The sequence below is a fragment of the Camelina sativa genome, chromosome 1 (assembly GCF_030686135.1).
Source record: "Camelina sativa cultivar CO46 ecotype springtype chromosome 1, ASM3068613v1".
Taxonomy (NCBI): Eukaryota; Viridiplantae; Streptophyta; class Magnoliopsida; order Brassicales; family Brassicaceae; genus Camelina; species Camelina sativa.
The window spans coordinates 18,520,558-18,592,646 of NC_141880.1; the positions used below are offsets into that span (position 1 = coordinate 18,520,558).

Here is a 72,089-nt window from a genome sequence, read left to right on the forward strand (position 1 = left end):
CTCCTGATAAGTTGTCCAACTCTTCAACCCAAAAGACTTGTCTTCCAATTGTTGGTTTCTTCATAGCCTCTACAATGTCAAATGTCATTTTGAGGTCTTCCCCCAAGTTGAGATCAATCTTCCCTTGTCTCACATCAATTATTGCTCCTGCTGTAGCTAGGAAAGGCCTCCCCAAGATCAAAGGATCTTTTGGTTCTTCATCCATTTCCAAGACTATAAAGTCTGTTGGGACTTCCACTGCTCCAACTCTAACTGGTAGATCTTCCAAAACACCATGTGGTAATCTTATTGATCTATCAGCTAGGATTAGGGAGATGTTGCATGGCTTATACCTTGTAAACCCTAGGCGCTTAGCAACTGATAGAGGCATTAGGCTTACTGAGGCTCCCAAATCACAAAGGCATCTATTGAAGGTTAAGGGCCCTATAGAGCAAGGTAGAGTAAAGGAACCAGGATCTCTTAGCTTTTGAGGGTTCACTTGCTTTTGGATTATGGCACTACACTCATGGCTGAGAATCACCATTCCTTGAACTTCCTTGATCCTTTCCATCACAGCATCTTTCAAGAATTTTTGGTAAGGAGGAATCATCACAAAGGCATCTATTAGAGGCATCCTAAGCTCAATCTCTCTAACTTGTTTGTTAAACAATGCCTTGTACTTTTCAACCATCTGTTTCTTAAATCTTCCTGGGAAAGGTAGTGGAGGCTTGTAAGGAGGAGGAATGAACCGGACTTCTTTTTCTTTGGAGGTGACTGGATTGATTTTCTCCTGAGAATCAGCTCGATCGGGTACTCGACCACCTACTCGGTCGAGTGAGTGGTCGAGTGGTACGTCGAATTCAATGGTGTGTTCATCCTGAGTTTCTTCCTGTTGGAACCCCTCCCCTTCCTGAATTCCACTATCCTTAGTGTTGGGATGTGCTCCTAGCCGTGTTGGTAAGACTCTCCCACTGCGAAGATTGATAGCATTGGCAAATTCAGTAGTTTGTACAATGGTTGTGCCCTTGTGATGGTCATTCTTTGAGGCAGAAGCTTGGTGGTTCTCCATAGTCACCATCCTGGACGTCAGTGTGTCATACGTGGCATGAAGTTCACTGTAAATATCATCTATCCTCTTGTTCAGCTCAGCAATCCTGTTTGTTGTCTCAATCTTGCCTTGTGTTTGCCCAATCAACAACTGTTGCATCATTGCTCTTAAGTCTTGTTCCTGGCCCTGGTTAGTCTGAAACCCTGGTGGGGGACACAATTGGGGCTGGAACACTTGGTGTTGTTGCTTGGGGATGTAGTTTTGTTGCTGTTGAGGTTGTTGAGGTGGATAGACTTGGTCTTGAGGGTTGGCCACATTGGTGCTCCAATAAGAGAGATTGTTGTTCTTGAAACCTCCTTGGTTGTAGCCTTTGAATCCTACCTGGTTTTGCATGTAGCACAACTCAGCAAAGTCAGGCTCCCCCTCTTGAACTGGAGCTTCCTCTTCACCAATGAAGTGAATGGACTTGGATTGGCTGAGGAGGATCTTGTCAAGCTTCTCATTGACCATCTTCAAATCCTTCTTATACTTGTCCTCTTGATCAGTTGAGGAGCTCCTTATGGTCCTATCATAGTCCTCATTATAATTGCCATCAGATTGAGCAAGATTCTCAACTAATTCCCATCCTTCTTCCACATTCTTGTTGAGGAAATTGCCATTAGAGGCTGTGTCAAGAAGCATTCTTATCTTGGGAAGCACTCCTCTATACAAGGTGCTTAGAAGTGACTCATTGCTGAAGCCATGGTGAGGACACTGAGTTTGGAATCCTTTAAACCTCTCCCAAGCTTCACAAAAGCTCTCATTATTCCTTTGAGCAAACCCAGAAATCTCATTCCTCAACCTAGCAGTCCTTGCATTGGAGAAGAACTTGGCTAGAAAAGCTTTCTTGCATGCATACCATGTGGTGATAGCTCCAGTAGGTAGAGTCTTCTCCCAAAGGTGAGCTTTGTCTCCAAGAGAAAATGGGAAGAGCCTTAATTTGAATCCATCTTCACTCACTCCATTGATCTTTGTGAGGCCACATATTCTGTCAAACTCATCAAGGTGATCTAGTGGATCCTCCATTGGCAAACCATGAAACTTGTTTGCTTGTATCATTGAGATCAATCCACTCTTGATCTCAAAGTTATTGTTTGCTACTGAAGGTGGCACAATTCCAGCCCTTTGGTTGTGGGTATTGGGTGCATCTCCTGCACCAATGTGCCTTGGTCTTTGCTCATGGATAGCTTGTTGCTCCATGATGTCTTGACCTTGTTGTTGTTGAACTACTCTTCCTTGCTTATGTCTCAAAGCCTTTTGTAGCCTGTGGATGTTGTCAATAGGCTGTTGAAGACTATCTTTGCCTTTTGACCTTGTGTGCATCAACAAACTCTACTACAGACTCGAACAGGTACACGGTCGAGCGCAGGCTCGAGTCGACTGGGAAGTAATGGCTATTTAGGTCCAGCTTCTGGCTCGATCAAGTGCTCGATCACAGCTCGGTCGAGTGGTGGTCGAGTAGGTGGTCGAGTGGGTACCTGAAACACAAAACAGCCAAGCAAAGGAAGATTCCAGTTCACTAACTTCACAAGTGTTTAAAACGAACTTAATCTTAGACTAATAATGATCCTAAATGTCACAAAACACACTCAAATGGGCAACGGCGCCAAATTGAAACTGACTTTCTTTGTGGTGTATGAATGAATGATGTATGGAATGATGATGTATGGAATGAATAGAAGTCAGGGTGTTTCAATTCCCCTTATGCAGTTGCAGTATAAGAGGTGTCAATCCTATCTGAGTGATTGTGAACAATTAAGATGTGCATATGAGTCTAAGTCAAGCCAATTGTAAAGATTGTTTGTCACTAACAATCCTAAAATGAGATAAGAAATGCAGAAAGTAAAAACAACTAGAACAAGATACTAAATGCAAACAGAACAGACAAATTAAAGCTATAATGAAACTAGAACAGAGATAGACACTATGCTAATGAACTAATGCAAGACAAGTAATGAATAGGAAACTACGTGAATGCAATGGAAATGAAACAGGAATGAAACAAGACAATCACAAATCAAAATCACAAGTTCTGGGGATGAACTCGAGCAGCACTCGACCGAGTGTAGGTCGAGTACGTGGTCGAGATAGACTTAAACGTGAAAACAGAGTAACACAAGAAAAACAGAGCAATGCTAAAACTATCAAACAACAAGCAAGCAATGATATTTAGACTAAGATTTCAATAAACAAAGAAGGCCTTGAGGAGGGATTCATGGGCTGAGCTAATCATTGTGGTTATCTAACTTGTTCAACAAATCTCAAGCAAACATTGAGCTGATCTCTAGACATACTATTCTAAGACATGTTTAATCCACTCTCATGGCAAGAAACAATCAAACCTATGCATTTCTAGACTTGTTCTCACAAAGAAAAGAATCTACAAAAGCAGGCATTAAGCAATACATCTCAAACCAAACAAGACTTCTAATCTCTTAGCAAGCCTAATGGTAAGCTCTAGATCTAGCCTTATCTATGCTCCTTAGACATTGGTGTGATGCTAAGATGCTTGAAATCAAACCCTACCTTCTCAGATATAGGATCAGCATTAAGATCATCTAGCCTAGAAGAGATCTACAACAATCAAGCTTGACCAAATCAAACAAACCACAAGATCAACCCAGCCTAACCCATCCTCAAGGTCCTAAACAAACTACTCACAAGAACACATGGTAAAATATGTCAAAAACCCAAAAAATAATGAAACTTGCATCATTGGAAAGATGAAACAGAGATCTACAATATTGATGAAGGAATAAAACTCGAAATCTTAATATTTTGAAAGTTATGAAACAAACAAAATATAAGAATCTAGTCTCTCTCTCTCAAACAAGTACAAAATCTAAAATAAAAGAAAAGTGCAAAAGGAATAATATTTAAAAAAGGTAAAAACTAGGTTTTAGACTCTCTAAAAAGCTGGACTCCTTGGTGGCTGCAGGTACAAGGGCTTTTTATAGGAGATGAGGTGGAAGCCCTAAAAATACAAAAAGTCAAAGCAGTCAACGGCTCGGTCAACTCGACCAGTGCTCGGTCGAGTGGCTGGTCGAGCTGGCTTCTCTCGTGCATTCTCCACTCGGTCAAGTCCTTCTCAGCACACGGTCGAGTGGTGGTCGAGTGGTGCGGTCGAGTTGGACTCCGGACCTTGATTCTACAGCCTTAACTCTCTTGTTTTCTCCTCAGGATTGCTTCCATGCTCCTTAAGCTCCAAAATCACCTGTTTATGCATGAAAAGATGCAAATGCAATGCAACTATACTCTAATGCATGATTAGTCCTAAAGCTACACAATAATGGCCTAAATGGATAGCAAAAGATGCAAAAGTTGTGAATAAACTAAGGGAAAACAAGGTAAAATATATGAACATCAACTTGTCTAATTTTAAGAGTTCAAGATGAATTTTGAGTGTTTAGACTCCACTTTTACCCATTTTGTCCCGAAACAGGCTAAAACCAAGAAAACATTGATTCGAAGCAGTAAAGAGCTTTGTTACTGTTTCTAGGGTCAGAATGTGTGACAATCAAATGCATTTGACTTATTGTAAGAGTTCGGAATGAATTTTGAGTGTTTAGAAACCACTTATACCCATTTAGTCCCGAAAAAAGCTGAAACCGAGAAAAATTTGATTCAAAGCAGTAAACAGCATTGTTACTGTTTCTAGGGTCAGAATGTGTGACAATCCAATGCATTTGACAAATTGTAAGAGTTGGGATGAATTTGGAGCGTTTAGACAACACTTAAACCCGTTTTAACCCGAAACGGGCTAAAACCGAGAAAACATTGATTTGAAGTAGTACACAGCTTTGTTACTGTTTCTAGGGTCCGAATGTGTGAAAATCCAATGCATTTGATTTATTGTAAGAGTTTGGAATGAATTTGGAGTGTTTAGACACCACTAATACCCATTTTGTCCCGAAACAGGTTAAAACCAACAAAACATTGATTCGAAGCAGTAAACAGCTTTGTTACTATTTCTAGGGTCAGAATGTGTGACAGTCCAATGCATTTGTCTAATTTTAAGAGTTCAAGATGTATTTTGAGTGTTTAGACTCCACTTTTACCCATTTTGTCCGGAAACGGGCTAAAACCGAGAAAACATGGATTCGAAGCAGTAAAGAGCTTTGTTACTGATTCTAGGGTCAGAATGTCTGACAATCAAATGCATTTGACTTATTGTAAGAGTTCGGAATGAATTTGGGTGTTTAGACACCACTTAGACCCATTTAGTCCCGAAACAGGCTAAAAATGAGAAAAAATTTGATTCAAAGCAGTAAACAGCATTGTTACTGTTTCTACAGTCAGAATGTGTGACAATCCAATGCATATGACTAATTGTAAGAGTTGGGATGAATTTGGAGTGTTTAGACAACACTTAAACCCGCTTTATCCCGAAACAGGCTAAAACCGAGAAAACATTGATTCGAAGCAGTAAACAGCTCTGTTACTGTTTCTAGGGTCAGAATGTGTGACAATCCAATACATTTGACTTATTGTAAGAGTTTGGAATGAATTTGGAGTGTAAGAACACCACTGATACCCATTTTGTCCCGAAACAGTTTAAAAACTAGTAAAAATTGATTCGAAGCAGTAAACAGCTTTGTTACTGTTTCTAGGTTCATAATGTGTGACAGTCCAATGCATTTGACTAATTGTAAGAGTTCGGGATGAATTTGGAGTGTTTAGACAACACTTAAACCCGTTTATCCTGAAACAGGCTAAAACCAAGAAAAAATTGATTCGAAGCACTAAACGGTTTGTTACTGTTTTTAGGGTCAGAATGTGTGACAAACCAATGCATTTGACTAATTGTAAGAGTTCAAGATGAATTTTGAATGTTTAGACTACACTTAAACCCGCTTTATCCCGAAACAAGCTAAAACCGAGAAAACTTAGACACTACTAGTACCCATTTTGTCCCGAAATAGGTTAAAACCAACAAAACATTGATTCGAAGCAGTAAAAAGCTTTGTTACTATTTCTAGTGTCAGAATGTGTGACAGTCCAATGCATTTGTCTAATTTTAAGAGTTCGAGATGAATTTTGAGGGTTTAGACTCCACTTTTACCCATTTTGTCCCGAAACAGGCTAAAACCGAGAAAACAATGATTCGACGCAGTAAAGAGCTTTGTTTCTGATTCTAGGGTCAGAATGTGTGACAATCAAATGCATTTGACTTATTGTAAGAGTTCAGAATGAATTTTGAGTGTTTAGACACCACTTATACCCATTTAGTCTCGAAACAAGCGAAAACCGAGAAAAATTTGATTCAAAGCAGTAAACAGCTTTGTGACTGTTTCTAGGGTCAGAATGTGTGACAAATACAATGCATTTGTATAATTGTAATAGTTGGGATGAATTTGGAGTGTTTAGACAACACTTAAACCCGTTTTAACTCGAAACAAACTAAAACAAAGAAAACATTGATTCAAAGTAGTGAACAGCTTTGTTATAGTTTATACGGTCAGAATGTGTAACAAACCAATGCATTTGACTAATTGTAAGAGTTTGGGATGAATTTGGACTGTTTAGACAACACTTAAACCTATTATATTCCAAAATAGGCATAAAACGAGAAAACAGGCTAAAACCGAGGGAAAACATTGATTCGAAGCTGTAAACAGCTAATTTACTCTTTATAGGGTCAAAATATATAGCAATCCAATGCATTTGACTATTTATAAGAGTTCAAGGTTAATTTGGATTGTCTAGACACCACTTATACCCATTTTATCCCGGAACAGGCTAAAACCGAGAAAACGTTGTTTCAAAGCAGTAAACAGCTTTGTTACTGTTTCTAGGGCCAGAATGTGTGACAAACCAATGCATTTGACTAATTGTAGGAGTTTGGATAAATTTGGAGTGTTTAGACAACACTTAAACCCAATATATCCCAAAATCGGCATAAACCGAGAAGACAAGCTAAAACCGAGAGAAAACATTGATTCGAAGCAGTAAACATCTATGTTACTCTTTGTGGCGTCAAAATATATAACAATGCAATGCATTTTACTATTTATAAGAGTTTGGGTTGAATTTGGAGTGTTTAGACACCTGTTATACCCATTTTGTCCCGAAACAAGCTAAAACCGAGAAAACATTGATTCGAAGCAGTAAACAGCTTTGTTACTATTTCTAGGGTCAGAATGTGTGACATTCCACTGCATTTTTCTAATTGTAAGAGTTCAGGATGAATTTGGAGTGTTTAGACACAACTTTTACCCATTTTGTCCCGAAACATGATAAAACCGAGAAAACATTGATTTGAAGCAGTAAACAGCATTGTTACTATTTCTAGGGTCATAATGTGTGACAATCCAATGTATTTGAGTAATTGTAAGAGTTGGGATGAATTTGGAGTGTTTACACAACACTTAAACCCGTTTTAACCCGAAACAGGCTAAAACCGAGAAAACTTTGATTTGAAGCAGTAAACAGCTTTGTTACTGTTTCTAGGGTCAGAATGTGTAACAAACCAATGCATTTGACTAATTTCAAGAGTTTGGGATGACTTTGGAGTGTTTAGACAACACTTAAACCTGTTATATCCCAAGATCGGCATAACACGAGACGACATGCTAAAATCGAGAAAAAAATTGATTCAAAGCAGTAAACAGCTATTTCTAGGGTCAGAATGTGTGACAGTCCAATGCATTTGTATAATTTTAAGAGTTCGGGATGAATTTGGAGTGCTTAGACACCACTTTTACCCATTTTGTCCCGAAACAGGCTAAAACAAAGAAAACAAGCTAAAACCGATAGGAACATTGATTTGAAGCAGTAAACAGCTATGTTACTCTTTCTAGGGTTAAAATATGTAACAATACAATGCATTTGACTAATTATAACAATTTGGGTTGAATTTGGAGTGTTTAGACAACACTTAAACCTATTTTATCCCAAAACAGGCTTAAACCGAGAAAACAGGCTAAAACCGAGAGAAAACATTGATTCAAAGCAGTAAACAGTTATGATACTCTTTATAGGGTCAAAATATATAAAAATCCAATGCATTTGACTAATTTTAATAGTTCGGGTTGAATTTAGAGTGTTTAGACACTACTTATACCCATTTTGTCCCGAAACAGGGTAAAACCAAAAAAACATTGATTTGAAGAAGTAAACAGCTTTGTTACTGTTTCTAGGGTCAGAATGTGTGACAAACCAATTCATTTGACTAATTGTAAGAGTTCGAGAAGAATTTGGAGTGTTTAGACTACACTTAAATTGCTTTATCCCGAAATAGGCTAAAACCTAAAAAACAATGATTCGAAGCACTAAACAGCTCTGTTACTGTTTCTAGGTTCAAAATGTGTGACATTCCAATGCATTTGACAAATTGTAAGAGTTCGGGATGAATTTGGAGTGTTTAGACCACACATAAACCCGTTTTATCCCGAAACAGGCTAAAACCGAGAAAACATTGATTCAAAGCAGTAAACAGCTTTGTTACTATTTCTAGGGTCAGAATGTGTGACAGTCCAATGCATTTTTCTAATTGTAAGAGTTCGAGATGAATTTGGAGTGTTTAGACACCATTTATACCCATTTTGTCCCGAAACAGGCTAAAACTGAGAGTAAACAGCTATGTTACTCTTTATAGGGTCAGAATATATAACAATCCAATGCATTTTACTATTTATAAGAGTTTGGGTAGAATTTGGAGTGTTTAGACACCATTTATACCCATTTTGTCCTGAAACAGGCTAAAAACGAGAAACCATTGATTCGAAACAATAAACAGCTTTGTTACTGTTTTTAGGGTTAGAATGTGTGACAATCAAATGCATTTAACTTATTGTAAGAGTTCGGAATGAATTTGGAGTGCTTAGACACCACTTATACCCATTTTGTCCCGAAACATGCTAAAACTAAGAAAACATTGAATAGAAGCAGTTAACAGCGTTGTTACTATTTCTAGGGTCAAAATGTGTGAAAATCCAATGCATTTGTCTAATTGTAAGAGTTTGGGATGAATTTGGAGTGTTTACACACCACTTTTACCCATTTTGTCCCAAAAAATGGTTACACCCGAGAAAACATTGATTCGAAGCAGTAAACAGCTTTGTTACTGTTTCTAGGGACAGAATGTGTGACAGTCAAATGCTTTGACTTATTGTAAGAGTTCGGAATGAATTTGGAGTATTTAGACACCACTTATACTGATGTTCACATATTTTACCCTGTTTTCCCTTAATATATTCACATCTTTTGCATCCTTTGCTATCCTTTTTGACCATTATTGCATAGTTTTAGGATTGTTCTTGCATTAGAGTGTAGTTGCATTGCATTTGCATCTTTTCTTGCATAAACAGGTGATTTTGGAGCCTAAGGAGCATGGAAGCAATGCTGAGGAGAAGTGAAGCAATCATGAGAAGAAAGCAAAGGAGTTAAGGCTGGAGAACCAAGGTCCGGAGTCCAACTCGACTGCCCACTCGACCAGACACTCGACCGTGTGCTGAGAGTGACTCGACCGAGTGGAAGGAGCACAAGAAAACCCAAATCGACCGGTCACTCGACCGAGCACCGGGTCGAGTTGGCCGAGCCGCCTGGCTGTTTTGTCTTTTAGAATTTTTAGGGCTTCCACTACTTTTTCTATTTAAAGGCCTTGTACCCTGCAGCCACCAGGAGTCCAGCTTTTTAGATAGTCAAAAACCTAGTTTTTACCCTTTTGGGAATTATTCCTTTTGCACTTTTATTTTTAGATCTTGTACCTCCTTGAAGGAGAAAAACATAAGATTCTTGGATTTTGTTGGTTCCATAACTTTCAAGATATTAAGAATTCGTGTTTGATTCCTTTTTCAATATTGTAGATCTTTCTTTTATCTTTCTATTGATGCAAGTTGCGGTATTTTCTGGGTTTATTACTTTGTTGTTCATCATGTGTTCTTGTGAGTAGTTGCTTAGGATCTTGAGGATGGGTTAGGCTGGGTTGTGTTTGAGGTTTGTTTGATTTGGTCAAGCTTGATTGTTGTAGATCTCTTCTAGGCTAGATGTTCTTAATGCTGGTCCTATAACCGAGAGGGTAGGATCTGATCTCAAGCATCTTAGCATCACACCAATGTCTAAGTAGCATAGATAAGGCTAGATCTAGAGACTATCATTAGGCTTGCTAAGAGATTAGAAGTCTTGTTTGATTTTTGACATATTGATTAATGCTTGCTTGTATAGGTTCTTTACTTTGTGAGAACAAGTCTAGAAATATATGAGTTTGATTGTTTTTTGCCATGAGAGTGGATTAAACATGTTCTTAGAAATTATTGTCTAGAGATTAGCTCAAGTTGTTTGAGATTTGTTGGCCAAGTTAGATGACCTCAATCATTAGTCCAGCCCATGAATCCCTCCTCAAGACCTTCCTTGTTTATTGATTTCCTAGCTTAAATCCTGTTGTTTGATCGTTGTTTGACTTGCTTTTGTATTGCTTTCTTTTTCTTGCATTGCTCTGTTTTCCGGATTTGTCCAGCTCGACCCTGCACTCGATCTACACTCGATCGAGTGCTTGCTCGAGTTCATCCCCAGAATTCTTGTTTATGCTTTGTAGTTGTCCTGTCTTGTTTCCTGTTTCATTTTAGTTGCATTTCTGCTGCATTCACTTAGTGTCCTGTTCATTACTTGTCTTGCATTAGTTCATTACTTGCATTATCATAGTTCTATTTCTGTTCTTGGTTCATCATAGCTTTGATTAGTCTGTTCTCTTTACATTTAGCATCTATCTTAGTAGTTTTTACTTTCTGCATTTTACATTTCATAAATAGGATTGTTAGTGACAAACATCCTTTACATTTGGTGACTTAGACATTTATGCACATCCTGATTGCTTGCAAACTCTCAGATTGGATTGACACCTTTTGTACTACTACAGCATAAGGGGAATTCAAACACCTTGCTTTCACCATTGTTCATCACCATATCATTCATTCACATTCCATCACACACACACAAGAAAGATACAAGTTTCAATTTGGCGTCGTTGCCCATTTGAGTGTTTATTTGTGACAATTAGGGTCTATATTAGTCTAAGATTAAGTTCCTTTATCCCCTTGTTCGCTACTGATCTCGATTCTTCTACTGCTTGTTTGTGATTGAGTTTCAGGTACCAACTCAACCTTCAACTCGACCGCCACTCGACCGAGTGAGTGCTCGAGTTCGTGATCGAGTCAGAAGCCGGATACAAATAGACCTCACCTCCCAGTCGACTCGACCATCCACTCGAGCCTGCGCTCGACCGAGTGCCTGTCCGAGTCTGTACTCGAGTCTGTTGATGTAAACAAGATCCAAGGGTCATCACAATCTTCAGAGACTCCTTGATCACATCAACCGCCACCAAGGGACCTGAGACAGCAGAGAACAAGAATCAATCAGGAACAAGAACAACAAGTGCTAATGGAGCAACAAGATCAACAGGCTCCAAGGGCAAGGAACATTGGTGTTGGGGATGCACCTAACACACACAACCAAAGAGCTGGTATTGTACTTCCTGCAGTTGCCAATAATAATTATGAAATCAAGAGTGGATTGATCTCCATGATACAAGCCAACAAATTTCATGGGTTGCCAATGGAGGATCCTCTAGATCACCTTGATGAGTTTGACAGGATATGTGGACTCACAAAAATCAATGTAGTGAGTGAAGATGGCTTCAAGTTAAGGCTATTCCCATTTTTCCTTGGAGACAAAGCTCATCTCTGGGAGAAGACTCTTCCTAGTGGAGCAATAACCACATGGGATGCATGCAAGAAAGTTTTTCTGGCCAAGTTCTTCTCCAATGCAAGGACTGCTAGGTTGAGGAATGAAATCTCAGGTTTTACACAGAGAAATAATGAAAGTTTTTGTGAGGCATGGGAGAGATTGAAAGGATTCCAAACTCAGTGTCCCCACCATGGATTCAGCAATGAGTCTTTGCTCAACACTTTGTACAGAGGAGTTCTACCCAAGATTAGAATGCTACTTGATACAGCCTCCAATGGAAACTTTCTCAACAAGAATGTGGAAGAAGGCTGGGAGTTGGTAGAGAATCTTGCTCAATCAGATGGTAATTATAATGAAGATTATGATAGAACCATAAGGATCACCTCCACTGATCAAGAGGACAAATTCAAGCAGGATTTAAAGATGGTCAATGAGAAGCTTGACAAGATTCTCCTAAGCCAATCAAAAACCATTCACTTCATTGGTGAAGAAGAAGCTCCAGTCCAAGAAGGAGATAGGGAGTTTGCTGAGTTGTGTTATATGCAGAACGAAGGAGGAGGATACAAAGGCTACAACCAGGTGGAGGATTCAAGCAGAACAACCTCTCTTATAGGAGCACCAATGTAGCCAACCCTCAAGACCAAGTCTATCCACCTCCTCAGCCTCAACAACAGAACAACTATGCACCCAAGCAGCAACAACAAGTGTTCCAGCCCCAATTGTGTCCCCCACTAGGGTTTCAGACTAACCAAGGCCAGGAACAAGACCTAAGAGCAATGATACAACAACTGTTGATTGGGCAAACCAATGGAAAGATTGAGTAAGCCAAACAGTTTGTTGAGTTGAACCAAAGGCTCACATCCCAGTACAATGATCTGAACATGAAGTTTGAAGGTCTCAACTCTAGAGTGAAGTTTATGGAGAGCAACCTTGCCTCTACTTCAGCTCCTAAGCCTAACCAACTCCCTGGAAAAGCAGTTCAAAACCCAAGGGAGTTTACTGCCAAAGCCATTCATATATTTGAAGAAGCAGCTCAGAGTGAAGTTTGTGCAAAGCAGACTGAATCCGGTATTGCAGTCGACCAGGTGCTCGAGCAAGCACTCGACCGAGTGAGTGTTCGAGTGGTCGATCGAGCTGAAGAGTCAGAAGCTGTCAAGCCTGCTAAGTACATCCCTCCTGTTTACAAGCCTCCACTACCATTCCCAGGGCGTTTCAAGGCACATAAGCTTAAGGAACTAAGGGAGATCATTGAGAAAAAAGAAATGATGGCTTTGCAACAAGAGGAAGTGCAAGATTTGAAGGAAGAAGTTGTGATTGAGAAAAAGGAAGTGATGGCCATAAAAGAGGTTATCATTGCTTACCAAGAAGAAGAGAGAGGACCTGCCTTGGAACAGTATGATCCATATCCTCTCTATAAGGATTTTTTGCTTGATTTGTCAAAGAAAAAGGATCAAGCTCAAGATGAGAAGGATCTTGAAGACCTTGGAGGAGTTATCATCCCAATTAAGCTTAAGGATCCAGGTCCATTCTATCTGCCTTGCACAATTAGCTATCTTCACTACAACCAGTGCTTATGTGATTTGGGAGCATCTATCAGTGTGATGCCCTATTCTATAGCACAAAATCTTGGGCACACTGACTTCAAGTCAACCAACCTTCATATATGCCTAGCTGATGGTTCAAACAGAGATGTGGTTGGCAAGTTGGAGAATATTCCAGTCAAGATAGGAAGAGCAAGGGTTCATACAGATTTTGTGGTATTGGAGATGGACAAGGAACCTGAAGATCCTATCATTCTTGGGAGGCCATTCTTAGCCACAGTTGGAGCTGTTATTGATGTTAAGGAAGGTCTTGTGACCTTTAACATTGCTGAGGGTATAGCTATGAAGTTTTAACATCTATAACCCAACCAACCTTCCTACCATTGATGATCAACCTTTTACTATCAAGGACAAAGGTGGTCATGAAGGTTTAAGTGAAGTGGCAACTCCAAAGGACAATCTCCCTCTTCAAGAAGATTCTGTGGAAAAGCTTAAGAGGTCAGTTCAAGAGTTGACTGGTATGGTTAAAGATCTCCAAGTCAAGCTAAACAAGAGGTCTTTGAGGAAAGCAAGACCAAAGCTCAAAATTAAGAAGAAATATGGTTTGTGTGTTAAGGGTGAGGTGATCAAGGATCAGACTCACAGTGATCAAGAAGTGCCAGGGAGGATTTCATCACCTCCTTGGTATCTAAACAAAGCCGAAGAAGGCAACCAAAGTCAAGCTTAGTGACTCTAAACAAGCTCACTAGGGAGGAAGTCCCTAAGGTATCCTTTGTAAATAAGCTTTATTTTCCTTGTACTTTTGATGTGTTTTCTTTTATGTTTGTGTGGGACAGGCCTTTCAATGAAAGTGTAGATGGGTATGGAGAGATTTGGACTTGTGGAAGTAGACTCGCAAGCCCACTCGACCAGCCCACGAGAGGTACTCGACCGAGTTGGCAAAGAACTAAGGCCCACTCGATTCCCATTTCTCTAGAATGATCGAGTGGAGGGAAGAAAAAGAAGAAAAATTTAAATTTTCAAACTTTTTTCACGGAGCTCGACCACGTGCTGGTTGAGTGTGGGGTCGAGTGGCAGCAAAAAGCAGGTCAAAAATTCCCATTTCAAATTTTGAATGGTATGGACGCTCCACTCTTGTCTCCTTGTCTCCTTAGCTTCTTTAAATAGAGCTTGATTCGATCATGTATCTCTCACATTCTCTCATTTGCTCAAAACAATTAAATTCAAGTTTAAAATCTCTCTCAAAGTTCATGTTTTTGTTCAACCTTATCTTTTTTTAGTTTTTGGGTCACTCACCTATTAACTTTAAGCTTTGAGGCTATTCCTCTCAGTTCTATTCGAAAATGTCTTCAAGGATTACTAAGAAGTCTCAACAAGCGGCTGAAAGCTACATGGATCGCCGTGATGCTAGTCTTGAATCAAGAGGAGAAACTGGAAGAACCACTCGACGACCCACTCGAGCAAGCACTCGACCGAGTGGTCGTCCGAGTGGTAGGTCGAGTCAGATGCCGAGTTCAAGGAACCAGTCAGCTGAGGAAGATCCTGAGAGGACTGAAAGTGAAGAAGAAAGAGAGCCAAGTCTTATGGAATTCATGAGGAGAAACAAGACCAAAAGGAAGAAGCCAGCAGTTGAGATTGAACAAGAGGAGGTTGAGAGTGAGAGTGAAGAAGAAGATGAAGAAGAAGAGGGAGAGGATGATTGTAGTGACCCTCGCCAAGGGGTAAAATTTAAAAATAAAAACTCAAGGCCAAAAGACCAAGAAAGGAAGCAAGAAAGGAGAGCAAAAAGATTGTTGAAGGAAAGTCCGAGAATTTCTGGACGGATCAGGAGATGGCCGATGGTACCATGTACCATGTACCATGTACCATGTACCGTACCGGACGTACGAGCACAGACGGGCGTATCAGACGAAACCCGAGCGATTAAGGATGCGAACGGACGTGAACTAAGGATGGAAAGAAGTCTACTAAGAGAAGTTAATTATTTTAATCTAAGTGGAATTTCCACTAAGATTATTTAAATTAAGAAGAAGTTAGTGGAGTTAGTGGGCGATTAAACTAATCAAGGAGGGTTAGTGGCGTTAGTGGGCAATTAAACAATTCAAGGAGATGTTAGTGGTGTTAGTGGGCGAGTAAACAAATGAAGGCAAGTTAGTGGGAATTTAGTGGCCAAGTGTTAAGGTTAAAATCGCACAAGTGTGAAATCGCATGCACTAAGGAGAAGCTTCTAAGATCGCCATTTGTCCAGCCACTTGTCTCAGCCAAAACTCGCACCAAACCACTATAAATAGGAGCCTTAGGAGCCATTTTCGGTCCTTTCTGTCCCTTAGAGAAAAAGAGAAAGAGTTAGAGAGTGAGAGTTAAAGCGAGAGCGAGAGAGAGAGAGTTCTTCCCTTAGAAGTTCTCTTCCGTGAGTTGTTAGCCAAAGTGCCGCCGTAGGAGCTGTTCGCGTTCAGTCCTTGCTAGAAGTCCGATTAGATTTCGTTCTTCTCAGCCAAGCCAGGTGAGTTTCGAAGCGTGTGATATGGCACATGATAGGTTGGGTTTTAGAATATTTTTCTTTAAAGTCTTTGCGGGATAGACTTAAGCGTTTATGAGAAGTGAGTTGCTTAGGATTTTAGGTGATAAATCTAGGCGCTTTCGTGGGTTGTTGTGTAGACTCGTTTCTTTCTTTCTAGATTGAGTTCTAGGAAGTTAAGTTTCGTTTATTGCTTGTTTGCATGTTGGTGTGAGGTTGTGTTTAGCACTTAGTCTCTAGATTTATTTCTAGTCTCTTTGTTGCTTGTTTGTGGTTGCATGTGGCTTGTGTGCCTTGCATGTTGCTTGTTTGTGGTCGCATGTTTGCTTGTGTGCATTGCATGTAGTTGTTGTAGCTTGCATGTAGCTTGTGGGCTTTGTAGGTTTGTTTGGTTGTGTGTGAGGTTGTGCAGGAGAAGACTTCCCCAAGGCCGTAATCGGGGCTGATTACGAAGACTCGGAGAGACGGGATTGCAGCCTAAGGCCGAGTATACACGACGGTGTATTCGAGTGCGCCTGTTGAGAGGGACTCGCATGTGATGTTCTATGCTCGCGTGCCTTTGTGGCTGTGAGTATAGGTGTTCACGGGAATGGGGGGAAGTAACGAAGCGAGGAGGCGATGCAGTGATGAAGTGAGGAAGCGATGAAATGGTGGAGTGAAGGAGTGAAGGGCCTTGAAGACGAAGAAGAGTTGTTAGCTTCCGCAGCTTCCGTCCCTCGACTGGACCACCTCGGTGCAGTTCCCATAGTGGCGTTTCGTGGCTGTCCGTGGCCTGCGTGGTCATAGGACGGATCGGGGGCGTTACAACGGTGGTATCAGAGCATGGTTATGATGCTCGTGGAACACACGTTTTTTTAATGTTTTATCTAGTCAAAATGAGTCGCAAAGGAAATTTTAGGAAACCGGTACGTCCTTGTGCATTTTTAGGTAGATGGGATTAGGACTTACCCTTTGGTGCTGGTGCAGATGTCAGACCGGGGAAGTGAAGAGGGATGGTCATGGGGTGATTCAAGAGCTGATGGAGAAGAGTGGCAAGAGCCGATGGAGGGTGATCCATATGATGTCGAGGGTGAGACCGGATCGAGAGAGAATGACGATCAGACGACAGAGAGGTCAAGTTCCGAAAGGAGTGGGTCGCAAGGATCATTACCCGGAGAGAATTCAAGATTCCTGATGGAAACATTTTTCGGTGGAGACTGGTCTGGTATGCGATTTAACAATCCGGGTCAGCAGCGAGCAAGTTTCCGTCAAACACCTAGTGTACAACCTGCATATCACGAACCATATGAGCCAAGGAGTGTGCCGCCAAGGCAAACGAATGTCCCTGAAGAGCCAAGACAAAGGAGTGTACCAGTGGAACCAAGACAAAGGAGTGCACCCGAAGAGCCAATAGGTCAAGAGAATGGACCAAGAGATCCTTTGCTAGCTGTGTTCCAAGAGATGATAGCGCTTATGCGACAGCAAGCGTCACGCTCAAGGGAACCAGAGGCCCCGAGCTTTCTGGAGATTGTGACGATGATGAGGAATTTGGGAACCGAGTATTTCAGAGGAGGATCAAACACGTTTGAAGCAGATAATTGGTTGCGAGGCATGGAGAAGAATTTTGAAGCAACCCGATGTCAAGAAGACTATAAGAAAGATGTGGCAGTGTACTACATAAAGGATGATGCTAGTGATTGGTGGACTAGTGTGAAGAGACACTACGGTCATAGAGATCCAACATGGGAAGAGTCTCGAAAGGAGTTTGAAGGAAAGTATTTTCCACCGGAGGCCAGAGATAGATTGGAGAATGAGTTTATAAACTTAGAACAAGGTGGGAAGAGTGTTCGAGAACTAGAGGCAATCTTTACTCGACTGCGAAAGTATGTGTACCGAGGGCGAGACAATGAAGCAGCTATGACACGCCACTTTTTACATGCGCTACGGCCAGATATCCGGAGTAGGCTCATGTCTGTCACTTACCAATGAGTTGACAAGTTGGCGGAGAAAGCTGTAAACGTGGAGGAGCACATAGAAATGGAGAAGGAAGCCATGAGAAAAGACCAAGAGAAAGGCAAGGCGAAGATGATGCCCAGTGGTGGTGCAACGCGAAAGAGGAGTCGATCCGACCATGAAGGGCGTAATTCAGAACTGGGGAATAGAGGAGTTGTGTGTTTCTCATGTGGAGAGTCGGGCCATTATTTTCGAGAGTGCCCGAAGGCAGGAAGGAGTGATCGCCCAGTGCCATCTCACATCATATGTTTCAATTGTGGCAAGGGTGGCCATTACATGGCAGCTTGTCCGATGATCAATGCCATGGTAGCGGAACCAGAAGCAGAATATCCCCCACTGACCAGTCCCGAGGATGAGCAACCTGTGAAGCGGCAAGTGAGAAGGGATCGCGTGTATCCTTCCCCTTAGGTAGTTAACCCTTAGACCTTCAGGTGCGTGTGGCGATCGGGAAGGTAAGTGTGGGTGCTAACTCCCTTTTTGTATTTGTGTGCTTGTGTGTTTGTGTGGTTGCGTGTTTGTTGTCCTGTTGTGTCTTTGTTGTCTAGGCTTGTGGAAGCACATGGTGGTGCTAGTCCAAGTCTTAGTTGTTGTGTGCAGGAAGCCTTCTAGCTAAGCGTTTTAGAGAACCTTTAGTGATAGGCCGTGTAGGGGAAACCTTAGTGTTCTAGGTTGAACCCTTTTCCTAGCCTGTTAGTGGAAGTGTTGAGTTTGGTCGAGCAAGTTGGTTTGGTGGTTGGAGGCAAGTTCGTGTTCGAGAGAGTTGGCCAAGATCAAACGCGCGAAGGAGAAGAAGAGAACTGAAGCAAGATGCATTAGAAGAAGGATCAGAGGAGTTCAAGGGGAATTCGGGGACGAATTCCTATAAGGGGGGGAGAATGTAATGACCCTCGCCAAGGGGTAAAATTTAAAAATAAAAACTCAAGGCCAAAAGACCAAGAAAGGAAGCCAGCAAGGAGAGCAAAAAGATTGTTGAAGGAAAGTCCGAGACTTTCTGGACGGATAAGGAGATGGCCGATGGTACCATGTACCATGTACCATGTACCGTACCGGACGTACGAGCACAGACGGGCGTATCAGACGAAACCCGAGCGATTAAGGATGCGAACAGACGTAAACTAAGGATGGAAAGAAGTCTACTAAGAGAAGTTAATTATTTTAATCTAAGTGGAATTTCCACTAAGATTATTTAAATTAAGAAGAAGTTAGTGGAGTTAGTGGGCTATTAAACTAATCAAGGAGGGTTAGTGGCGTTAGTGGGCAATTAAACAATTCAAGGAGATGTTAGTGGTGTTAGTGGGCGAGTAAACAAATGAAGGCAAGTTAGTGGGAATTTAGTGGCCAAGTGTTAAGGTTAAAATCGCACAAGTGTGAAATCGCATGCACTAAGGAGAAGCTTCTAAGATCGCCATTTGTCCAGCCACTTGTCTCAGCCAAAACTCGCACCAAACCACTATAAATAGGAGCCTTAGAAGCCATTTTCGGTCCTTTCTTTCCCTTAGAGAAAAAGAGAAAGAGTTAGAGAGTGAGAGTTGAAGCGAGAGCGAGAGAGAGAGAGTTCTTCCCTTAGAAGTTCCCCTCCGCGAGTTGTTAGCCAAAGTGCCGCCGTAGGAGCTGTTCGCGTTTAGTCCTTGCTAGAAGTCCGATTAGATTTCGTTCTTCTCAGCCAAGCCAGGTGAGTTTCGAAGCGTGTGATATGGCACATGATAGGTTGGGTTTTGGGGTGTTTTTCTTTAAAGTCTTTGCGGGATAGACTGAAGCGTTTATGAGAAGTGAGTTGCTTAGGATTTTAGGTGATAAATCTAGGCGTTTTCGTGGGTTGTAGTGTAGACTCGTTTCTTTCTTTCTAGATTGAGTTCTAGGAAGTTAAGTTTCGTTTATTGCTTGTTTGCATGTTGGTGTGAGGTTGTGTTTAGCACTTAGTCTCTAGATTTATTTCTAGTCTCTTTGTTGCTTGTTTGTGGTTGCATGTGGCTTGTGTGCCTTGCATGTTGCTTGTTTGTGGTCGCATGTTTGCTTGTGTGCATTGCATGTAGTTGTTGTAGCTTGCATGTAGCTTGTGGGCTTTGCAGGTTTGTTTGGTTGTGTGTGAGGTTGTGCAGGAGAAGACTTCCCCAAGGCCGTAATCGGGGCTGATTACGAAGACTCGGAGAGACGGGATTGCAGCCTAAGGCCAAGTATACACGACGATGTATTCGAGTGCGCCTTTTGAGAGGGACTCGCATGTGATGTTCTATGCTCGCGTGCCTTTGTGGCTGTGAGTATAGGTGTTCACGAGAATGGGGGGAAGTAACGAAGCGAGGAGGCGATGCAGTGATGAAGTGAGGAAGCGATGAAATGGTGGAGTGAAGGAGTGAAGGGCCTTGAAGACGAAGAAGAGTTGTTAGATTCCGCATGCGTATACTTTGATAGTATACTTGTTGCATTTGAGTGCTGCATGTAGTTGTTGTTAGTTAACTTGCATGTTGTGTGTTGCTTGCTGGGGTTGGGGTAGGGTTTGGTTTCTTGTTAGGTTTCCGAACTGACTGAGTGTTTAGCACTCAAGACTCCATATTTTTGTTTTGCAGGTAACCTTAGTGGGAAAAAGCCTTAGAAGGGAGCGCATGACGTTAGGCCAGCCGGTGTAGTTTGTATTGCCTTTGCAAGGTGTTTTGTTGTTGTAATCTAAGTTATCGCTTTTTTGGCTCTAGGCCTGGTACCAAAAACGTTATGAATGTTTTGTGAACTTTTTCGTTAAGTAATGAAAGTATCGAAGTTGTTTTATTTAAGTTGTGTGGTTTTGTTTGGTTCCAGCCTTGTCCGGGCCAACACAACGCGCCAGGCCGCGAGGGTTGCAAAGCCTAAGCAGTCTCGGTCGTGGGCAGAATTGTGCTAGGGAGGACCGGTCGGGAAGTCTGCAGCTTCCGTCCCTCGACTGGACCACCTCGGTGCAGTTCCCATAGTGGCGTTCCGTGGCTGTCCGTGGCCTGCGTGGTCATAGGACGGATCGGGGGCATTACAATGATGGAGAAGCAGAATCTTGTGGTTTGACAAAGAGGCAACTTTATGAAGCCTTCATGAGAATGGAGTTCTTGGGGACTAGATATCCACACAAGGAAACAATGGAGAAGCTAGCCATTGATGAAGATGTGGAGTATCTTTTTGAAAAGAGCAACTTAACCAAGTTCATGGGGCTTTGCATGGAGGGTTACAAGGAAGAAAGTTGTGAGTTTCTAGCCACAGTCAAGCTGCACACATATGCAAGGAAGGATGATGAGTTGGGAGCTGGTCATATTGCCTTTACTATCAAGGGGAAGAAGTATGAGCTTCCAATGAAGAAGATAGCCAATATCTTTGGCTTTGTAGTTGGGAGTAATAGGAGCATAATGATACCAAGAGAAGAGCTCTTTGCTGTTTGGGAAACCATTAGAGACAACATCACTTACTCATCCTCCAAGACCAAGAGTTCAAAGATAAGAAGCCCAGTCCTAAGGTACTTCCACAAGGCCTTAGCAAACACCTTCTTTGCTAGGAAGGAAACTGGAAATCTCAATGAGGGTGAGCTCAAGATGATTGATATGGATCTCAATGGAATCATCCTTAAGGCAAGAGATGCTCATTGAGGGTGACCTTGCAATGGTGCTCATTGACCACATGATATATTTGAGAAGTTGGGTAGGCAAGCTACAAAACAAAGGGTCAAGAGGAGCCTTAGCCATTGGAGGCATCATCACTCCAATACTACAAGCTGCCAAGGTCCCACTTAGAGGAGAGAAAGTTTTGCCCAGATGGATTGACTCAAGCTACCTCACCTCTACTCTCATATTGGCCAAGGAATTGCATCAAGGAAATCACATTTTCAACTTTGAGCTTCCAACAGTTGGGAAAAAACAGTTGATCTTACATAACAAAGAGCTCACCACCATTCAAGAAGGAGCAAACATTGACTTTTGGCCAGCTGATGAGTTCTTGTTTGATGGGATAGTTCAAGTTAGAGTTGATGAAGCCGGAGATGTGCAAATGGCTGATGGGGAGGAGCAGTTTTACTTTGAGGATTATGAGCCCAACCCAAGAGATAGTAGAGGATTGAGGGTGACTAGCAAGAGGTTGACACTCCTACAAAGGTGGTACAAGTGGCATGGGAAGAAGTTTGATAAGCTAAAGAAGAAGGTGGGCAATATGGCTAAGTCCATCAAGAGCCTAAAGAAGGAGATTGCTGAGTTGAAAAGTGGAAATTCTTCACCAACACCATCTAGCCCTTTGAGGAGGAGTAGCTCAACTAGAGAACTTTCTAGAGTTGAAAACCCTGTGGAACCAGCTAGAGCCTCCATGTAAGAGCCAATTCAGAGGAAGAGGAGTTCAAGTAGCCGAGAACAACAATTTTCAAGGCCCTCGACCGGGTAACTCGAGCACCCACTCGACCGAGCACCCCAAATGCACTCGACCGAGTTCCAGCCCAGAACACCTTATAGCTTCCCAGCTCCAGCTGCTTATCCAAACTATCCAGGTTACCCTCCCTTCCCATCCCAGTACTTCATGGATCCAGCACTCTTGCACCAGTTCTACCAGCAGCAAGGTCAGAGTTTTGGCACTCGCAGCCCAGCTCGACCCCCCCCCACTCGACCATGCACTCGACCGAGTGCCAGTCGATTCCTATCGTCGAGTTGCCTCCATCTCCCCCTCAAAGTCACCAACCAGACCTTAACTACACTTATGAGAGCATGAATTAGGATGTCGACAGCTTCTTCCAGAATCCATGAGGTACCACTATCACCTACCTTGTAAATATCATTGCATTTGATGTTGTGTTTTGTTTTTAGTCTTGAATCCTCTAACAAATTTCTTTCACACAGAGGACTGTGTGATTTAAGTTTGGGGGAGGGTTTGAGATAGCATTTGATGTTGTGTTCTGTTTTATTATTTCAAATTTTTAGCATCATCATGTTAGTATTTGCATCTAAGGCATAGAAAACCCCTAAAAATTTGAAAATTTTTGCAAAAATCTTTATAAAAAGAGTGTTCATGTAGTTTGCAGTGTATAATAGCATCTTGTTTAGCATGTTTCATGTAGGACTGTTAATTATTTGCATTAGGGATCTATGATGAGTTTTGCCTTGTTAGCTTGTTTAATTCACTAAACTGGGATCAATGCCCAAGTTAATAGTACTTTGATGCTAGTTGAGTAGTTAGAAGCATAAGATTGAACCAAGCCTTGAATTTCTGCATTGCATTTTGTCTAAATTGAAGCATGTTGTGATTTGATGCCATTTCCTATTTATATGAACCTAATATTGACTTGTAATTATCAGTTTGTGCATTGCTTTAAACTCATGGATACCATATACATATTTGGATCATCTTTCTCCTTTTTACCACTCTTGTTGATCCAAGTAGCTGATTGAATCATTAAAATCAGTTTCCAATACCCTTAACCAACCCTTCTTTCAAGCCATGTTTATTCTTGAGTGTGTAAGACCTATTTTGGGATTGAGCTTGGTAGAAAGTGTTAGGTTTGAACTGACAAGAATAATGCCTTGTGTAGTTCATGTTGGTCACCTTCTTCTTCAGCTTATCAAACCTCTTCCCATGCCATTTGTTCCATTTTTGCAGAAGGGTTAATCTCTTGGTAGCCTCCCTCACTCCTCTACTATCTCTTGGGTTGAGCTCATAATCTTCAAAGTAAAATTGCTCCTCCCCATCAGCCATTTGCACATCTCCAGCTTCATCAACTCTAAGTTGAACTATCCCATCAAACAAATGCTCCTCAGCTGGCCAAAAATCAATGTTGGCTCCTTCTTGAATGGTGGCGAGCTCTTGGTTAGGCAAAATCAGTTGCTTTTTCCAACAGATCAAATGCTATCTCAAACCCTCCCCCAAACTTAAATCACAGAGTCCCTGTGTGAAAGAAATTTGATTGAGGATTCAAGATGAAAAACAAAAAAAAACAAAACACAATGTCAAATGCAATGATATCTACAAGGGAAGGTGATAGTGGTACCTTAGGGATTGTGGAAGTAGTTGTCCACATCCATCTGCGTGCTGTCATAGGAGTAGTTGGGGTCTTGTTGGTGACTTGGAGGTGGAGATTGGGGCAGCTCGACGATGGGGATCGACCGGGACTCGGTCGAGTACGTGCTCGAGTGGGGGGGTCGAGCTGGACCACGATTGTCAAAATGTTGACCTTGCTGCTGGTAGAACTGCTGGTAGAGTGCTGGATCCATGAAGTATTGGGGTGGGATGGGAGGGTAACCTTGATATCCTGGATAAGCAGCTGGAGGTGGGAAACCATAGGGTGATCTGGGCTGGAACTCGACCGAGTGCATTGGGGGTGCTCGGTCGAGTGGGTGCTCGAGTGACCCGGTCGAGTTCCTTGAAAAGGGTTGTTCTCGGGTACTTGAGCTCCTCTTCCTCTGATTTGGCTCATACATTGAAGCCCTAGCTGGTTCCACAGTGTTCGCAACTCTAGAAAGTGCTCTAGTTGAGCTACTCCTCCTCAAAGGGCTTGATGGTGTAGGTGAAGAATTCCCACTCTTCAACTCAACAATCTCCTTCTTTAATCCCTTGATGGACCTCTTCCCATGCCATTTGTTCCATTTTTACAGAAGGGTTAATCTCTTGGTAGCCTCCCTCACTCCTCTACTATCTCTTGGGTTGAGCTCATAATCCTCAAAGTAAAATTGCTCCTCCCCATCAGCCATTTGCACATCTCCAGCTTCATCAACTCTAAGTTGAACTATCCCATCAAACAAATGCTCCTCAGCTGGCCAAAAATCAATGTTGGCTCCTTCTTGAATGGTGGCGAGCTCTTGGTTAGGCAAAATCAGTTGCTTTTTCCCAAGTGTTGGAAGTTCAAAGTTGAAAATGTGATTCCCTTGATGCAGCTCCTTGGCTAGGATGAGAGTAGAAGTGAGGTAGCTAGAGTCAATCCATCTTGGTGAAACCCTTTCTCCTCTAAGTGGAACCTTAGCAGCTTGAAGGATTGGAGTAATGATGCTTCCAATGGTTAGTGCTCCTCTTGATCCTTTATTCTCCAACTTGCCTACCCAACTTCTCAAGTAAACCATGTGATCAATGAGCACCATTGCTAGGTCAGTCTCCACAGTGCTCCCAAGAATGATGGTGCCATTCCTTGCTTGAAAGATGACTCCATTAAGAGCCAAATCAATCATCTTTAGCTCCCCCTCATTAATATTCCCAGTTTCCTTCCTAGCAAAGAATGTGTTGGCAAGAGCTTTGTGGAAGTACCTTAGGACTGGGCTCCTTATCCTTGAACTCTTGGAATTGGAGGATGAGTAGTATTTGTTGTCCCCAATGGTTTCCCACACAGCATAGAGCTCTTCTCTTGGAATCATCAAACTCCTATTGCTCCCAACCTCAAAACCAAACACATTGGCTATCTTCTTCATTGAGAGTTCATACCTTTTCCCCTTGATTGTGAAATCAATGTGGCCAGCTCCAAACTCAGCATCCTTCCTTGCATATGTATGCAGCTTGACTGTGGCCAGAAACTCACAACTCTCTTCTTTGTAGCCCTCCATGTAAAGCCCCATAAACTTGGTTAGGTTGCTCTTCTCAAAGAGGTACTCCACATCTTCACCAATGGCTAGCTTCTCCATGGTTTCCTTGTGTGGATATCTTGTCCCTAAGAACTCCATTCTCATGAAAGCATCATAGAGTTGTCTCTTTGACAACCCACAGGACTCAGCTTCTCCATCATCCTCTATCTCTTCTTTTTCACTTTCTTCCTCACTCTCATTCTCACTCTCCTCTTGTTCAACCTCAACTGCTGGCCTCTTCCCTTTGGCCTTGTGTCTCCTCATGAACTCATTGAGAGTTGACTCCCTTTCCTCTTCACTCTCAGTCCTCTCAGGATCTTCCTCAACTCTCTCTCTCCTTGGACGCGGCATCTGGCTCGACCGGCTGCTCGAACCACCACTCGGTCGAGTGCATGATCGAGTGGGGCGTCGAGTGGCCCTTCCAGCTTCTCCTCTTGATTCAAGGCTAGCATCATCACGTTCCATGGAGGTTGCAGCGGTTTGTTGAGACTTCCTAGTGATTCTTGAAGACATATTTCAAATAGAACTGAAGGGAATAGACTCAAAGCTCAAAGTTAATAGGTTAGTGAACCAAAAACTTGAAAGAACTAAGCTTGAGCAAAAGATAAGCTAAGAGAGAGACTTTAAAACTTGAATTCAATGGTTTTGAGCAAATGAGAGAATGTGAGAGGTATAATTTCGTGCAAAGTCTATATAAAGAAGCTAAGGGGACAAAGAGACAAGGGTGGAGCGTCCATACCATTCAAATTTGAAATGGGAATCTTTGACCTGCTTTTTGCTGCCACTCGAGCCCACACTCGACTGTACACGGTCGAGCACCTTGACCAAATTTTGAAATTTCAAAATTTTTCTTCTTGTTCTTCGCTCCACTCGATCGTTCTAATGATTTGAAGATCAAATGGGCCTCAATTCCTTTCCAGCTCGGTCGAGTACCTCTCGTGGGTTGGTCGAGTGGGCTTGCGAGTCTCCTTCTCCAAGTCTAAACCTCTCCTTACCCAACTACATTCTCACCTAAAGGCCTGTCCAACACAAACAAAAAAGAAAACACATCAAAACTACAAGGAAAATAAACCATATTTACAAAGGATACCTTAGGGACTTCCTCCCTAGTGAGCTTGTTTAAAGTCACTAAGCTTGACTTTGGTGTCCTTTTTAGACTTGGTTTAGATACCAAGGAGGTGATGAAATCCTCCCTGGAACCTCTTGATCACTGTGAAGTTGATCCTTGATCACCTCACCCTTAACACACAAACCATGTTTCTTCTTGATTTTGAGCCTTGGTCTTGCCTTCCTTAAGGACCTCTTGTTCAGCTTAACTTGAAGATCCTCAACCATACTAGTCAACTCTTGAACTGACCTCTTAAGCTTTTCCACAGAATCATCTTGAAAGGAGAGCTTAGCCTTTGGAGTTGCTTCACCACTTGAACCTTCTTGACCTCCTTTGTCCTTGATAGTAAAAGGTTGATCATCAATGGTAGGAAGGTTGGTTGGGTTATAGATGTTAAACTTCATGGCTATATCTTCAGCAATGTTCAAGGTCACAAGACCCTCTTTGACATCAATAACTGCTCCAACAGTGGCTAGGAATGGCCTTCCAAGAATGATTGGATCTTCAGGTTCCTTGTCCATCTCCAACACCACAAAATCAGTGTGAACCCTTGCCTTCCCTATCTTGACTGGGACATTCTCCAACCTTCCAACTATTTCTTTGTTTGACCCATCAGCTAAACATATATGAAGGTTGGTGGACTTGAAATCAGTTCTCCCAAGCTTTTGTGCTATGGAGTATGGCATCACACATGTTGAAGCTCCCAAGTCACAAAGGCATTGGTTGTAGTGAAGATAGCTAAGTGTGCAAGGCAGATAGAATGGACCTGGATCTTTAAGCTTGATTGGAATGATAACTCCTCCAAGGTCCTCAAGATCCTTCTCATCTTGAGCTTCAGCCTTCTTCTTTGACAAATCAAGCAAAAAGTCTTTGTAGAGAGGATATGGATCATACTGTTCCAAGGCAGGTCCTCTCTCTTCTTCTTGGTAAGCAATGGTGATCTCTTGTATGGCCAACACTTCCTCAACCACAGCTTCTTCAATCACAACCACTTCCTTCAAAGCCTTCTCTTCCTCTTGTTGCTTAGCCATCATCTCCTTTCTCTCAATGATTTCCCTAAGCTCCTTAATCTTTTTTGCTTTGAAACGTCCTGGGAATGGAAGAGGTGGCTTGTAAGCAGGAGGAATGTACTTAGCAGGCTTGACAGCTTCTGAGTCTGCAACTCGATCGACCACTCGAGCATGCACTCGATCGAGTGGCTGTTCGAGTACTTGGTCGAGTGCAATAACGGACTCCAGTTGCTTTGCACAAACGTCACTTGGGGCTTCAGTAACTAATGAATTCCCCCAAACTTGGACTTCACTGTCCTCAGTGACTTCCTCATCAGAGATACGAATGGCTTTTGCAGTGAACTCCCTTGGATTTTGAACAGCTTTTCCAGGGAGTTGGTTGGGTTTAGGAGCTGAAGTAGAGGCAATGTTACTCTCCATATACTTCATTCTGGAGTTGAGACCGTCAAACTTCATGTTCAGATCATTGGAGTGTGATGTGAGCCTTTGATTCAACTCAGCAAACTGCTTGGCTTCCTCAATCTTGCCTTGTGTTTGCCCAATCAACAACTGTTGCATCATTGCTCTTAAGTCTTGTTCCTGGCCTTGGTTAGTCTGAAACCCTGGTGGGGGACACAATTGGGGCTGGAACACTTGGTGTTGTTGCTTGGGGATGTAGTTTTGTTGTTGTTGAGGTTGAGGAGGTGGATAGACCTGGTCTTGAGGGTTGGCCACATTGGTGCTCCTATAAGAGAGATTGTTGTTCTTGAAACCTCCTTGGTTGTAGCCTTTGAATCCTCCCTGGTTCTGCATGTAGCATAACTCACCAAATTCAGGCTCCCCCTCTTGAACTTGAGCTTCCTCTTCACCAATGAAGTGAATGGACTTGGATTGGCTGAGGAGGATCTTGTCAAGCTTCTCATTGACCATCTTCAAATCCTTCTTATACTTGTCCTCTTGATCAGTTGAGGAGCTCCTTATGGTCCTATCATAGTCCTCATTATAATTGCCATCAGATTGAGCAAGATTCTCAACTAATTCCCATCCTTCTTCCACATTCTTGTTGAGGAAATTGCCATTAGAGGCTGTGTCAAGAAGCATTCTTATCTTAGGAAGCACTCCTCTATACAAGGTGCTTAGAAGTGACTCATTGCTGAAGCCATGGTGAGGACACTGAGTTTGGAATCCTTCAAACCTCTCCCAAGCTTCACAAAAGCTCTCATTATTCCTTTGAGCAAACCCATAAATCTCATTCCTCAGCCTAGCAGTCCTTGCATTGGAGAAGAACTTGGCCAAAAAAGCTTTCTTGCATGCATCCCATGTGGTGATAGCTCCAGTAGGAAGAGTCTTCTCCCAAAGGTGAGCTTTGTCTCCAAGAGAAAATGGGAAGAGTCTTAATTTGAATCCATCTTCACTCACTCCATTGATCTTAGTGAGTCCACATATTCTGTCAAACTCATCAAGGTGATCTAGTGGATCCTCCATTGGCAACCATGAAACTTGTTTGCTTGTATCATTGAGATCAATCCACTCTTGATCTCAAAGTTATTGTTGGCTACTGAAGGTGGCACAATTCCAGCCCTTTGGTTGTGGGTATTGGGTGCATCTCCTGCACCAATGTGCCTTGGTCTTTGCTCATGGATAGCTTGTTGCTCAAGGGAATACTCATCATAGATCCCTAATGCAAATACTATACAATCCTACATGAAACATGATAAACAAGATCCTAATATGCAATGCAAACTACATGAACACTCTTTTTTTTATAAAGAATTTTGCAAAAATTTTCAAATTTTTAGGGTTTTTCTATGCCTTAGATGCTATGCAAGTATTAACATGATGATGATAAAAATTTGAAATAAGAAAACAAAACGCAACATCAAATACTATCTCAAACCCTCCCCCAAACTTAAATCACACAGTCCCTGTGTGAAAGAAATTTGTAAGAGGATTCAAGATCAAACACAAAACACTACATGAAATGCAATGGTATTTACAAGGGAAGGTTATAGTGGTACCTCAAGGATTGGAGAAGAAATTGTCCACATCCTCTTGCATGCTGTCAAAGGTGTAATTGGGGTCTTGTTGATGACTTGGAGTTGGAGATTGGGGCAACTCGATTATGGCCATCGACTGGTACTCGGTCGAGTGCCTGGTCGAGTGGGGGGGTCGAGCTGGCTGCCGAGTCTTCTTTTCCTCTTCTATCTGGCCTCCCTTGCTTCCCTGATCATGAAAATACCAAAACAAAAATCAAAATACCAAAAACCTTAAACAATATGTACATGGATACCTTAGGGACTTCCGCCCTAGTGAGCTTGTTTAGAGTCACTAAGCTTGACTTTTGATGCCTGTTCAGGCTTGGTTTGGATTCCAAGGAGGTGATGAAATCCCCCCTGGTTCTATTTGATAACCTTGGTGCTGTTTCTTGATCACTACCTCCTTAACATTTGAGCTTTGCTTCTTCTTAAACTTGAGTCTTGGTCTTGCCTTCTTCAAAGACCTCTTGTTGAGCTGAACTTGAAGATCCTTCACCAGATCAGTCAGCTCTTGAACTGAACCCTTAAGATGTTGAATTGATTCCTCATGAGATGTGACCTTAGCTGTTGAAGTCTCTTCTTCTCTCAAAACCCCAAAATCAGCCTTATCTTCAATCTTAAATGGTTGACCTCCAGTGGTTGGTAGGTTAGATGGATTTGTAATATCAAAGTTCATGGTCAAACCTTCAGATATGTTCAACCTTATCAGTCCCTCCTTAACATCAATGATTGCTCCTGCTGTGGCAAGGAACGGTCTCCCAAGCAAGATTGGATCCTCTACCTCCTTATCCATCTTTATTATGATGAAATCAGTGGGAATTCTTGCCTTGCCTATCTTGACTAGGAGGCTCTCCAATTTACCAACTACATCTTTGTGTGAACCATCAGCTAGACTTATGTAGAGATTGCTTGGCTTGAATTCAGTGTGTCCAAGCTTTTCTGCTATAGAGTAGGGCATGACACTAACAAATGCTCCAAGATCACACAAGCATTTGTTGAAATGAAGGTAGCTGATGGAGCAAGGTAGATTGAATGGACCTGGATCTTCAAGTTTTGTTGGTACAATAGCTGTCCCAATCTCTTCTTGATCTCTCCTGTTTTGATTCTGAGTTTTCTGCTTGGATATGTCAAGTAACATGTCTTTGTAGAGAGGATATTGGGCATATTGTTCCAAAGCTGGTCCTCTCTCCTCTTCCTTCTCTTCAATGACAACCTCCTATCGAATGACCCTCACTTCCTTCTTTTCACTCACAACCTCTTCCTTCAAAGCCATGACTTTTTCCTTCTCAATGACTTCCCCTTGTTGTAAAGCTAACTCCTTTTCTTGTTGCAAAGCCAACTTTTCCCTTTTTTCAATAATTTCTCTGAGTTCTTTCAGCTTTTGTGCTTTGAAACGTCCTGGGAATGGTAGAGGTGGTTTATAAGCAGGAGGAATGTACTTAGCAGGCTTAACAGCTTCTGGGACATCAACTCGACTGGAAACTCGATCAGTCACTCGATCGTGTGTGTGTTCGAGTGGGGGGTCGAGTTCTTTGTCAACTTCAGCTTGTTTTGCACAATCTTCACTTTGAGCTTCAAGAAATGACCAATCCTCCCCAGTTTTAACTTCACTATCCTCAGTGACAACTGCCTCATTGAGATGAATGGCCTTAGCAGTGCATTCCCTTGGGTGTTGAAGTTGGTTTGGTGTAGGAGAGGAAGTAGAAGCCATGCAACTCTCCATGTTCGTGATTGTAGAGCTCAGTCTCTCCAACTGGTTGTTCAGTCCAGTAGAATAAGAATTCAACGTTTGGTGCAGCTCAGCAAACTGCCTTGCTTCCTCAATCTGCTTAGTGGCTTGCCCAAGCAACTTTTGTTGCAGCATAGCTCTTAAGTCAGGTTCTTGAGCCTGTGAGGTCTGGAACCATGGAGAGGGATACAAGTCAGCCTGGTATACTGGTTGATGTTGCATGGGTATGTAATTGAACATACTGTTGTGGTACATCATTACTGACTCGAACAGGTACTCGGTCGAGCACAGGCTTGAGTTGAAGGCCTGGCTGACTGAGATGAGAAGACAAATGTATTCGGGTTGTGACTCGATCAGGTACTCGATCAGCACTCGGTCGAGTGCTAGCTCGAGTTGATGGTCGAGTTGGTACCTGAAACTCAACACAAACAAGCAGAAGAAGAATCGAGATTAGTAGTGATCAAGGTAGCAATAGAACTTAATCTTAGACTAATAATGACCCTAATTGTCACAAATAAACACTCAAATGGGCAACGGCGCCAAATTGAAACTGACTTTTTCTGTGGTGTGGTGAATGATGAATGTAATGATGACTTATGAATGAATGGATGTCAGGGTGTTTCAATTCCCCTTATGCAATTGTAGTATAAGAGGTGTCAATCCAATTTGAGTGTTTGTGAACAATCAATATGTGCATATGAGTCTAAGTCAAGCCAGATGTAAAGGATGTTTGTCACTAACAATCCTATAATGAAAATGCAAAGTGCAGTAAGCAAACAACAAGAACTAAGAACTAAATGCAAATGAAACAGAATGATTATAATAGCAAGAACAGAAATAGAAACTATGTTGATGAAGAACTAATGCAAGACAAGTAATGAACAGAAAGCTAAATGGATGCAACAGAAATAAAACAGGAATTAAACAGGACAATAACAAATCATAAACACAAGTTCTGGGGACGAACTCGAGCAGCACTCGACCGAGTGTAGGTCGAGCACAGGGTCGAGCTAGACTAAACGTGAAAATAGAGCAACACAATAAAAACAGAGCAATGCAAAAACGAATCAAACAACAAGCAAGCAATGATATTTAGACTAAGATATTTATAAACAAAGAAGGCCTTGAGGAGGGATTCATGGGCTGAACTAATCATTGTGGTTATCTAACTTGGTCAACAAATCTCAAGCAAACTTTTAGCTAATCTCTAGACATACTATTCTAAGACATGTTTAATCCACTCTCATGGCAAGAAACAATCAAACCTATGCATTTCTAGACTTGTTCTCACAAAGTAAAGAATCTACACAAGCAGGCATTAAGCAATACATCTCAAACCAAACAAGACCTCTAATCTCTTAGCAAGCCTAATGGTAAGCTCTAGATCTAGCCTTCTCTATGCTCCTTGAACATTGGTGTGATGCTAAGATGCTTAAAATGAAACCCTACCTTCTCAGATATAGGATCAGCATTAAGAACATCTAGCCTAGAAGAGATCTACAACAATCAAGCTTGACCAAATCAAATAAACCACAAGATCAATCCAGCCTAACCCATCCTCAAGGTCCTAAGCAAACTACTCACAAGAACACATGGAGAAATAAGTCAAAAACCCAGAAAATATTGAAACTTGCATTATTAGAAAGATAAAACAGAGATCTACAATATTGATGAAGAAATGAAACTCGAAATCTTAATATCTTGAAAGTTATGAAACCAACAAAATACAAGAATCTAGTCTTTTTTTCTTAAACAAGTACAAAATCTAAAAATAAAAGAAAGTGCAAAAGGAATAAATCTAAAAAAGGTAAAAATTAGGTTTTAGACTCTCTAAAAAGCTGGACTCCTTGGTGGCTGCAGGTACAAGGGCTTTATATAGGAGATGAGGTGGAAGCCCTAAAAATACAAAAAGTCAAAGAAGTCAACGGCTCGGTCAACTCGACCAGTGCTCGGTCGAGTGGCTGGTCGAGCTGGCTTCTCTCGTGCATTCTCCACTCGGTCGAGTCCTTCTCAGCACACGGTCGAGTGTCTGGTCGAGTGTGCGGTCGAGTTGGACTCTGGACCTTGATTCTTCAGCCTTAACTCTCTTGTTTTCTCCTCAGGATTGCTTCACTTCTCCTCAGCATTGCTTCCATGCTCCTTGAGCTCCAAAATCACCTGTTTATGCATGAAAGATGCAAATGCAATGCAACTATACTCTAATGCATGATTAGTCCAAAAGCTACACAATAATGGCCTAAATGGATAGCAAAAGATGCAAAAGTTGTGAATAAACTAAGGGAAAACAAGGTAAAATATATGAACATCATTCATCATGTGTTCTTGTGAGTAGTTGCTTAGGATCTTGAGGATGGGTTAGGCTGGGTTGTGTTTGAGGATTGTTTGATTTGGCCACGCTTGATTGTTGTAGATCTCTTCTAGGCTAGATGTTCTTAATGCTGGTCCTATAACCGAGAGGGTAGGATCTGATCTCAAGCATCTTAGCATCACACTGAAACAAGATTTATATTGTGGTGTGAATGATGATGTATGCAATGGTGAGATATGAATGGAATGATGGATGGGTGTTTCAATTCCCCTTATGCTATTGCAGTACAAGAGGTATCAATCCTAAATGAGTGTTTGTGAACAATTAAGATATGCATATGAACCTAAGTTAAGACAAATGTAAAGATTGTTTGTCACTAACAATCCTAGGAAGAAAATGTAAAATGCAGAAAATAAACTACAAGAGCTAACAACTAGATGCAGATGAAACTGAATGATTGAAACAGTGATAAAGCAAGAACAGAAACAGAGACTACTACTAATGAACTAATGCAAGATAATTAATGAACTGAAAACTAAATGTATGCAACTGGAATGAAACAGGAATGAAACAAGACAAACACAAATCATAGACACAGAGTTCTGGGGATGAACTCGAGCAGCACTCGACCGAGTGTAGGTCGAGTGGGTGGTCGAGCTAGACTAGATGCAGAAACAGAGCAATGCAATAAAAACAGAGTAATGCTAAATCCAATCAAACAACAAGCAAGCAACAGGATTAAGACTAAGATTTCAATAAACAAAGAAGGTCCTGAGGATGGATTCATGGGATGGACTAATCATTGTGGTTATCTAACTTGGTCAACAAATCTCAAGCAAACTTTGAGCTAACCTCTAGACATATTAATCTAAGACAAGTTTCTCCCACTCTCATGGTCAAGAAACAATCAAACCTATGCAATTCTAGACTTGTTCTCACACAGTAAAGAATCTACACAAGCAGGCATTAAGCAATACATCTCAAACCAATCAAGACCTCTAATCTCTTAGCAAGCCTAATGGTAAGCTCTAGATCTAGCCTTATCTATGCTTCCTAAACATTGGTGTGATGCTAAGGAGCTTGAAATCAGACTCTACCCTCTCAGATATAGAATCAGCATTAAGATCATCTACCCTAGAAGAGATCTACAACAATCAAGCTTGACCAAGTCACACAAACCACAAGATCAATCCATCCTAACCCATCCTCAAGATCCTAAGGAAACTACTCACAACAATACATGATGATCAAAGTCAAAAACCCAGAAAATATTGAAACTTGCATTATTAGAAAGATTAAACAAAGATCTTTAATATTGATGAAAGGATGAAACTCAAATTCTCAATATCTTGAAAGTTATAGAACCAACAAAATATAAGAATCTAGTCTTCTTTTTTAAGGAAGTACAAGATCTTAAAAAATAAAAATGCAAAAGGAATAAAACTAAAAAAAGTAAAAACTAGGTTTAGGGAATATCTAAAAAGTTGCACACTTTGGTGGCTGCAGGTACAAGGCCCTATATAGGTGAGGAGGTGGAAGCCCTAAAAATAGAAAAAGTCAAAGTAGTCAACAGCTCGGTCAACTCGACCAGTGCTCGGTCGAGTCCATGGTCGAGCTGGCTTCTCTCGTGCACACTCCACTCGGTCGAGTCCATCTACCCACTCGGTCGAGTCCATCTACCCACTCGGTCGAGTGCTTGGTCGAGTTGGACTCTGGACCTTGGTTCTTCAGCCTTAACTCTCTTGCTTTCCCTTCAAGATTGCTTCACTTCTCCTCAGGATTGCTTCCATGCTCCTTAAGCTCCAAAATCACCTGTTTATGCATGAAAAGATGCAAATGCAATGCAACTATACTCTAATGCATGATTAGTCCTAAAGCTACACAATAATGGCCTAAATGGATAGTAAAAGATGCAAAAGTTGTGAATAAACTAAGGGAAAACAAGGTAAAATATATGAACATCAACACCCCCAAACTTAGTCTTTGCTTGCCCTCAAGCAAATAATCAAGACAAAAGATGGTAGGTGAGGTTTGAAAGTGGGATCTCAGCTCCTAAAGCTTGCAAATAGACTATCTAGAATCAATGTCCAAGTTACTAGTACTATGATGCAATTTGAATGAGCTATACTTAAAGACTTTAGACAAGCATATCACAACCTTCACTGATTTGTACCTAACACTTTCTACCAAGCTCAATCCCAAAAATAGGCCTCACACACACAAGAATAAACATGGCTTGAAAGAAGGTTTGGTTAGGGGTAGGGAAACTGATCTAAAAGTGAAATCAGCTACTTGGATCAACAAGAGTGGCAAAAGGAGTAAGATGATCCAAATAAGTATATGGTATCCATGAGTTTAAAGCAATGCATACATTGATAATTAACAGTCAATATTAGGTTCTTATAGATAGGAAATGGCATCAAATCACAGCATGCTTCAATTTAGACCAAATGCAATTCAGGAATTCAAGGCTTGGTTCAATCTTATGCTTCTAACCACTCAACTAGCATCAAAGTACTATTAACTTGGGCATTGATCCTAGTCTAGTGAATAAACAAGTTAACAAGGGAATACTCATCATAGATCCCTAATGCAAATACTATACAATCCTACATGAAACATGCTAAACGAGATCCTAATGTGCAGTGCAAACTACATGAACACTCTTTTTTTATAAAGATTTTTGCAAAAATTTTCAAATTTTTAGGGTTTTTCTATGCCTTAGATGATTATGCAAGTGCTAACATGATGATGATAAAAATTTGAAATAACAAAACAAAACACAACATCAAATGCTATCTCAAACCCTCCCCCAAACTTAAATCACACAGTCCCTTGTGTGAAAGAAATTTGCTTGAGGATTCAAGACTTAAAACAAAACACAACATATGAAATGCTATGGTATATACAATGGTAAGGTGATAATGTTACCTCAAGGATTGGAGAAGAAGCTGTCCACATCCTCCTGCATACTATCAAAGGTGTAGCTGGGATCCTGCTGGTGACTGGAGGAAGGTGATTGGGGCAGCTCGACAATGCCAATCGACCGTGACTCGGTCGAGTGCATGTCCGAGTGGGGGGGTCGAGCTGGACCGCGAGTCTCCGTTAGCTGTCCCTTCCTGTTCTATTCAGACTCCCTAGCTTGCCTAACCATGAAAATACGAAAGCAAAAATCAAAATACTAAAATTCCAAGGCAATATGTACAGAGATACCTTAGGGATTTCCTCCCTAGTGAGCTTGTTTAAAGTCACTAAGCTTGACTTTGATGCCTTTTCATGATTGAGGAGCATCCTTGAGAAGCATTGTGCACTTCTCATGAGTTTCCTTCTCCCCTAAATACTTCTTAACTCTCTGACCATTGACTGTAAATTCACTCCCATCCTTGTTGAGAAGTGTTACAGCTCCATAAGGTAGGATATCCTTGACTTCAAAAGGGCCTCCCCATCTACTTTTTAGCTTCCCAGGGAATAACTTGACTCTTGAATTGTAGAGCAAAGCCTGGTCTTCAGCCTTTAGGTCCTTGATAAGAATCTTTTTATCATGAAAGGCTTTTGTTCTCTCCTTGTAGATTTTGGAATTTTCATAAGCTTCCAATATGATTTCCTCAAGCTCATGCAGATCAAGGCTTCTCTTGGCTTGTGCTGTTTCTAGATCCAAGTTTAAGAGTTTTATTGCCCAGAGAGCCTTGTACTCAACTTCAACTGGGAGGTGGCAAGACTTGCCATACACAAGCTGGAATGGGGTTCTTCCTATTGGTGTTTTGAAAGCTGTCCTATATGCCCAAAGTGTTTCATCAAGTTTAGTAGACCAATCCTTTCTTGTTGCTCCCACTATTCTTGACAGAATGGCCTTGATCTTCTTATTGGAAACTTCAACTTGCCCACTAGTTTGGGGATGATAAGCTGTAGACACTTTGTGCTTAACTCCATACTTCTTTAGCATTCCTTCAAAGATTTTGTTGATGAAGTGTGTTCCTCCATCACTTATCACAGCCCTTGGAATTCCATACCTTGGGAAGATTATTGATTTGAAGAGCTTAAGGACTACCTTGTGGTCATTAGTGGGGCTAGCAATGGCTTCTACCCACTTTGAGACATAGTCCACTGCCACAAGTATGTAGACATTCCCATTTGAAGGAGGGTTAAAAGGTCCTATGAAATCAATTCCCCACACATCAAATATCTCAACTTCAAGGATTGGATTCTGTGGCATCTCATTCCTCCTTGTGATGTTCCCCATTCTTTGGCAAGCATCACACTTTGTAATGAACTTGTGAGTATCCTTGAATAAAGTAGGCCACCATAGGCCAGCTTGTAAGACTTTCTGGGCTGTCTTGAAAGTTGCAAAATGTCCTCCATAAGCAGAACCATGACAATGTCCCAACACTCTTTCTACTTCACTTTCTGCTATGCATCTTCTAAACAACCCATCTGACCCCTTTTTGTAGAGATAAGGTTCATCCCAATAGTATCCATTTATGTCCTTGAGGAGTTTCTTCTTTTTGTAATGGTCCATGTCCACTGGGATTTCCTCACACACCTTGTAGTTGACTATATCAGCATACCAAGGTAGATCCTCACTCTCAAGTGCCAACCACTCCTCCATCTGCTCCTGCTCGATCGGGTCACCAAACTCACACGGTCGAGTGCCTGCTCGAGTTGGTGGTCGAGCTGGCTGCCGGGTTGTTCCAAGTAGCATCAGTTTCTCCTCAGGCATTGAGTCATCAATTGGAATCTCCTCCTCTATCCTCATCCTTGATAAATGATCAGCTACTCCATTCTCTATCTCTTTCTTATCAACTATTTCCATGTCAAATTCTTGGAGAAGCAAAATCTACCTCAACAGCCTTGGTTTGGTGTCTTTCTTTGAGTAGATGTGCCTCAAGGCAGCATGATCAGTGTACACAATCACCTTGGATCCTACCAAGTAGCTTCTGAATTTTTCAAAAGCAAATACCACTGCTAGGAGTTCATTTTCTGTTGTTGAGTATCTTCCTTGAGTTTCATCCAAGGTTCTACTTGCATAGTGAATCACATGCAGCTTCTTATCTTTTTTCTGTCCTAGAACTGCTCCTACTGCAAAGTTTGAAGCATCACACATGATCTCAAATGGAAGATCCCAGTTTGGTGCTTGGACTATTGGGGCTGAAATCAAAGCAGCCTTGATCTCCTTGAATGCTTTCAAGCAATCTTCATCAAAATTAAACTCAGTCTCCTTACAAAGCAACCTTGTCAATGGCCTAGCTATCTTTGAGAAGTCCTTGATGAACCTCCTATAGAACCCAGCATTGGCAAGGAAGCTTCTTATGTCCTTGACTGTTTTTGGTGGTTGAAGTTGAACCATAACTTCAATCTTTGCCTTGTCAACTTCAATTCCCTTCTCTGAAATCTTATGACCAAGGACTATCCCTTCTTCAACCATGAAGTGACATTTTTCCCAATTCAAAACCAGGTTTGTCTCCTCACATCTCTTTAAGACCCTGCATAGATTAGCAAGACAAGAAGGGAAAGAATCTCCATAGACAGAGAAGTCATCCATAAAAACTTCAACCACATCCTCAATGAGATCAGAGAAGATTGACATCATGCACCTTTGAAAGGTAGCTGGAGCATTACATAATCCAAATGGCATCCTCCTATATGCAAAGGTACCATATGGACATGTGAATGTTGTCTTCTCTTGATCATTAGGATGAATAGGAATTTGGAAAAATCCAGAGTATCCATCCAAGAAACAGTAATGAGTGTGATTGGCTAATCTTTCCAACATTTGATCAATGAAAGGAAGAGGAAAATGATCTTTCCTAGTTGCTGAATTTAGTTTCCTATAGTCAATGCACATCCTATGACCTGTTATGGTTCTAGTTGGAATTAACTCATCTTGATCATTCTTTATTACAGTGATTCCTCCTTTTTTAGGGACACAATGGACTGGTGAAACCCAAGTACTATCAGAAATAGGATAGATTACACCAGCATCAAGCAACTTAAGGATCTCCTTTTTGACTACTTCCTTTAAGTTGGGGTTTAACCTTCTTTGGGGTTCAATGCTAGAATAAGATTCATTTTCAAGGTGAATTCTATGCATGCATAGGCTAGGTGAAAGTCCTTGAATGTCATCTAAAGTATAACCAATGGCTTTTCTATACTTCCTCAATTCAACAACTAGCAAGTCAAGTTCATTCTCATTCAATTTAGCATTAACTATTACTGGATAAGTAGAGTTCTTACCAAGAAAAACGTACCTTAGCCCAGATGGAAGAGGTTTTAGCTCTACTTTTGGTGCTTTCAACTCAGACCAGTCATCTCTAGAGGATTCAGCAGTGCAATCGGTCGAGTGGTTCCTGCACTCGGTCGAGTGCGTGGTCGAGTGGGCAGTCGAGCTGTCCGTATTTGCTACTTGAACTGACCAAACTGCCTCCCTCAATGTTGGTAATCCCTCGAAAATCTCTGGATGGCCTGATTCTTTACATGAATCAAATATCTCTTCATAGGCCTTGGTCTCTTTATAGATGAACCCTTCCTCTCCACTTTTGGTCAAGGCAGTCCTAAGATGATCTTGTTCTGCTAGTTCTTCCACTAGTTCTCCTGTCAGCTTATCCAGCTCTTCAGTCCAAAAGACTTGTCCCCCAATTGTTGGTTTCTTCATAGCCTCCACAATATCAAATGTCATTTTGAGGTCATCTCCCAAGTTGAGATCAATCTTCCCTTCTCTCACATCTATTATTGCTCCTACTGTAGCAAGGAAAGGTCTTCCCAAAATCAAAGGATCTTTTGGCTCTTCATCCATTTCCAAGACTACAAAATCTGTTGGGACTTCTACTGCTCCAATTCTAACAGGTAGATCTTCCAAAACACCATGTGGTAGTCTTATTGATCTATCAGCTAAGATCAAAGATATATTGCATGGTTTATACCTTGTAAATCCAAGGCGCCTTGCAACTGTCAAAGGCATGAGGCTCACTGAGGCTCCCAAATCACAAAGGCATCTGTTGAAAGTCAAAGGTCCTATTGAGCAAGGTATAGTGAAGGAGCCTGGATCTCTCAACTTTTGAGGGTTAACTTGCTTTTGGATTATGGCACTACACTCATGGTTAAGATGCACCATCCCCTGAACTTCCTTGATTCTTTCCATCACAGCATCTTTCAAGAACTTCTGGTAAGGAGGAATCATCACAAAAGCATCAATCAAGGGCATCCTAAGCTCAATCTCTCTAACTTGTTTGTCAAACAATGCTTTATACTTGTCGACCATTTGCTTCTTAAACCTTCCTGGGAAGGGAAATGGAGGCTTGTAAGGAGGGGGAATTGACCTAGCTTCCTTTTCCTTGGAGGTAGCTGGCTTAGATGTTTCCTGAGCAGCTGCTCGATCAGGCACTCGATCATGCACACGGTCGAGTGCCTGCTCGAGTGGACGGTCGATCTGAACACTAGTTTTATCCTGAGCTCCTTCTTGTTGAAAACCCTCCCCATCTTGTTCCACACTGTCCTCAGTGGTTGGTAAAGTTCCCTTTTTGTCTTGTAAAACTCTTCCACTGCGCAAATTAATGGCATGAGCACTTTCTAAAGATTGCATAATAGCTTTGCCTTTGTTGTACTCTTGCTTAGAGGCAGAAGTTTGTTGACCCTCTAGTGTTGTAATCCTTGAAGTAAGTGTGTCAAACTTTCTATTTAGGTCACTGTAAAGATCTGTTATCCTCCTGTTCAGCTCAGCAAATTTATTGGTGTCCTCAATCTTCCCTTGTGCTTGACCAATCAACAGTTGTTGTACCATGGCTCTAAAGTCTTGTTCCTGGCCTTGGTTAGTCTGAAACCCTGGTGGGGGACACAACTGGGGCTGGAACACCTGTTGCTGTTGTTTGGGGACATAGTTTTGGTGCTGTTGAGGCTGTTGAGGAGGGTAGACTTGATCTTGTGGGTTGGCCACATTTGTGCTCCTATAGGACAGATTATTGTTCCTAAACCCTCCTTGGTTATAACCCTTGAAACCTCCTTGGTTTTGCATATAGCATAACTCAGCAAACTCATTCTCTCCCTCTTGAACTGGAGGCTCCTCTTCACTAACAAAGTGAATAGACTTTTGCTGACTGAGCAAGATCCTATCAAGCTTTTCATTCACCATTTTCAGATCCTTCTTGTACTTGTCTTCTTGATCAGTTGATGATGACCTTATGGTTCTGTCATAGTCTTCATTGTAGTTCCCATCAGACTGTGCAAGGTTCTCTACTAACTCCCAGCCTTCTTCCACATTCTTATTGAGGAAGTTTCCATTGGAGGCTGTATCAAGAAGCATTCTGAACTTGGGAAGCACTCCTCTATACAATGTGCTCAACAAAGACTCCACACTGAAACCATGATGAGGACACTGAGTTTGGTACCCTTTGAACCTCTCCCAAGCTTCACAAAAGCTTTCATTACTCCTTTGAGCAAATCCAGAGATCTCATTCCTTAGTCTTGCTGTCCTAGCATTGGAGAAAAACTTGGCCAAGAAAGCCTTCTTGCATGCATCCCAAGTAGTGATTGCACCAGTAGGGAGAGTCTTTTCCCATAAATGAGCCTTGTCCCCAAGTGAGAAAGGGAACAACCTCAGCTTGAAACCATCTTCACTTACTCCATTGATCTTGGTAAGACCACAGATTCTGTCAAACTCATCAAGATGATCTAGTGGATCCTCCATAGGCAATCCATGGAATTTATTGGCCTGAATCATTGAGATCAATCCACTCTTGATCTCAAAGTTGTTGTTGGCAACAGTTGGTGGCACAATGCCAGCTCTTTGGTTGTGAGTGTTGGGTGCATCTCCAGCACCAATGTTCCTTGGTCTCTGAACCTGATCCTGTTGATCCATAGCTACTATAACCTCTTGTTGTTGCTGAACAACTCTCCTTTGCTTAGCTCCTAAACTCTTGGTCTTGTTGTTGATGTTGTCAATAGGCCTAAGAAGATTTTCCTTTCCTTTAGACCTTGTGTGCATTAACAGACACAAACGATTTTTGCTAGGCAAGCGACTGAGCACAGGCTCAAGTAGGAGGTCAAGTCGACTGGAAAATGATGGTTATAGAGATCCGGCTTCTGGCTCGAGCAGGTGCTCGATCACGACTTGGTCGTGTGGTGGTCGAGTGACTGGTCGAGTGGTACCTGAAATGGAACTTCAACCCAGAAACAGAAGATTCGAGTACAGCAACCTCACAAGCGTATAAAAGAACTTAATCTTAGACTAATATGGATCCTAAATGTCACAAAAACACACTCAAATGGGCAACGGCGCCAAATTGAAACAAGATTTATATTGTGGTGTGAATGATGATGTATGCAATGGTGAGATATGAATGGAATGATGGATGGGTGTTTCAATTCCCCTTATGCTATTGCAGTACAAGAGGTATCAATCCTAAATGAGTGTTTGTGAACAATTAAGATATGCATATGAATCCAAGTTAAGACAAATGTAAAGATTGTTTGTCACTAACAATCCTAGGAAGAAAATGTAAAATGCAGAAAATAAACTACAAGAGCTAACAACTAGATGCAGATGAAACTGAATGATTGAAACAGTGATAAAGCAAGAACAGAAACAGAGACTACTACTAATGAACTAATGCAAGATAATTAATGAACTGAAAACTAAATGTATGCAACTGGAATGAAACAGGAATGAAACAAGACAAACACAAATCATAGACACAGAGTTCTGGGGATGAACTCGAGCAGCACTCGACCGAGTGTAGGTCGAGTGGGTGGTCGAGCTAGACTAGATGCAGAAACAGAGCAATGCAATAAAAATAGAGTAATGCTAAATCCAATCAAACAACAAGCAAGCAACAGGATTAAGACTAAGATTTCAATAAACGAAGAAGGTCCTGAGGATGGATTCATGGGATGGACTAATCATTGTGGTTTTCTAACTTGGTCAACAAATCTCAAGCAAACTTTGAGCTAACCTCTAGACATATTAATCTAAGACAAGTTTCTCCCACTCTCATGGTCAAGAAACAATCAAACCTATGCAATTCTAGACTTGTTCTCACACAGTAAAGAATCTACACAAGCAGGCATTAAGCAATACATCTCAAACCAAACAAGACCTCTAATCTCTTAGCAAGCCTAATGGTAAGCTCTAGATCTAGCCTTATCTATGCTTCCTAAACATTGGTGTGATGCTAAGAAGCTTGAAATCAGACTCTACCCTCTCAGATATAGAATCAGCATTAAGATCATCTACCCTAGAAGAGATCTACAACAATCAAGCTTGACCAAGTCACACAAACCACAAGATCAATCCATCCTAACCCATCCTCAAGATCCTAAGGAAACTACTCACAACAATACATGATGATCAAAGTCAAAAACCCAGAAAATATTGAAACTTGCATTATTAGAAAGATTAAACAAAGATCTTTAATATTGATGAAAGGATGAAACTCAAATTCTCAATATCTTGAAAGTTATAGAACCAACAAAATATAAGAATCTAGTCTTCTTTTTTAAGGAAGTACAAGATCTTAAAAAATAAAAATGCAAAAGGAATAAAACTAAAAAAAGTAAAAACTAGGTTTAGGGAATATCTAAAAAGTTGCACACTTTGGTGGCTGCAGGTACAAGGCCTTATATAGGTGAGGAGGTGGAAGCCCTAAAAATAGAAAAAGTCAAAGTAGTCAACGGCTCGGTCAACTCGACCAGTGCTCGGTCGAGTCCATGGTCGAGCTGGCTTCTCTCGTGCACACTCCACTCGGTCGAGTCCATCTACCCACTTGGTCGAGTCCATCTACCCACTCGGTCGAGTGCTTGGTCGAGTTGGACTCTGGACCTTGGTTCTTCAGCCTTAACTCTCTTGCTTTCCCTTCAAGATTGCTTCACTTCTCCTCAGGATTGTTTCCATGCTCCTTAAGCTCCAAAATCACCTGTTTATGCATGAAAAGATGCAAATGCAATGCAACTAAACTCTAATGCATGATTAGTCCTAAAGCTACACAATAATGATGAAAATGGCTAGCAAAAGATGCAAAAGATGTGAATAAACTAAGGGAAAACATGGTAAAATATATGAACATCATGAAACAAACAAAATATAAGAATCTAGTCTTTCTCTCTCAAACAAGTACAAGATCTAAAAATAAAAGAAAAGTGCAAAAGGAATAATATCTAAAAAAGGTAAAAACTAGGTTTTAGACTCTCTAAAAAGCTGGGCTCTTTTGTGGCTGCAAGTACAAGGGCCTTATATAGGAGGTGAGGTGGAAGCCCTAAAAATACAAAAAGTCAAAGTGGTCAACGGCTCGGTCAACTCGACCAGTGCTCGGTCGAGTGGCTGGTCGAGCTGGCTTCTCTCGTGCATTCTCCACTCGGTCGAGTCCTCCTCAGCACACGGTCGAGTGGTGCGGTCGAGTTGGACTCCGGACCTTGATTCTACAGCCTTAACTCTCTTGTTTTCTCCTCAGCATTGCTTCCATGCTCCTTAAGCTCCAAAATCACCTGTTTATGCATGAAAAGATGCAAATGCAATGCAACTATACTCTAATGCATGATTAGTCCTAAAGCTACACAATAATGGCCTAAATGGATAGCAAAAGATGCAAAAGTTGTGAATAAACTAAGGGAAAACAAGGTAAAATATATGAACATCAACCACTCATACCCATTTTGTCCCAAAACATGCTAAAACCGAGAAAACATTGATTTGACGCAGTAAACAGCTTTGTTAATGTTTCTAGGGTCAGAATGTGTGACAATCCAATGCATTTGACTAATTGTAATAGTTGGGATAAATTTGGAGTGTTTAGACAACACTTAAAGCCGTTTTAACTCGAATCAAACTAAAACCGAGAAAACATTGATTCAAAGCAGTAAACAGCTTTGTTACAGTGTATAGGGTCAGAATATGTTACAAAACCAATGCATTTGACTAATTGTAAGAGTTTGGGATGAATTTGGAGTGTTTAGACAACACTTAAACCTGTTATATCCCAAAATCGGCATAAACCGAGAAAATAGGCTAAAACCGAGAGAAAACATTGATTTGAAGCAGTAAACAGCTATGTTACTCTTTCTCGGGTCAAAATATATAACAATCCAATGCATTTGACTAATTATACGAGTTTGGGTTGAATTTGGAGTGTTTAGACACCAATTATACCCATTTTGTCCTGAAACAGGGTAAAACCTAGAAAACATTGATTCGAAGCAGCAAACAGCTTTGTTACTGTTTCTAGGGTCAGAATGTGTAACAATCCAATGCATTTGAATTATTCTAAGAGTTTGTAATGAATTTGGAGTGTTTAGACACCAATTATACCCATTTTGTCCCGAAACAGGGTAAAACCTAGAAAACATTGATTCGAAGCAGTAAAATACTTTGTTTCTGTTTCTAGGATCAGAATGTGTGACAATCCAATGCATTTGAATTATTCTAAGAGTTTGGAATGAATTTGGAGTGTTTAGACACCACTTACACCCATTTTGTCCCGAAACATGCTAAAATCGAGAAAACATTGATTAGAAGCAGTAAACAGCTTCGTTACTGTTTCTAGGGTCAGAATGTGTGACAATCCAATGCATTTGACTAATTGTAATAGTTGGGATGAATTGGGAGTGTTTAGACAACACTTAAACCCGTTTTAACTCGAAACAAACTAAAACCGAGAAAACATTGATTCAAAGCAGTAAACAGCTTTGTTAATGTTTATAGGGTCAGAATATGTAACAAACCAATGCATTTGACTAATTGTAAGAGTTTGGGATGAATTTGGAGTGTTTAGACAACACTTAAACTTGTTATATCCCAAAATCGGCATAAACCGAGAAAATAGGCTAAAACCGAGAGCAAACATTGTTTCGAAGCAGTAAACAGCAATATGACTCTTTCGAGGGTCAAATTATATAACAATCCAATGCATTAGACTAATTATAAGAGTTTGGGTTGAATTTGGAGTGTTTAGACACCAATTATACCCATTTTGTCCCGAAACAGGGTAAAACCTAGAAAACAATGATTCGAAGAAGCAAACAGATTTGTTACTGTTTTTAGGGTCAGAATGTGTGACAATCCAATGCATTTGAATTATTCTAAGAGTTTGGAATGAATTTGGAGTGTATAGACACCAATTATACCCATTTTGTCCCGAAACAGGGTAAAACCTAGAAAACATTGATTTGAAGCAGTAAACAGGTTTGTTACTGTTTATAGGGTCAGAATGTGTGACAATCCAATGCATTTGAATTATTCTAAGAGTTTGGAATGAATTTGGAGTGTTTAGACACCACTTACACCCATTATGTCCCGAAACATGCTAAAATCGAGAAAACATTGATTCGAAGCAGTAAACAGCTTTGTTACTGTTTCTAGGGTCCGAATGTGTGACAATCCAATGCATTTAACTAATTGTAATAGTTGGGATGAATTGGGAGTGTTTAGACAACACTTAAACCCGTTTTAACTCGAATCAAACTAAAACCAGGAAAACATTGATTCAAAGCACTAAACGGCTTTGTTACAGTTTATAGGGTCAGAATATGTTACAAACCAATTCATTTGACTAATTGTAAGAGTTTGGGATGAATTTAGAGTGTTTAGACAACACTTAAACCTGTTATATCCCAAAATTGGCATAAACCGAGAAAATAGGCTAAAACCGAGAGAAAACATTGATTTGAAGCAGTAAAATGCTATGTTACTCTTTCTCGGGTCAAAATATATAACAATCCAATGCATTTGACTAATTATACGAGTTTGGTTGAATTTGGAGTGTTTAGACACCAGTTATACCCATTTTGTCCTGAAACAGGGTAAAACCTAGAAAACATTGATTCGAAGCAGCAAACAGCTTTGTTACTGTTTCTAGGGTCAGAATGTGTAACAATCCAATGCATTTGAATTATTCTAAGAGTTTGTAATGAATTTGGAGTGTTTAGACACCAATTATACCCATTTTGTCCCGAAACAGGGTAAAACCTAGAAAACATTGATTCGAAGCAGTAAAATACTTTGTTTCTGTTTCTAGGATCAGAATGTGTGACAATCCAATGCATTTGAATTATTCTAAGAGTTTGGAATGAATTTGGAGTGTTTAGACACCACTTACACCCATTTTGTCCCGAAACATGCTAAAATCGAGAAAACATTGATTAGAAGCAGTAAACAGCTTCGTTACTGTTTCTAGGGTCAGAATGTGTGACAATCCAATGCATTTGACTAATTGTAATAGTTGGGATGAATTGGGAGTGTTTAGACAACACTTAAACCCGTTTTAACTCGAAACAAACTAAAACCGAGAAAACATTGATTCAAAGCAGTAAACAGCTTTGTTAATGTTTATAGGGTCAGAATATGTAACAAACCAATGCATTTGACTAATTGTAAGAGTTTGGGATGAATTTGGAGTGTTTAGACAACACTTAAACTTGTTATATCCCAAAATCGGCATAAACCGAGAAAATAGGCTAAAACCGAGAGCAAACATTGTTTCGAAGCAGTAAACAGCAATATGACTCTTTCGAGGGTCAAATTATATAACAATCCAATGCATTAGACTAATTATAAGAGTTTGGGTTGAATTTGGAGTGTTTAGACACCAATTATACCCATTTTGTCCCGAAACAGGGTAAAACCTAGAAAACATTGATTCGAAGCAGTAAACAGCTTTGTTACTGTTTCTAGGGTCAGAATGTGTGACAATCCAATGCATTTGACTTATTGTAAGAGTTTGGAATGAATTTGGAGTGTTTAGCCACCACTCATACCCATTTTGTCCCGAAACATGCTAAAACCGAGAAACATTGATTCGAAGCAGTAAACAGCTTTGTTACTATTTCTAGGGTCAGAATATGTGACAATCCAATGCATTTGACTAATTGTAATAGTTGGGATGACTTTGGAGTGTTTAGACAACACTTAAACCCGTTTTAACTCAAATCAAACTAAAACCAGGAAAACATTGATTCAAAGCAGTAAACGGCTTTGTTACAGTTTATAGGGTCAGAATATGTTACAAACCAATGAATTTGACTAATTGTAAGAGTTTGGGATGAATTTGGAGTGTTTAGACAACACTTAAACTTATTATATCCCAAAATCGGCATAAACCGAGAAAATAGGCTAAAACCGAGAGCAAACATTGATTCGAAGCAGTAAACAGCAATATTACTTTTTCGAGGGTCAAAATATATAACAATCCAATGCATTTGACTAATTATAAGAGTTTGGGTTGAATTTGGAGTGTTTAGACACCAATTATACCCATTTTGTCCCGAAACAGGGTAAAACCTAGAAAACAATGATTCGAAGAAGCAAACAGATTTGTTACTGTTTTTAGGGTCAGAATGTGTGACAATCCAATGCATTTGAATTATTCTAAGAGTTTGGAATGAATTTGGAGTGTATAGACACCAATTATACCCATTTTGTCCCGAAACAGGGTAAAACCTAGAAAACATTGACTTGAAGCAGTAAACAGCTTTGTTACTGTTTCTAGGGTCAGAATGTGTGACAATCCAATGCATTTGAATTATTCTAAGAGTTTGGAATGAATTTGGAGTGTTTAGACACCACTTACACCCATTTTGTCCCGAAACATGCTCAAATCGAGAAAACATTGATTAGAAGCAGTAAACAGCTTCGTTACTGTTTCTAGGGTCAGAATGTGTGACAATCCAATGCATTTGACTAATTGTAATAGTTGGGATGAATTGGGAGTGTTTAGACAACACTTAAACCTGTTATATCCCAAAATCGGCATAAACCGAGAAAATAGGCTAAAACCGAGAGAAAACATTGATTTGAAGCAGTAAACAGCTATGTTACTCTTTCTCGGGTCAAAATATATAACAATCCAATGCATTTGACTAATTATAAGAGTTTGGGTTGAATTTGGAGTGTTTAGACACCAATTATACCCATTTTGTCCTGAAACAGGGTAAAACCTAGAAAACATTGATTTGAAGCAGCAAACAGCTTTGTTACTGTTTCTAGGGTCAGAATGTGTGACAATCCAATGCATTTGAATTATTCTAAGAGTTTGGAATGAATTTGGAGTGTATAGACACCAATTATACCCATTTTGTCCCGAAACAGGGTAAAACCTAGAAAACATTGATTCGAAGCAGTAAACAGCTTTGTTACTGTTTCTAGGGTCAGAATGTGTGACAATCCAATGCATTTGAATTATTCTAAGAGTTTGGAATGAATTTGGAGTGTTTAGACACCACTTACACCCATTATGTCCCGAAACATGCTAAAATCGAGAAAACATTGATTCGAAGCAGTAAACAGCTTTGTTACTGTTTCTAGGGTCCGAATGTGTGACAATCCAATGCATTTAACTAATTGTAATAGTTGGGATGAATTGGGAGTGTTTAGACAACACTTAAACCCGTTTTAACTCGAATCAAACTAAAACCAGGAAAACATTGATTCAAAGCACTAAACGGCTTTGTTACAGTTTATAGGGTAAGAATATGTTACAAACCAATTCATTTGACTAATTGTAAGAGTTTGGGATGAATTTAGAGTGTTTAGACAACACTTAAACCTGTTATATCCCAAAATCGGCATAAACCGAGAAAATAGGCTAAAACCGAGAGCAAGCATTGATTCGAAGCAGTAAACAGCAATATTACTCTTTCAAGGGTCAAAATATATAACAATCCAATGCATTTGACTAATTATAAGAGTTCGGGATGAATTCAGAGTGTTTAGACACCACGTTTACCCATTTTGTCCCAAAAAATGGTTAAACCCGAGAAAACATTGATTCGAAGCAGTAAACAGCTTTGTTATTGTTTCTAGAGTCAGAATGTGTGACAATCCAATGCATTTGAATTACTGTAAGAGTTTGGAATGAATTTGGAGTGTTTAGACACCACTTATAGCCATTTTGTCCCGAAATAGGCTAAAACCTAAAAAACATTGATTCGAAGCACTAAACAGCTTTGTTACTGTTTCTAGGTTCGAAATATGTGACAGTCCAATGCATTTGACTAATTGTAAGAGTTCGGGATGAATTTGGAGTGTTTAGACACCACTTTTACCCATTTTGTCCCGAAAAAGGCTAAAACCGAGAAAACAAGGTAAACCGAGAGTGAACAGCTATGTTACTCTTTATATGGTCAAAATATATAACAATCCAATACATTTTACTATTTATAAGAGTTTGGGTTGAATTAGGAGTGTTTAGACACCGGTTATACCTATTTTGTCCCGAAACATGTTAAAACCGAGAAAACATTGATTCGAAGCAGTAAACAGCTTTGTCACTGTTTCTAGGGTCAGAATGTGTGACAATCAAATGCATTTTTGACTTATTGTAAGAGTTCGGAATGAATTTGGAGTGTTTAGACACACTTTATACCCATTTTGTCCCGAAACATTCTAAAACCGAGAAAACATTGATTTGAAGTTGTAAACAGCTTTGTTACTGTTTCTAGGGTCAGAATGTGTGACAATCCAATGCATTTGGCAAATTTTAATAGTTGGGATGAATTTGGAGTGTTTAGACAACACTTAAACCCGTTTTAACTCGAAACAAACTAAAACCGAGAAAACATTGATTCAAAGCAGTAAACAACTTTGTTACAGTTTATAGGGCCAGAATATGTTACAAACCAATGCATTTGACTAATTGTAGGAGTTTGGGATGAATTTGGAGTGTTTAGACAACACTTAAACCTATTATATCCCAAAATCGGCATAAACCGAGAAAATAGGCTAAAACCGAGAGCAAACATTGATTCGAAGCAGTAAACAGCAATATTACTCTTTCAAGAATCAAAATATATGACAATCCAATGCATTTGACTAATTATAAGAATTTAGGTTGAATTTGGAGTGTTTAGACACCAATTATACCCATTTTGTCCCGAAACAGGGTAAAACCTAGAAAACAATGATTCGAAGAAGCAAACAGCTTTGTTACTGTTTCTAGGGTCAGAATGTGCGACAATCCAATGCATTTGAATTATTCTAAGAGTTTGGAATGAATTTGGAGTGTTTAGACACCAATTATACCCATTTTGTCCCGAAACAGGGTAAAACCTAGAAAACATTGATTCGAAGCAGTAAACAGCTTTGTTACTGTTTCTAGGGTCAGAATGTGTGACAATCCAATGCATTTGACTTATTGTAAGAGTTTGGAATGAATTTGGAGTGTTTAGCCACCACTCATACCCATTTTGTCCCGAAACATGCTAAAACCGAGAAAACATTGATTCGAAGCAGTAAACAGCTTTGTTACTATTTCTAGGGTCAGAATGTGTGACAATCCAATGCATTTGACTTATTGTAAGAGTTTGGAATGAATTTGGAGTGTTTAGCCACCACTCATACCCATTTTGTCCCGAAACATGCTAAAACCGAGAAAAAATTGATTCGAAGCAGTAAACAGCTTTGTTACTATTTCTAGGGTCAGAATATGTGACAATCCAATGCATTTGACTAATTGTAATAGTTGGGATGAATTGGGAGTGTTTAGACAACACTTAAACCCGTTTTAACTCGAAACAAACTAAAACCGAGAAAACATTGATTCAAAGCAGTAAACAGCTTTGTTAATGATTTTAGGGTCAGAATATGTAACAAACCAATGCATTTGACTAATTGTAAGAGTTTGGGATAAATTTGGAGTGTTTAGACAACATTTAAACCTGTTATATCCCAAAATCGGCATAAACCGAGAAAATAGGCTAAAACCGAGAGCAAACATTGATTCGAAGCAGTAAACAGCAATATTACTCTTTCGAGGGTCAAAATATATAACAATCCAATGCATTTGACTAATTATAAGAGTTTGGGTTGAATTTGGAGTGTTTAGACACCAATTATACCCATTTTGTCCCGAAAAAGGCTAAAACCGAGAAAACAAGGTAAACCGAGAGTGAACAGCTATGTTACTCTTTATAGGGTCAAAATATATAACAATCCAATACATTTTACTATTTATAAGAGTTTGGGTTGAATTAGGAGTGTTTAGACACCAGTTATACCTATTTTGTCCCGAAACATGTTAAAACCGAGAAAACATTGATTCGAAGCAGTAAACAGCTTTGTCAGTGTTTCTAGGGTCAGAATGTGTGACAATCAAATGCATTTTTGACTTATTGTAAGAGTTCGGAATGAATTTGGAGTGTTTAGACACACTTTATACCCATTTTGTCCTGAAACATGCTAAAACCGAGAAAACATTGATTCGAAGTAGTAAACAGCTTTGTTACTGTTTCTAGGGTCAGAATGTGTGACAATCCAATGCATTTGACAAATTTTAATAGTTGGGACGAATTTGGAGTGTTTAGACAACAGTTAAACCCGTTTTAACTCGAAACAAACTAAAACCGAAAAAACATTGATTCAAAGCAGTAAACAACTTTGTTACAGTTTATAGGGCCAGAATATGTTACAAACCAATGCATTTGACTAATTGTAAGAGTTTGGGATGAATTTGGAGTGTTTAGACAACACTTAAACCTATTATATCCCAAAATCGGCATAAACCGAGAAAATAGTCTAAAACCGAGAGCAAACATTGATTCGAAGCAGTAAACAGCAATATTACTCTTTCGAGGGTCAAAATATATGACAATCCAATGCATTTGACTAATTATAAGAATTTAGGTTGAATTTGGAGTGTTTAGACACCAATTATACCCATTTTGTCCCGAAACAGGGTAAAACCTAGAAAACATTGATTCGAAGCAGCAAACAGCTTTGTTACTGTTTCTAGGGTCAGAATGTGTGACAATCCAATGCATTTGAATTATTCTAAGAGTTTGGAATGAATTTGGAGTGTATAGAAACCAATTATACCCATTTTGTCCCGAAACAGGGTAAAACCTAGAAAACATTGATTCGAAGCAGTAAAATACTTTGTTACTGTTTCTAGGATCAGAATGTGTGACAATCCAATGCATTTGAATTATTCTAAGAGTTTGGAATGAATTTGGAGTGTTTAGACACCACTTATACCCATTTTGTCCCGAAATAGGCTAAAACCTAAAAAACATTGATTCGAAGCAGTAAACAGCTTTGTTACTGTTTCTAGGGTAAGAATGTGTGACAGTCCAATGCATTTGAATTATCTAAGAGTTTGGAATGAATTTGGAGTGTTTAGACACCACTTACACCCATTTTGTCCCAAACATGCTAAAATCGAGAAAACATTGATTCGAAGCAGTAAACAGCTTTGTTACTGTTTCTAGGGTCAGAATGTGTGACAATCCAATGCATTTGACTAATTGTAATAGTTGGGATGAATTGGGAGTGTTTAGACAACAGTTAAACCCGTTTTAACTCGAAACAAACTAAAACCGAGAAAACATTGATTCAAAGCAGTAAACAGCTTTGTTAATGTTTTTAGGGTCAGAATATGTAACAAACCAATGCATTTGACTAATTGTAAGAGTTTGGGATGAATTTGGAGTGTTTAGACAACATTTAAACCTGTTATATCCCAAAATCGGCACAAACCGAGAAAATAGGCTAAAACCGAGAGCAAACATTGATTCGAAGCAGTAAACAGCAATATTACTCTTTCGAGGGTCAAAATATATAACAATCCAATGCATTTGACTAACTATAAGAGTTTGGGTTGAATTTGGAGTGTTTAGACACCAATTATACCCATTTTGTCCCGAAACAGGGTAAAACCTAGAAAACATTGATTCGAAGCAGCAAACAGCTTTGTTACTGTTTCTAGGGTTAGAATGTGTGACAATCCAATGCATTTGAATTATTCTAAGAGTTTGGAATGAATTTGGAGTGTTTAGACACCACTTACACCCATTTTGTCCCGAAACATGCTCAAATCGAGAAAACATTGATTAGAAGCAGTAAACAGCTTCGTTACTGTTTCTAGGGTCAGAATGTGTGACAATCCAATGCATTTGACTAATTGTAATAGTTGGGATGAATTGGGAGTGTTTAGACAACACTTAAACCTGTTATATCCCAAAATCGGCATAAACCGAGAAAATAGGCTAAAACCGAGAGAAAACATTGATTTGAAGCAGTAAACAGCTATGTTACTCTTTCTCGGGTCAAAATATATAACAATCCAATGCATTTGACTAATTATAAGAGTTTGGGTTGAATTTGGAGTGTTTAGACACCAATTATACCCATTTTGTCCTGAAACAGGGTAAAACCTAGAAAACATTGATTTGAAGCAGCAAACAGCTTTGTTACTGTTTCTAGGGTCAGAATGTGTGACAATCCAATGCATTTGAATTATTCTAAGAGTTTGGAATGAATTTGGAGTGTATAGACACCAATTATACCCATTTTGTCCCGAAACAGGGTAAAACCTAGAAAACATTGATTCGAAGCAGTAAACAGCTTTGTTACTGTTTCTAGGGTCAGAATGTGTGACAATCCAATGCATTTGAATTATTCTAAGAGTTTGGAATGAATTTGGAGTGTTTAGACACCACTTACACCCATTATGTCCCGAAACATGCTAAAATCGAGAAAACATTGATTCGAAGCAGTAAACAGCTTTGTTACTGTTTCTAGGGTCCGAATGTGTGACAATCCAATGCATTTAACTAATTGTAATAGTTGGGATGAATTGGGAGTGTTTAGACAACACTTAAACCCGTTTTAACTCGAATCAAACTAAAACCAGGAAAACATTGATTCAAAGCACTAAACGGCTTTGTTACAGTTTATAGGGTCAGAATATGTTACAAACCAATTCATTTGACTAATTGTAAGAGTTTGGGATGAATTTAGAGTGTTTAGACAACACTTAAACCTGTTATATCCCAAAATCGGCATAAACCGAGAAAATAGGCTAAAACCGAGAGCAAGCATTGATTCGAAGCAGTAAACAGCAATATTACTCTTTCAAGGGTCAAAATATATAACAATCCAATGCATTTGACTAATTATAAGAGTTCGGGATGAATTCAGAGTGTTTAGACACCACGTTTACCCATTTTGTCCCAAAAAATGGTTAAACCCGAGAAAACATTGATTCGAAGCAGTAAACAGCTTTGTTATTGTTTCTAGAGTCAGAATGTGTGACAATCCAATGCATTTGAATTACTGTAAGAGTTTGGAATGAATTTGGAGTGTTTAGACACCACTTATAGCCATTTTGTCCCGAAATAGGCTAAAACCTAAAAAACATTGATTCGAAGCACTAAACAGCTTTGTTACTGTTTCTAGGTTCGAAATATGTGACAGTCCAATGCATTTGACTAATTGTAAGAGTTCGGGATGAATTTGGAGTGTTTAGACACCACTTTTACCCATTTTGTCCCGAAAAAGGCTAAAACCGAGAAAACAAGGTAAACCGAGAGTGAACAGCTATGTTACTCTTTATAGGGTCAAAATATATAACAATCCAATACATTTTACTATTTATAAGAGTTTGGGTTGAATTAGGAGTGTTTAGACACCAGTTATACCTATTTTGTCCCGAAACATGTTAAAACCGAGAAAACATTGATTCGAAGCAGTAAACAGCTTTGTCACTGTTTCTAGGGTCAGAATGTGTGACAATCAAATGCATTTTTGACTTATTGTAAGAGTTCGGAATGAATTTGGAGTGTTTAGACACACTTTATACCCATTTTGTCCTGAAACATGCTAAAACCGAGAAAACATTGATTCGAAGTTGTAAACAGCTTTGTTACTGTTTCTAGGGTCAGAATGTGTGACAATCCAATGCATTTGGCAAATTTTAATAGTTGGGATGAATTTGGAGTGTTTAGACAACACTTAAACCCGTTTTAACTCGAAACAAACTAAAACCGAGAAAACATTGATTCAAAGCAGTAAACAACTTTGTTACAGTTTATAGGGCCAGAATATGTTACAAACCAATGCATTTGACTAATTGTAGGAGTTTGGGATGAATTTGGAGTGTTTAGACAACACTTAAACCTATTATATCCCAAAATCGGCATAAACCGAGAAAATAGGCTAAAACCGAGAGCAAACATTGATTCGAAGCAGTAAACAGCAATATTACTCTTTCAACGGTCAAAATATATGACAATCCAATGCATTTGACTAATTATAAGAATTTAGGTTGAATTTGGAGTGTTTAGACACCAATTATACCCATTTTGTCCCGAAACAGGGTAAAACCTAGAAAACATTGATTCGAAGCAGCAAACAGCTTTGTTACTGTTTCTAGGGTCAGAATGTGTGACAATCCAATGCATTTGAATTATTCTAAGAGTTTGGAATGAATTTGGAGTGTTTAGACACCAATTATACCCATTTTGTCCCGAAACAGGGTAAAACCTAGAAAACATTGATTCGAAGCAGTAAACAGCTTTGTTACTGTTTCTAGGGTCAGAATGTGTGACAATCCAATGCATTTGACTTATTGTAAGAGTTTGGAATGAATTTGGAGTGTTTAGCCACCACTCATACCCATTTTGTCCCGAAACATGCTAAAACCGAGAAAACATTGATTCGAAGCAGTAAACAGCTTTGTTACTATTTCTAGGGTCAGAATGTGTGACAATCCAATGCATTTGACTTATTGTAAGAGTTTGGAATGAATTTGGAGTGTTTAGCCACCACTCATACCCATTTTGTCCCGAAACATGCTAAAACCGAGAAAACATTGATTCGAAGCAGTAAACAGCTTTGTTACTATTTCTAGGGTCAGAATATGTGACAATCCAATGCATTTGACTAATTGTAATAGTTGGGATGAATTGGGAGTGTTTAGACAACACTTAAACCCGTTTTAACTCGAAACAAACTAAAACCGAGAAAACATTGATTCAAAGCAGTAAACAGCTTTGTTAATGATTTTAGGGTCAGAATATGTAACAAACCAATGCATTTGACTAATTGTAAGAGTTTGGGATAAATTTGGAGTGTTTAGACAACATTTAAACCTGTTATATCCCAAAATCGGCATAAACCGAGAAAATAGGCTAAAACCGAGAGCAAACATTGATTCGAAGCAGTAAACAGCAATATTACTCTTTCGAGGGTCAAAATATATAACAATCCAATGCATTTGACTAATTATAAGAGTTTGGGTTGAATTTGGAGTGTTTAGACACCAATTATACCCATTTTGTCCCGAAAAAGGCTAAAACCGAGAAAACAAGGTAAACCGAGAGTGAACAGCTATGTTACTCTTTATAGGGTCAAAATATATAACAATCCAATACATTATACTATTTATAAGAGTTTGGGTTGAATTAGGAGTGTTTAGACACCAGTTATACCTATTTTGTCCCGAAACATGTTAAAACCGAGAAAACATTGATTCGAAGCAGTAAACAGCTTTGTCAGTGTTTCTAGGGTCAGAATGTGTGACAATCAAATGCATTTTTGACTTATTGTAAGAGTTCGGAATGAATTTGGAGTGTTTAGACACACTTTATACCCATTTTGTCCTGAAACATGCTAAAACCGAGAAAACATTGATTCGAAGTAGTAAACAGCTTTGTTACTGTTTCTAGGGTCAGAATGTGTGACAATCCAATGCATTTGACAAATTTTAATAGTTGGGACGAATTTGGAGTGTTTAGACAACAGTTAAACCCGTTTTAACTCGAAACAAACTAAAACCGAAAAAACATTGATTCAAAGCAGTAAACAACTTTGTTACAGTTTATAGGGCCAGAATATGTTACAAACCAATGCATTTGACTAATTGTAAGAGTTTGGGATGAATTTGGAGTGTTTAGACAACACTTAAACCTATTATATCCCAAAATCGGCATAAACCGAGAAAATAGTCTAAAACCGAGAGCAAACATTGATTCGAAGCAGTAAACAGCAATATTACTCTTTCGAGGGTCAAAATATATGACAATCCAATGCATTTGACTAATTATAAGAATTTAGGTTGAATTTGGAGTGTTTAGACACCAATTATACCCATTTTGTCCCGAAACAGGGTAAAACCTAGAAAACATTGATTCGAAGCAGCAAACAGCTTTGTTACTGTTTCTAGGGTCAGAATGTGTGACAATCCAATGCATTTGAATTATTCTAAGAGTTTGGAATGAATTTGGAGTGTATAGAAACCAATTATACCCATTTTGTCCCGAAACAGGGTAAAACCTAGAAAACATTGATTCGAAGCAGTAAAATACTTTGTTACTGTTTCTAGGATCAGAATGTGTGACAATCCAATGCATTTGAATTATTCTAAGAGTTTGGAATGAATTTGGAGTGTTTAGACACCACTTATACCCATTTTGTCCCGAAATAGGCTAAAACCTAAAAAACATTGATTCGAAGCAGTAAACAGCTTTGTTACTGTTTCTAGGGTAAGAATGTGTGACAGTCCAATGCATTTGAATTATTCTAAGAGTTTGGAATGAATTTGGAGTGTTTAGACACCACTTACACCCATTTTGTCCCAAACATGCTAAAATCGAGAAAACATTGATTCGAAGCAGTAAACAGCTTTGTTACTGTTTCTAGGGTCAGAATGTGTGACAATCCAATGCATTTGACTAATTGTAATAGTTGGGATGAATTGGGAGTGTTTAGACAACACTTAAACCCGTTTTAACTCGAAACAAACTAAAACCGAGAAAACATTGATTCAAAGCAGTAAACAGCTTTGTTAATGTTTTTAGGGTCAGAATATGTAACAAACCAATGCATTTGACTAATTGTAAGAGTTTGGGATGAATTTGGAGTGTTTAGACAACATTTAAACCTGTTATATCCCAAAATCGGCATAAACCGAGAAAATAGGCTAAAACCGAGAGCAAACATTGATTCGAAGCAGTAAACAGCAATATTACTCTTTCGAGGGTCAAAATATATAACAATCCAATGCATTTGACTAACTATAAGAGTTTGGGTTGAATTTGGAGTGTTTAGACACCAATTATACCCATTTTGTCCCGAAACAGGGTAAAACCTAGAAAACATTGATTCGAAGCAGCAAACAGCTTTGTTACTGTTTCTAGGGTTAGAATGTGTGACAATCCAATGCATTTGAATTATTCTAAGAGTTTGGAATGAATTTGGAGTGTATAGACACCAATTATACCCATTTTGTCCCGAAACAGGGTAAAACCTAGAAAACATTGATTTGAAGCAGTAAACAGCTTTGTTACTGTTTCTAGGGTCAGAATGTGTGACAATCCAATGCATTTGAATTATTCTAAGAGTTTGGAATGAATTTGGAGTGTTTAGACACCACTTACACGCATTTTGTCCCGAAACATGCTAAAATCGAGAAAACATTGATTAGAAGCAGTAAACAGCTTCGTTACTGTTTCTAGGGTCAGAATGTGTGACAATCCAATGCATTTGACTAATTGTAATAGTTGGGATGAATTGGGAGTGTTTAGACAACACTTAAACCTGTTATATCCCAAAATCGGCATAAACCGAGAAAATAGGCTAAAACCGAGAGAAAACATTGATTTGAAGCAGTAAACAGCTATGTTACTCTTTCTCGGGTCAAAATATATAACAATCCAATGCATTTGACTAATTATAAGAGTTTGGGTTGAATTTGGAGTGTTTAGACACCAATTATACCCATTTTGTCCTGAAACAGGGTAAAACCTAGAAAACATTGATTTGAAGCAGCAAACAGCTTTGTTACTGTTTCTAGGGTCAGAATGTGTGACAATCCAATGCATTTGAATTATTCTAAGAGTTTGGAATGAATTTGGAGTGTTTAGACACCAATTATACCCATTTTGTCCCGAAACAGGGTAAAACCTAGAAAACATTGATTCGAAGCAGTAAAATACTTTGTTACTGTTTCTAGGATCAGAATGTGTGACAATCCAATGCATTTGAATTATTCTAAGAGTTTGGAATGAATTTGGAGTGTTTAGACACCACTTACACCCATTTTGTCCCGAAACATGCTAAAACCGAGAAAACATTGATTCGAAGCAGTAAACAGCTTTGTTACTGTTTCTAGGGTCAGAATGTGTGACAATCCAATGCATTTGACTAATTGTAATAGTTGGGATGACTGTGGAGTGTTTAGACAACACTTAAACCCGTTTTAACTCGAATCAAACTAAAACCAGGAAAACATTGATTCAAAGCAGTAAGCAGCTTTGTTACAGTTTATAGGGTCAGAATATGTTACAAACCAATGCATTTGACTAATTGTAAGAGTTTGGGATGAATTTGGAGTGTTTAGACAACACTTAAACCTATTATAACCCAAAATCGGCATAAACCGAGAAAATAGGCTAAAACCGAGAGCAAACATTGATTCGAAGCAGTAAACAACAATATTACTTTTTCGAGGGTCAAAATATATAACAATCCAATGCATTTGACTAATTATAAGAGTTTGGGTTGAATTTGGAGTGTTTAGACACCAATTATACCCATTTTGTCCCGAAACAGGGTAAAACCTATAAAACATTGATTCGAAAAAGCAAACAGATTTGTTACTGTTTTTAGGGTCAGAATGTGTGACAATCCAATGCATTTGAATTATTCTAAGAGTTTGGAATGAATTTGGAGTGTATAGACACCAATTATACCCATTTTGTCCCGAAACAGGGTAAAACCTAGAAAACATTGATTCGAACCAGTAAACAGCTTTGTTACTGTTTCTAGGGTCAGAATGTGTGACAATCCAATGCATTTGAATTATTCTAAAAGTTTGGAATGAATTTGGAGTGTTTAGACACCACTTACACCCATTATGTCCCGAAACATGCTAAAATCGAGAAAACATTGATTCGAAGCAGTAAACAGCTTTGTTACTGTTTCTAGGGTCAGAATGTGTGACAATCCAATGCATTTGACTAATTGTAATAGTTGGGATGAATTGGGAGTGTTTAGACAACACTTAAACCCGTTTTAACTCGAAAGAAACTAAAACCGAGAAAACATTGATTCAAAGCAGCAAACAGCTTTGTTAATGTTTATATGGTCAGAATATGTAACAAACCAATGCATTTGACTAATTGTAAGAGTTGGGATGAATTGGGAGTGTTTAGACAACACTTAAACCCGTTTTAACTCGAATCAAACTAAAACCAGGAAAACATTGATTCAAAGCACTAAACGGCTTTGTTACAGTTTATAGGGTCAGAATATGTTACAAACCAATTCATTTGACTAATTGTAAGAGTTTGGGATGAATTTAGAGTGTTTAGACAACACTTAAACCTGTTATATCCCAAAATCGGCATAAACCGAGAAAATAGGCTAAAACCGAGCGCAAGCATTGATTCGAAGCAGTAAACAGCAATATTACTCTTTCAAGGGTCAAAATATATAAAAATCCAATGCATTTGACTAATTATAAGAGTTCGGGATGAATTCAGAGTGTTTAGACACCACGTTTACCCATTTTGTCCCAAAAAATGGTTAAACCCGAGAAAACATTGATTCGAAGCAGTAAACAGCTTTGTTACTGTTTCTAGTGTCAGAATGTGTGACAATCCAATGCATTTGAATTACTGTAAGAGTTTGGAATGAATTTGGAGTGTTTAGACACCACTTATACCCATTTTGTCCCGAAATAGGCTAAAACCTAAAAAACATTGATTTGAAGCACTAAACAGCTTTGTTACTGTTTCTAGGTTCGAAATATGTGACAGTCCAATGCATTTGACTAATTGTAAGAGTTCGGGATGAATTTGGAGTGTTTAGACACCACTTTTACCCATTTTGTCCCGAAAAAGGCTAAAACCGAGAAAACAAGGTAAAACCGAGAGTGAACAGCTATGTTACTCTTTATAGGGTCAAAATATATAACAATCCAATACATTTTACTATTTATAAGAGTTTGGGTTGAATTAGGAGTGTTTAGACACCAGTTATACCCATTTTGTCCTGAAACATGCTAAAACCGAGAAAACATTGATTCGAAGCAGTAAACAGCTTTGTTACTGTTTCTAGGGTCAGAATGTGTGACAATCCAATGCATTTGACAAATTTTAATAGTTGGGATGAATTTGGAGTATTTAGACAACACTTAAACCCGTTTTAACTCGAAACAAACTAAAACCGAGAAAACATTGATTCAAAGCAGTAAACAACTTTGTTACAGTTTATAGGGTCAGAATATGTTACAAACCAATGCATTTGACTAATTGTAAGAGGTTGGGATGAATTTGGAGTGTTTAGACAACACTTAAACCTATTATATCCCAAAATCGGCATAAACCGAGAGAATAGGCTAAAACCGAGAGCAAACATTGATTCGAAGCAGTAAACAGCAATATTGCTCTTTCGAGGGTCAAAATGTATGACAATCCAATGCATTTGACTAATTATAAGAGTTTAGGTTGAATTTGGAGTGTTTAGACACCAATTATACCCATTTTATCCCGAAACAGGGTAAAACCTAGAAAACATTGATTCGAAGCAGCAAACAGCTTTGTTACTGTTTCTAGGGTCAGAATGTGTGACAATCCAATGCATTTGACTAATTGTAATAGTTGGGATGAATTGGGAGTGTTTAGACAACACTTAAACCCGTTTTAACTCGAAACAAACTAAAACCGAGAAAACATTGATTCAAAGCAGTAAACAGCTTTGTTAATGTTTTTAGGGTCAGAATATGTGACAAACCAATGCATTTGACTAATTATAAGAATTTGGGATGAATTTGGAGTGTTTAGACAACACTTAAACCTGTTATATCCCAAAATCAGCATAAACCAAGAAAATAGGCTAAAACCGAGAGCAAACATTGATTCGAAGCAGTAAACAGCAATATTACTCTTTCGAGGGTCAAAATATATGACAATCTAATGCATTTGGCTAATTATAAGAGTTTGGGTTGAATTTGGAGTGTTTAGTTACCAATTATACCCATTTTGTCCCGAAACAGGGTAAAACCTAGAAAACATTGATTCGAAGCAGCAAACAGCTTTGTTACTGTTTCTAGGGTCAGAATGTGTGACAATCCAATGCATTTGAATTATTCTAAGAGTTTGGAATGAATTTGGAGTGTATAGACACCAATTATACCCATTTGGTCCCGAAACAGGGTAAAACCTAGAAAACATTGATTCGAAGCACTAAACAGCTTTGTTACTGTTTCTAGGGTCAGAATGTGTGACAATCCAATTCATTTGAATTATTCTAAGAGTTTGGAATGAATTTGGAGTGTTTAGACACCACTTACACCCATTTTGTCCCAAACATGCTAAAATCGAGAAAACATTGATTCGAAGCAGTAAACAGCTTTGTTGCTGTTTCTAGGGTCAGAATGTGTGACAATCCAATGCATTTGACTAATTGTAATAGTTGGGATGAATTGGGAGTGTTTAGACAACACTTAAACCCGTTTTAACTCGAAACAAACTAAAACCGAGAAAACATTGATTCAAAGCAGTAAACAGCTTTGTTAATGTTTATAGGGTCAGAATATGTAACAAACCAATGCATTTGACTAATTGTAAGAGTTTGGGATGAATTTGGAGTGTTTAGACAACACTTAAACCTGCTATATCCCAAAATCGGCATAAACCGAGAAAATAGGCTAAAACCGAGAGCAAACATTAATTCGAAGCAGTAAACAGCAATATTACTCTTTCGAGGGTCAAAATATATAACAATCCAATGCATTTGACTAATTATAAGAGTTTGGGTTGAATTTGGAGTGTTTAGACACCAATTATACCTATTTTGTCCTGAAACAGGGTAAAACCTAGAAAACATTGATTCGAAGCAGTAAACAACTTTGTTACTGTTTCTAGGGTCAGAATGTGTGACAATCCAATGCATTTGACTTATTGTAAGAGTTTGGATGAATTTGGAGTGTTTAGACACCACTTATACCCATTTTGTCACGAAATAGGCTAAAACCTAAAAATCATTGATTCGAAGCTCTAAACAGCTTTGTTACTGTTTCTAGGTTCGAAATGTGTGACAGTCCAATGCATTTGACTAATTGTAAGAGTTCGGGATGAATTTGGAGTGTTTAGACACCACTTTTACCCATTTTGTCCTGAAAAAGGCTAAAACCGAGAAAACAAGGTAAAACCGAGAGTGAACAGCTATGTTACTATTTATACGGTCAAAATATATAACAATCCAATACATTTTACTATTTATAAGAGTTTGGGTTGAATTAGGAGTGTTTAGACACCAGTTATACCCATTTTGTCCCGAAACAGGTTAAAACCGAGAAAACATTGATTCGAAGCAGGAAACAGCTTTGTCACTGTTTCTAGGGTCAGAATGTGTGACAATTAAATGCATTTTGACTTATTGTAAGAGTTCGGAATGAATTTGGAGTGTTTAGACACACTTTATACCCATTTTGTCCTGAAACATGCTAAAACCGAGAAAACATTGATTCGAAGCAGTAAACAGCATTGTTACTGTTTCTAGGGTCAGAATGTGTGACAATCCAATGCATTTGACAAATTTTAATAGTTGGGATGAATTTGGAGTGTTTAGACAACACTTAAACCCGTTTTAACTCGAAACAAACTAAAACCGAGAAAACATTGATTCAAAGCAGTAAACAGCTTTGTTACAGTTTATAGGGTCATAATATGTAACTAACCTATGCATTTGACTAATTGTAAGAGTTTGGGATGAATTTGGAGTGTTTAGACAATACTTAAACCTGTTATATCCTAAAATCGGCATAAACCGAGAAAATAGGCTAAAACCGAGAGCAAACATTGATTCAAAGCAGTAAACTGCTATGTTACTCTTTCGAGGGTCAAAATATATAACAATCCAATGCATTTAACTAATGATAAGAGTTTGGGTTGAATTTGGAGTGTTTAGACACCAGCTATACCCATTTTGTCCCGAAAAAAATGATTCAAAGCAGTTAACAGCGTTGTTACTATTTCTAGGGTCAGAATGTGTGACAGTCCAATGCATTTGTCTAATTGTAAGAGCTCGGGATGAATTTGGAGTGTTTAGACACCACTTTTACCCATTTTGTCCCAAAATATGGTTAAACCAGAGAAAACATTGATTCGAAGCAGTAAACATCTTTGTTACTGTTTCTAGGGTCAGAATGTGTGACAATCAAATGCTTTGACTTATTGTAAGAGTTGAGAATGAATTTGGAGTTTTTAGACACAACTTATACCCATTTTGTCCCGAAAAAAGCTAAAACCGAGAAAACATTGATTCGAAGCAGTAAACAACATTGTTTCTGATTCTAGGGTCAGAATGTGTAACAATCCAATGCATTTGACTAATTGTAAGAGTTGGGATGAATTTGGAGTGTTTAGACAACACTTAAACCTGTTAAATCCCCAAATCGGCATAAACCGAGAAAACAAGCTAAAACTGAGAGAAAACAGTGATTCGAAGCAGTAAACAAGTATGTTACTCTTTCGAGGGTCAAAATATATAACAATCCAATGCATTTGACTAATTATAAGAGTTCGGGATGAATTCAGAGTGTTTAGACACCATGTTTACCCATTTTGTCTCAAAAAATGGTTAAACCCGAGAAAACATTGATTCGAAGTAGTAAACAGCTTTGTTACTGTTTCTAGTGTCAGAATGTGTGACAATCCAATGCATTTGAATTACTGTAAGAGTTTGGAATGAATTTGGAGTGTTTAGACACCACTTATACCCATTATGTCCCTAAATAGGCTAAAACCTAGAAAACATTGATTCGAAGCAGCAAACAGCTTTGTTACTGTTTCTAGGGTCAGAATGTGTGACAATCCAATGCATTTGACTAATTGTAATAGTTGGGATGAATTGGGAGTGTTTAGACAACACTTAAACCCGTTTTAACTCGAAACAAACTAAAACCGAGAAAACATTGATTCAAAGCAGTAAACAGCTTTGTTAATGTTTTTAGGGTCAGAATATGTGACAAACCAATGCATTTGACTAATTGTAAGAGTTTGGGATGAATTTGGAGTGTTTAGACAACACTTAAACCTGTTATATCCCAAAATCAGCATAAACCAAGAAAATAGGCTAAAACCGAGAGCAAACATTGATTCGAAGCAGTAAACAGCAATATTACTCTTTCGAGGGTCAAAATATATGACAATCTAATGCATTTAGCTAATTATAAGAGTTTGGGTTGAATTTGGAGTGTTTAGTTACCAATTATACCCATTTTGTCCCGAAACAGGGTAAAACCTAGAAAACATTGATTCGAAGCAGCAAACAGCTTTGTTACTGTTTCTAGGGTCAGAATGTGTGACAATCCAATGCATTTGAATTATTCTAAGAGTTTGGAATGAATTTGGAGTGTATAGACACCAATTATACCCATTTGGTCCCGAAACAGGGTAAAACCTAGAAAACATTGATTCGAAGCACTAAACAGCTTTGTTACTGTTTCTAGGGTCAGAATGTGTGACAATCCAATTCATTTGAATTATTCTAAGAGTTTGGAATGAATTTGGAGTGTTTAGACACCACTTACACCCATTTTGTCCCAAACATGCTAAAATCGAGAAAACATTGATTCGAAGCAGTAAACAGCTTTGTTACTGTTTCTAGGGTCAGAATGTGTGACAATCCAATGCATTTGACTAATTGTAATAGTTGGGATGAATTGGGAGTGGTTAGACAACACTTAAACCCGTTTTAACTCGAAACAAACTAAAACCGAGAAAACATTGATTCAAAGCAGTAAACAGCTTTGTTAATGTTTATAGGGTCAGAATATGTAACAAACCAATGCATTTGACTAATTGTAAGAGTTTGGGATGAATTTGGAGTGTTTAGACAACACTTAAACCTGCTATATCCCAAAATCGGCATAAACCGAGAAAATAGGCTAAAACCGAGAGCAAACATTAATTCGAAGCAGTAAACAGCAATATTACTCTTTCGAGGGTCAAAATATATAACAATCCAATGCATTTGACTAATTATAAGAGTTTGGGTTGAATTTGGAGTGTTTAGACACCAATTATACCTATTTTGTCCCGAAACAGGGTAAAACCTAGAAAACATTGATTCGAAGCAGTAAACAACTTTGTTACTGTTTCTAGGGTCAGAATGTGTGACAATCCAATGCATTTGACTTATTGTAAGAGTTTGGATGAATTTGGAGTGTTTAGACACCACTTATACCCATTTTGTCCCGAAATAGGCTAAAACCTAAAAATCATTGATTCGAAGCTCTAAACAGCTTTGTTACTGTTTCTAGGTTCGAAATGTGTGACAGTCCAATACATTTGACTAATTGTAAGAGTTCGGGATGAATTTGGAGTGTTTAGACACCACTTTTACCCATTTTGTCCCGAAAAAGGCTAAAACCGAGAAAACAAGGTAAAACCGAGAGTGAACAGCTATGTTACTATTTATAGGGTCAAAATATATAACAATCCAATACATTTTACTATTTATAAGAGTTTGGGTTGAATTAGGAGTGTTTAGACACCAGTTATACCCATTTTGTCCCGAAACAGGTTAAAACCGAGAAAACATTGATTCGAAGCAGGAAACAGCTTTGTCACTGTTTCTAGGGTCAGAATGTGTGACAATTAAATGCATTTTGACTTATTGTAAGAGTTCGGAATGAATTTGGAGTGTTTAGACACACTTTATACCCATTTTGTCCTGAAACATGCTAAAACCGAGAAAACATTGATTCGAAGCAGTAAACAGCATTGTTACTGTTTCTAGGGTCAGAATGTGTGACAATCCAATGTATTTGACAAATTTTAATAGTTGGGATGAATTTGGAGTGTTTAGACAACACTTAAACCCGTTTTAACTCGAAACAAACTAAAACCGAGAAAACATTGATTCAAAGCAGTAAACAGCTTTGTTACAGTTTATAGGGTCATAATATGTAACTAACCTATGGATTTGACTAATTGTAAGAGTTTGGGATGAATTTGGAGTGTTTAGACAATACTTAAACCTGTTATATCCTAAAATCGGCATAAACCGAGAAAATAGGCTAAAACCGAGAGCAAACATTGATTCAAAGCAGTAAACTGCTATGTTACTCTTTCGAGGGTCAAAATATATAACAATCCAATGCATTTAACTAATGATAAGAGTTTGGGTTGAATTTGGAGTGTTTAGACACCAGCTATACCCATTTTGTCCCGAAAAAAATGATTCAAAGCAGTTAACAGCGTTGTTACTATTTCTAGGGTCAGAATGTGTGACAGTCCAATGCATTTGTCTAATTGTAAGAGCTCGGGATGAATTTGGAGTGTTTAGACACCACTTTTACCCATTTTGTCCCAAAATATGGTTAAACCAGAGAAAACATTGATTCGAAGCAGTAAACATCTTTGTTACTGTTTCTAGGGTCAGAATGTGTGACAATCAAATGCTTTGACTTATTGTAAGAGTTGAGAATGAATTTGGAGTTTTTAGACACCACTTATACCCATTTTGTCCCGAAAAAAGCTAAAACCGAGAAAACATTGATTCGAAGCAGTAAACAACATTGTTTCTGATTCTAGGGTCAGAATGTATAACAATCCAATGCATTTGACTAATTGTAAGAGTTGGGATGAATTTGGAGTGTTTAGACAACACTTAAACCTGTTAAATCCCCAAATCGGCATAAACCGAGAAAACAAGCTAAAACTGAGAGAAAACAGTGATTCGAAGCAGTAAACAAGTATGTTACTATTTCGAGGGTCAAAATATATAACAATCCAATGCATTTGACTAATTATAAGAGTTCGGGATGAATTCAGAGTGTTTAGACACCATGTTTACCCATTTTGTCTCAAAAAATGGTTAAACCCGAGAAAACATTAATTCGAAGTAGTAAACAGCTTTGTTACTGTTTCTAGTGTCAGAATGTGTGACAATCCAATGCATTTGAATTACTGTAAGAGTTTGGAATGAATTTGGAGTGTTTAGACACCACTTATACCCATTATGTCCCGAAATAGGCTAAAACCTAGAAAACATTGATTCGAAGCAGCAAACAGCTTTGTTACTGTTTCTAGGGTCAGAATGTGTGACAATCCAATGCATTTGACTAATTGTAATAGTTGGGATGAATTGGGAGTGTTTAGACAACACTTAAACCCGTTTTAACTCGAAACAAACTAAAACCGAGAAAACATTGATTCAAAGCAGTAAACAGCTTTGTTAATGTTTTTAGGGTCAGAATATGTGACAAACCAATGCATTTGACTAATTGTAAGAGTTTGGGATGAATTTGGAGTGTTTAGACAACACTTAAACCTGTTATATCCCAAAATCAGCATAAACCAAGAAAATAGGCTAAAACCGAGAGCAAACATTGATTCGAAGCAGTAAACAGCAATATTACTCTTTCGAGGGTCAAAATATATGACAATCTAATGCATTTAGCTAATTATAAGAGTTTGGGTTGAATTTGGAGTGTTTAGTTACCAATTATACCCATTTTGTCCCGAAACAGGGTAAAACCTAGAAAACATTGATTCGAAACAGCAAACAGCTTTGTTACTGTTTCTAGGGTCAGAATGTGTGACAATCCAATGCATTTGAATTATTCTAAGAGTTTGGAATGAATTTGGAGTGTATAGACACCAATTATACCCATTTGGTCCCGAAACAGGGTAAAACCTAGAAAACATTGATTCGAAGCACTAAACAGCTTTGTTACTGTTTCTAGGGTCAGAATGTGTGACAATCCAATTCATTTGAATTATTCTAAGAGTTTGGAATGAATTTGGAGTGTTTAGACACCACTTACACCCATTTTGTCCCAAACATGCTAAAATCGAGAAAACATTGATTCGAAGCAGTAAACAGCTTTGTTACTGTTTCTAGGGTCAAATTGTGTGACAATCAGATGCTTTGACTTATTGTAAGAGTTCGGAATGAATTTGGTGTGTTTAGACACCACTTATACCCATTTTGTCCCGAAAAAACTAAAACCGAGAAAACATTGATTCGAAGCAGTAAACAGCATTGTTTCTGTTTCTAGGGTCAGAATGTGTGAAAATCCAATGCATTTGACTAATTGTAAGAGTTGGGATGAATTTGGAGTGTTTAGACAACACTTAAACCTGTTAAATCCCAAAATCGGCATAAACCGAGAAAACAGGCTAAAACTGAGAGAAAACATTGATTCGAAGCAGTAAACAAATATGATACCCTTTCTAGGGTCAAAATATATAACAATCCAATGCAATTGACTAATTATAAGAGTTTGGATTGAATTTGGTGTGTTTAGACAACACTTAAACCCGTTTTATCCCAAAATAGGCTAAAACCGAGAAAACATGCTAAAACCGAGAGATACATTGATTTGAAGCAGTAAACAGCTATGTTACTCTTTCTAGGGTCCAACTATATAACAATACAATGCATTTGACTAATTATAACAGTTTGGGTTGAATTTGGAGTGTTTAGACAACACTTAAACGTGTTTTATCCCAAAACATGCTTAAACCGAGAAAACAGGCTAAAACCGAGAGAAAACATTGATTCGAATCAGTAAACAGTTATGATACTCTTTATAGGGTCAAAATATCTGTAAATCCAATGCATTTGACAAATTTAATAGTTCGGGTTGAATTAGGAGTGTTTAGACACCAATTATACCTATTTTGTCCCAAAACAGGGTAAAACCTAGAAACCATTGATTCAAAGCAGTAAACAGTTTTGTTACTGTTTCTAGGGTCAGAATGTGTGACAATCGAATGCATTTGAATTATTATAAGAGTTTGGAATGAATTTGGAGTGTTTAGACACCACTTATACCCATTTTGTCTCGAAATAGGATAAAACCTAAAAAAACATTGATTCGAAGCACTAACCAGCTTTGTTACTGTTTCTAGGTTCCAAATGTGTGACAGTCAAATGCATTTGAATAATTGTAAGAGTTCGGGATGAATTGGGAGTGTTTAGACAACACTTAAACCCGTTTTATCCCGAAACAGGCTAAAACCGAGAAAACATTGATTCAAAGCAGTAAACAGCTTTGTTACTATTTCTAGGGTCAGAATGTGTGACAGTCCAATGCATTTTTCTAATTGTAAGAGTTCGGGATGAATTTGGAGTGTTTAGACACCACTTTTACCCATTATGTCCCGAAACAGGCTAAAACCGAGAAACCAAGGTATAGCCGAGAGTAAACAGTTATGTTAATCCAATGCATTTTACTATTTATAAGAGTTTGGGTTGAATTTGGAGTGTTTAGACACCAGTTATACCCATTTTGTCCCGAAACAGGCTAAAACCGAGAAAACATTGATTCGAAGCAGTAAACTGCTTTGTTACTGTTTTTAGGGTCAGAATGTGTTACAATCAAATGCATTTGACTTATTGTAAGTGTTCGGAATGAATTTGGAGTGCTTAGACACCACTTATACCCATTTTGTCCTGAAACATGCTAAAACCGAGAAAACATAGATTCGAAGCAGTTAACAGCGTTGTTACTATTTCTAGGGTCAGAATGTGTGACAATGCAATGCATTTGTCTAATTGTAAGAATTCGGGATGAGTTCGGAGTTTCAGACACCACTTTTACCCATTTTGTCCCAAAAAATGGTTAAACCCGAGAAAACATTGATTCGAAGCAGTAAACAGCTTTGTTACTGTTTCTAGGGTCAGAATGTGTGACCATCAAATGCTTTGACTTATTGTAAGAGGTCGTAATGAATTTGGATTGTTTAGACACCACTTATACCCATTTTGTCCCGAAAGAAGCTAAAACCGAGAAAACATTGATTTGAAGCAGTAAACAACATTGTTTCTGTTTCTAGGCTCAGAATGTGTGACAATCCAATGCATTTGACAAATTGT

The 72,089-nt window shown here is 39.1% G+C and overlaps 4 non-coding genes across 4 annotated transcripts; 3 read left to right on the forward strand and 1 right to left on the reverse strand.

Moving 5' to 3' along the window:
* Positions 1-1,763: 1,763 nt before the first annotated feature.
* LOC147950096 (small nucleolar RNA R71) lies at positions 1,764-1,870 on the forward strand. The gene has a single exon (XR_015565233.1). It is a non-coding gene; the product is annotated as a small nucleolar RNA R71 (small nucleolar RNA).
* A 9,969-nt stretch (positions 1,871-11,839) lies between these two features.
* Positions 11,840-11,946, reverse strand: LOC147950097 (small nucleolar RNA R71). The gene has a single exon (XR_015565323.1). It is a non-coding gene; the product is annotated as a small nucleolar RNA R71 (small nucleolar RNA).
* A 16,639-nt stretch (positions 11,947-28,585) lies between these two features.
* Positions 28,586-28,692, forward strand: LOC147950098 (small nucleolar RNA R71). The gene has a single exon (XR_015565286.1). It is a non-coding gene; the product is annotated as a small nucleolar RNA R71 (small nucleolar RNA).
* A 13,158-nt stretch (positions 28,693-41,850) lies between these two features.
* On the forward strand, positions 41,851-41,957 carry LOC147950099 (small nucleolar RNA R71). Its single transcript, XR_015565728.1, has one exon. It is a non-coding gene; the product is annotated as a small nucleolar RNA R71 (small nucleolar RNA).
* Positions 41,958-72,089: the final 30,132 nt, after the last annotated feature.